This window comes from Phytophthora sojae, assembly GCF_000149755.1.
Source record: "Phytophthora sojae unplaced genomic scaffold PHYSOscaffold_11, whole genome shotgun sequence".
In the NCBI taxonomy this organism is placed as follows: Eukaryota; Oomycota; class Peronosporomycetes; order Peronosporales; family Peronosporaceae; genus Phytophthora; species Phytophthora sojae.
The window spans coordinates 83,540-135,890 of record NW_009258125.1 but is presented as its reverse complement, the minus strand read 5'-3'; the positions used below and the strand labels follow the sequence as shown (position 1 = coordinate 135,890).

The window sequence follows — 52,351 nt, the reverse complement described above, 5'->3', positions numbered from 1 at the left end:
GGGGCCAGCCAAAATACTTAGCAATCGCGATCACCATGCGCAGCGTCACATACTTGACCACGGGCGAGAACGTCTCGGTGTAGTCAATGCCGTACTTCTGCTTGAAGCCCTTGGCCACGAGGCGCGCCTTGTACTTCTCGATCGAGCCGTCCGCTTTGCGCTTGATCTTGAACACCCACTTGGTCGTTGTCCGTTAGGCAACTTGGCAGCTCGAAACACACCACGCAGTCGCATCGACTTGAGCTCCGCGCGGATCGCTTTGCGCCAGTGCACTTGATCAGGACCGTTCACAGCCTCTTGGAACGTCGTCGGCTCCGATAGATCGGCTGCTGCTTCCACAGCGTTGGCACTGGCACGCCAAAACACTGGAGGCGTCGAGTCGTCGTCTTCATCTTGGTCCCCAGACTTTTCTTCTTCGTCGGGGTCGGCTCGGCGCGAGGAGGATACGTCCGGCGCACTTGCTTCTTCTAAGCCAGCTCGGTGGCGAACGGGGCGCGATCTTCTGGCAGTGTTGTCGTCGCCACTCGGTCGGTACTTGCGCTTCCCCGCCTGCTTGAAGCTCGTTTGGCGCGGTCCATCGTTGTCGTCCAGGTCCAGCGCGTCCAAGTCCAGCACAGCATCATCGACGTCTTCATCCGAAGTATGCGTCGAAAGTCCAAAGGTCGACTCATCGAAGTTGACATCGCGACTGATAACCACCTGCCCCGCCTCGATGTCATAAACTCGATACGCCTTGGACACTTCTTCGTAGCCGAGGAACAGCCCGGCGCGAGCCTTGGGGTCCCACTTGCGCCGTCTTTCCTTCGGCGTCAGGATGTACGTCTGGCATCCGAACACACGCATGTGCTTCACACTCGGCTTGGACTTGTAAACGATCTCGAACGGAGTCTTGTGTACGATCTTGGGTGATGGCAGACGATTCTTCACGTAGATGGCTGTCATGGCCGCCTCAGCCCAGAAGCTCTTGTCCAGCTTGGCGTGATGCAGCATGCTGCGGCCAATCGTGACGGTGGTCCGGATGGCGCGTTCTGCCGTGCCGTTGGTCTGGTGCGCATACGGAACCGTGGTTTGCTGCTCGATGCCTTCGACTTCGTAGAAGGCCTTGAGCGAGTTGGTCGCGAACTCACGGGCTCCGTCGTGCCGCACAAACTTGACCTTCTTGCCGAACTGCGTCTGCACCTTCGTGACGTACATCTTGATGCAGTCCTCGCTCTCCGACTTGGCACGCAGGCAGAACCCCTTCATGCATCCGCTGGCTTCGTCCACGATCAGCAGCAGATACTTGCTGCCACCCAGTGACTCTTCTTCCATGGGTCCGCACACGTCGAAGTGGAGCAGCTCGAACGTATCGTAGTGACGCTTGTCACGGTTGCTTGGGAACGGCTTCTGGACCATTTTCCCTTGCTGGCAGCCGCGACACACGCTTGGTCCACTCGACTTGGAAGGTGCCTTCGCGTCCTTGATCATGTTGTTGTCGACCATCTTGCGAAGCACCTCCACCGGAGCGTGACCCATACGCGCGTGTAAGTCGACCGTCTTTCCACTGGTCGCCGCATTCGCCGATCGCTGAGGCGTCTGGAGCCAGTAGAGTCCATCCACGAGGTTTGCCGTCGCCACCACTTGCTTGGAGCCCTTGTGCGCAATCTGCATCTTGGTGCTGTCGAACACGACTTGGAACAGACCACTCTTGTTGATCTGTGGCACCGAAAGCAGATTCTTGCTCATGCTTGGGACGTACAGCGCGTTCTTGATCTCGATGTCGCGCTCGTCGCCGTTGGGCAGAACCACTCGTTCCACGATGGTCCCCACACCCATGATGGCCGCCTTGTTGCCGTCGGCCACCGAAAGTTCGCCTTCATTCCGCTCAATCAAATGAGCGAACTTGGCCTTGTCGTTGCAGATGTGGTGCGTTGCGCCGCTGTCGACCGCCCACAACCCGGACATATTCTTGCCCGTCGAAATGCCACACTCCAGTGAGACCGCGAACGCCACTCGATCATAGCCGTATTCGTAGTTGTAGCTGGTGTCGTCGTTCCTCCACTGGGCATTGTTGGCCCCGCGTCCACGGCCATTGCCATTGCCGCCGCGTCTTGGGCCCCGATTCTCGTCCTTCTGCTTGGTCCAGCACTTGTCAATCGTGTGCCCCAATTTCCCGCAGTACGTACACTGGCGAGACTCTCGGTCGGTGTTGAACGCCTTGGCCGCATTCTCCGTCTTCACCGTCGCCGTCTTCTCGCCTTGTCTCTTGATGTGCTCATTCGTCAGCACCTTCACGACGTCTTGCGATCGTAGTTCAGCGCTGCTCATCTCCAAGTTCAGCACGACGTTCTCGTAGCTCTTGGGGAGGCTGCGCAACAGGCAGATCGCCACGTCCTCATCCTCCATCTTGGCGCCGATGCTGCTGATCTTGGCGCTGATGTTGAGGACCTCGTTGCAATGATGCAAGACGTTGCCGCCTTCCGACATCTCCATGCTGAAGAGTTGGCGCATCAGGTAGATGCGTCCAGCCTTCTGCGAACCACCGTACAGCGTCTTCAGGCGCGTCCACGCAACCCACGCTTCCTCGCAGTCGTCGACCACATGGTGGTAGTCCGCGTCCATGTGGAGCAACATCAGGCCGAACGCGATGTTGCTCGACTTGACGTAGTCGTCCTTGGCCCGCGAGTCCGTGAAGCTCGGCGTCATCTCGCGGTTCACGACATGCCACGTCGACTTGGTCAGGAACACGCCACGCATGTAGCGGTTCCACGTCGCGTAGTTGTCCCCGTTGAACTTGTCAATGGAGACCTTGGTCGAGGCGTCTTGGGCAGAGGACATGGTGCTTGGGCTCATAACCTGATGGAAGGTATGGATCTTGAACACGAAGCTCGGACGAAGCGGAGGGAGGGACGTCGCAGACGGCGGGACCGGAACGAAGGCACTTGAGGGGTAGAATGAAGATTCGAAAGTGATTGAATTGTTGGAGCTTACACCCTACTGTTATAGACACGCGACCCTGCGTCCTATCACCTAGTGCATCTAATCAACCATCACTCACCGGTGTTCATCCAATCATCCTACTCGTCTAATCATCGGTGGCGTAAACAACTTACCGTAATCACCATAATCAACGTGGGTTCGGATTGGACCGGTTCGGGTTAACCGGTTAATGGGTACAACTGGTACACAGTACCCAAGACCAGCAACCCTCAATACGCCCCCTCAATGCGAAGTCCCACGAATGCCGAGAGCCACTGTCAGATCCGTGTGGCGTGGTCCCGCAAGCGCCTTCGTCATGATGTCCGCTAGCATCACAGAAGTCTCGCAGTACTGGAGCTTGACTTCGCCGCGCTTGACTTCATCGCGGATGTGGTGGTACTTGGTGTCGATATGCTTGGCGCGACCGTGGTTCACTGGGTTCTTCGTCATCTTGATGCACAACTGGTTGTCTTCGCGGATCATGAGTTCGGGTCCAGTCTCATTAGCGGCCGCCAGAATCTCGCATAGCAGGCGATGAATCCACTTGCCTTCTTGGATAGCCAGACTGAGCGCGATGTACTCCGCTTCGCTCGTGGACAGCGACACACTTGATTGCTTCTTGCTTCCCCAGCTCACAGGCGCACTCATGAGCATGAACGTGTAGCCTGAAGTGGACTTGCGGTCGGCGAGGTCGCCGGCCCAGTCCGCGTCCGAGTAGCCACGAAAGTCGATCTTGTCGCCCGGCTTGAAGCAGATCCCATGCGTCTTGGTGCCTTGCAGGTAGCGAAAGATACGCTTGACCGCAACCCAGTGTTCCTCTTGGGGGTTCTCCATGAAGCGCGATACATAGCCAACGGCGTACGCGATGTCTGGGCGCGTGGCGGTCATCAGGTGCATCAGAGCACCAACAGCTTCGCGAAACGGAGCGTTCACCTTGGTCGCCGCGTCGCTTGGAACCAGTCGAGTGCTCATGTCCACCGGACTCACCACGGCCTTGCACTCGTCCATGGCGAAGCGCTTCAGGATGTCGTCCACGTATCGCCGCTGGCACATGGTCACGCTGCCGTCCGGGCCGTCCACCAACTCGATCCCAAGAACAAACGCGCACTTGCCGCTGTCGGTCATCTCGAAGCGCGTCTTCAGGTCGGTCTTCGTGCGTGCGATCAGCTCGGGCTATTGAGGGTTGCTGGTCTGGGGTACTGTGTACCAGTTGTACCCATTAACCGGTTAACCCGAACCGGTCCAATCCGAACCCACGTTGATTATGGTGATTACGGTAAGTTGTTTACGCCACCGATGATTAGACGAGTAGGATGATTGGATGAACACCGGTGAGTGATGGTTGATTAGATGCACTAGGTGATAGGACGCAGGGTCGCGTGTCTATAACAGTAGGGTGTAAGCTCCAACAATTCAATCACTTTCGAATCTTCATTCTACCCCTCAAGTGCCTTCGCTCCGGTCCCGCCGTCTGCGACGTCCCTCCCTCCGCTTCGTCCGAGCTTCGTGTCCAAGATCCATACCTTCCATCAGGTTATGAGCCCAAGCACCATGTCCTCTGCCCAAGACGCCTCGACCAAGGTCTCCATTGACAAGTTCAACGGGGACAACTACGCGACGTGGAACCGCTACATGCGTGGCGTGTTCCTGACCAAGTCGACGTGGCATGTCGTGAACCGCGAGACGACGCCGAGCTTCACGGACTCGCGGGCCAAGGACGACTACGTCAAGTCGAGCAACATCGCGTTCGGACTGATGTTGCTCCACATGGACGCGGACTACCACCATGTGGTCGACGACTGCGAGGAAGCGTGGGTTGCGTGGACGCGCCTGAAGACGCTGTACGGTGGTTCGCAGAAGGCTGGACGCATCTACCTGAAGCGCCAACTCTTCAGCATGGAGATGTCGGAAGGCGGCAACGTCTTGCATCATTGCAACGAGGTCCTCAACATCAGCGCCAAGCTCAGCAGCATCGGCGCCAAGATGGAGGATGAGGACGTGGCGATCTGCCTGTTGCGCAGCCTCCCCAAGAGCTACGAGAACGTCGTGCTGAACTTGGAGATGAGCAGCGCTGAACTACGATCGCAAGACGTCGTGAAGGTGCTGACGAATGAGCACATCAAGAGACAAGGCGAGAAGACGGCGACGGTGAAGACGGAGAATGCGGCCAAGGCGTTCAACACCGACCGAGAGTCTCGCCAGTGTACGTACTGCGGGAAATTGGGGCACACGATTGACAAGTGCTGGACCAAGCAGAAGGACGAGAATCGGGGCCCAAGACGCGGCGGCAATGGCAATGGCCGTGGACGCGGGGCCAACAATGCCCAGTGGAGGAACGACGACGCCAGCTACAACTACGACTACGGCTATGATCGAGTGGCGTTCGCGGTCTCACTGGAGTGTGGCATTTCGACGGGCAAGAATATGTCCGGGTTGTGGGCGGTCGACAGCGGCGGAACGCACCACATCTGCAACGACAATAACGACAAGGCCAAGTTCGCTCATTTGATTGAGCGGAATGAAGGCGAACTTTCGGTGGCCGACGGCAACAAGGCGGCCATCATGGGTGTGGGGACCATCGTGGAACGAGTGGTTCTGCCCAACGGCGACGAGCGCGACATCGAGATCAAGAACGCGCTGTACGTCCCAAGCATGAGCAAGAATCTGCTTTCGGTGCCACAGATCAACAAGAGTGGTCTGTTCCAAGTCGTGTTCGACAGCACCAAGATGCAGATTGCGCACAAGGGCTCCAAGCAAGTGGTGGCGACGGCAAACCTCGTGGATGGACTCTACTGGCTCCAGACGCCTCAGCGATCGGCGAATGCGGCGACCAGTGGGAAGACGGTCAACTTACACGCGCGTATGGGTCACGCTCCGGTGGAGGTGCTTCGCAAGATGGTCGACAACAACATGATCAAGGACGCGAAGGCACCTTCCAAGTCGAGTGGACCAAGCGTGTGTCGCGGCTGCCAGCAAGGGAAAATGGTCCAGAAGCCGTTCCCAAGCAACCGTGACAAGCGTCACTACGACACGTTCGAGCTGCTCCACTTCGACGTGTGCGGACCCATGGAAGAAGAGTCACTGGGTGGCAGCAAGTATCTGCTGCTGATCGTGGACGAAGCCAGCGGATGCATGAAGGGGTTCTGCCTGCGTGCCAAGTCGGAGAGCGAGGACTGCATCAAGATGTACGTCACGAAGGTGCAGACGCAGTTCGGCAAGAAGGTCAAGTTTGTGCGGCACGACGGAGCCCGTGAGTTCGCGACCAACTCGCTCAAGGCCTTCTACGAAGTCGAAGGCATCGAGCAGCAAACCACGGTTCCGTATGCGCACCAGACCAACGGCACGGCAGAACGCGCCATCCGGACCACCGTCACGATTGGCCGCAGCATGCTGCATCACGCCAAGCTGGACAAGAGCTTCTGGGCTGAGGCGGCCATGACAGCCATCTACGTGAAGAATCGTCTGCCATCACCCAAGATCGTACACAAGACTCCGTTCGAGATCGTTTACAAGTCCAAGCCGAGTGTGAAGCACATGCGTGTGTTCGGATGCCAGACGTACATCCTGACGCCGAAGGAAAGACGACGCAAGTGGGACCCCAAGGCTCGCGCCGGGCTGTTCCTCGGCTACGAAGAAGTGTCCAAGGCGTATCGAGTTTATGACATCGAGGCGGGGCAGGTGGTTATCAGTCGCGATGTCAACTTCGATGAGTCGACCTTTGGACTTTCGACGCATACTTCGGATGAAGACGTCGATGATGCTGTGCTGGACTTGGACGCGCTGGACCTGGACGACAACGATGGACCGCGCCAAACGAGCTTCAAGCAGGCGGGGAAGCGCAAGTACCGACCGAGTGGCGACGACAACACTGCCAGAAGATCGCGCCCCGTTCGCCACCGAGCTGGCTTAGAAGAAGCAAGTGCGCCGGACGTATCCTCCTCGCGCCGAGCCGACCCCGACGAAGAAGAAAAGTCTGGGGACCAAGATGAAGACGACGACTCGACGCCTCCAGTGTTTTGGCGTGCCAGTGCCAACGCTGTGGAAGCAGCAGCCGATCTATCGGAGCCGACGACGTTCCAAGAGGCTGTGAACGGTCCTGATCAAGTGCACTGGCGCAAAGCGATCCGCGCGGAGCTCAAGTCGATGCGACTGCGTGGTGTGTTTCGAGCTGCCAAGTTGCCTAACGGACAACGACCAAGTGGGTGTTCAAGATCAAGCGCAAAGCGGACGGCTCGATCGAGAAGTACAAGGCGCGCCTCGTGGCCAAGGGCTTCAAGCAGAAGTACGGCATTGACTACACCGAGACGTTCTCGCCCGTGGTCAAGTATGTGACGCTGCGCATGGTGATCGCGATTGCTAAGTATTTTGGCTGGCCCCTCGACCAACTCGACGTGGTGACAGCATTCCTGTACGGGATAATGAAGGAGGTGGTCTTCTGCGTGGTTCCGGAAGGCGTCGAACTGGATGGTGACTTCGACTGCCTGGAACTGGTGAAGGCCATCTACGGTCTCAAGCAAGCTTCGCGAGTGTGGTGGACATGAGCACTCGACTGGTTCCAAGCGACGCGGCGACCAAGGTGAACGCTCCGTTTCGCGAAGCTGTTGGTGCTCTGATGCACCTGATGACCGCCACGCGCCCAGACATCGCGTACGCCGTTGGCTATGTATCGCGCTTCATGGAGAACCCCCAAGAGGAACACTGGGTTGCGGTCAAGCGTATCTTTCGCTACCTGCAAGGCACCAAGACGCATGGGATCTGCTTCAAGCCGGGCGACAAGATCGACTTTCGTGGCTACTCGGACGCGGACTGGGCCGGCGACCTCGCCGACCGCAAGTCCACTTCAGGCTACACGTTCATGCTCATGAGTGCGCCTGTGAGCTGGGGAAGCAAGAAGCAATCAAGGTGGTCGCTGTCCACGAGCGAAGCGGAGTACATCGCGCTCAGTCTGGCTATCCAAGAAGGCAAGTGGATTCATCGCCTGCTATGCGAGATTCTGGCGGCCGCTAATGAGACTGGACCCGAACTCATGATCCGCGAAGACAACCAGTTGTGCATCAAGATGACGAAGAACCCAGTGAACCACGGTCGCGCCAAGCATATCGACACCAAGTACCACCACATCCGCGATGAAGTCAAGCGCGGCGAAGTCAAGCTCCAGTACTGCGAGACTTCTGTGATGCTAGCGGACATCATGACGAAGGCGCTTGCGGGACCACGCCACACGGATCTGACAGTGGCTCTCGGCATTCGTGGGACTTCGCATTGAGGGGGCGTATTGAGGGTTGCTGGTCTTGGGTACTGTGTACCAGTTGTACCCATTAACCGGTTAACCCGAACCGGTCCAATCCGAACCCACGTTGATTATGGTGATTACGGTAAGTTGTTTACGCCACCGATGATTAGACGAGTAGGATGATTGGATGAACACCGGTGAGTGATGGTTGATTAGATGCACTAGGTGATAGGACGCAGGGTCGCGTGTCTATAACAGTAGGGTGTAAGCTCCAACAATTCAATCACTTTCGAATCTTCATTCTACCCCTCAAGTGCCTTCGCTCCGGTCCCGCCGTCTGCGACGTCCCTCCCTCCGCTTCGTCCGAGCTTCGTGTCCAAGATCCATACCTTCCATCAGGTTATGAGCCCAAGCACCATGTCCTCTGCCCAAGACGCCTCGACCAAGGTCTCCATTGACAAGTTCAACGGGGACAACTACGCGACGTGGAACCGCTACATGCGTGGCGTGTTCCTGACCAAGTCGACGTGGCATGTCGTGAACCGCGAGATGACGCCGAGCTTCACGGACTCGCGGGCCAAGGACGACTACGTCAAGTCGAGCAACATCGCGTTCGGACTGATGTTGCTCCACATGGACGCGGACTACCACCATGTGGTCGACGACTGCGAGGAAGCGTGGGTTGCGTGGACGCGCCTGAAGACGCTGTACGGTGGTTCGCAGAAGGCTGGACGCATCTACCTGAAGCGCCAACTCTTCAGCATGGAGATGTCGGAAGGCGGCAACGTCTTGCATCATTGCAACGAGGTCCTCAACATCAGCGCCAAGATCAGCAGCATCGGCGCCAAGATGGAGGATGAGGACGTGGCGATCTGCCTGTTGCGCAGCCTCCCCAAGAGCTACGAGAACGTCGTGCTGAACTTGGAGATGAGCAGCGCTGAACTACGATCGCAAGACGTCGTGAAGGTGCTGACGAATGAGCACATCAAGAGACAAGGCGAGAAGACGGCGACGGTGAAGACGGAGAATGCGGCCAAGGCGTTCAACACCGACCGAGAGTCTCGCCAGTGTACGTACTGCGGGAAATTGGGGCACACGATTGACAAGTGCTGGACCAAGCAGAAGGACGAGAATCGGGGCCCAAGACGCGGCGGCAATGGCAATGGCCGTGGACGCGGGGCCAACAATGCCCAGTGGAGGAACGACGACACCAGCTACAACTACGAATACGGCTATGATCGAGTGGCGTTCGCGGTCTCACTGGAGTGTGGCATTTCGACGGGCAAGAATATGTCCGGGTTGTGGGCGGTCGACAGCGGCGCAACGCACCACATCTGCAACGACAAGGCCAAGTTCGCTCATTTGATTGAGCGGAATGAAGGCGAACTTTCGGTGGCCGACGGCAACAAGGCGGCCATCATGGGTGTGGGGACCATCGTGGAACGAGTGGTTCTGCCCAACGGCGACGAGCGCGACATCGAGATCAAGAACGCGCTGTACGTCCCAAGCATGAGCAAGAATCTGCTTTCGGTGCCACAGATCAACAAGAGTGGTCTGTTCCAAGTCGTGTTCGACAGCACCAAGATGCAGATTGCGCACAAGGGCTCCAAGCAAGTGGTGGCGACGGCAAACCTCGTGGATGGACTCTACTGGCTCCAGACGCCTCAGCGATCGGCGAATGCGGCGACCAGTGGGAAGACGGTCAACTTACACGCGCGTATGGGTCACGCTCCGGTGGAGGTGCTTCGCAAGATGGTCGACAACAACATGATCAAGGACGCGAAGGCACCTTCCAAGTCGAGTGGACCAAGCGTGTGTCGCGGCTGCCAGCAAGGGAAAATGGTCCAGAAGCCGTTCCCAAGCAACCGTGACAAGCGTCACTACGACACGTTCGAGCTGCTCCACTTCGACGTGTGCGGACCCATGGAAGAAGAGTCACTGGGTGGCAGCAAGTATCTGCTGCTGATCGTGGACGAAGCCAGCGGATGCATGAAGGGGTTCTGCCTGCGTGCCAAGTCGGAGAGCGAGGACTGCATCAAGATGTACGTCACGAAGGTGCAGACGCAGTTCGGCAAGAAGGTCAAGTTTGTGCGGCACGACGGAGCCCGTGAGTTCGCGACCAACTCGCTCAAGGCCTTCTACGAAGTCGAAGGCATCGAGCAGCAAACCACGGTTCCGTATGCGCACCAGACCAACGGCACGGCAGAACGCGCCATCCGGACCACCGTCACGATTGGCCGCAGCATGCTGCATCACGCCAAGCTGGACAAGAGCTTCTGGGCTGAGGCGGCCATGACAGCCATCTACGTGAAGAATCGTCTGCCATCACCCAAGATCGTACACAAGACTCCGTTCGAGATCGTTTACAAGTCCAAGCCGAGTGTGAAGCACATGCGTGTGTTCGGATGCCAGACGTACATCCTGACGCCGAAGGAAAGACGGCGCAAGTGGGACCCCAAGGCTCGCGCCGGGCTGTTCCTCGGCTACGAAGAAGTGTCCAAGGCGTATCGAGTTTATGACATCGAGGCGGGGCAGGTGGTTATCAGTCGCGATGTCAACTTCGATGAGTCGACCTTTGGACTTTCGACGCATACTTCGGATGAAGACGTCGATGATGCTGTGCTGGACTTGGACGCGCTGGACCTGGACGACAACGATGGACCGCGCCAAACGAGCTTCAAGCAGGCGGGGAAGCGCAAGTACCGACCGAGTGGCGACGACAACACTGCCAGAAGATCGCGCCCCGTTCGCCACCGAGCTGGCTTAGAAGAAGCAAGTGCGCCGGACGTATCCTCTTCGCGCCGAGCCGACCCCGACGAAGAAGAAAAAGTCTGGGGACCAAGATGAAGACGACGACTCGACGCCTCCAGTGTTTTGGCGTGCCAGTGCCAACGCTGTGGAATCAGCAGCCGATCTATCGGAGCCGACGACGTTCCAAGAAGCTGTGAACGGTCCTGATCAAGTGCACTGGCGCAAAGCGATCCGCGCGGAGCTCAAGTCGATGCGACTGCGTGGTGTGTTTCGAGCTGCCAAGTTGCCTATTGAGGGTTGCTGGTCTTGGGTACTGTGTACCAGTTGTACCCATTAACCGGTTAACCCGAACCGGTCCAATCCGAACCCACGTTGATTATGGTGATTACGGTAAGTTGTTTACGCCACCGATGATTAGACGAGTAGGATGATTGGATGAACACCGGTGAGTGATGGTTGATTAGATGCACTAGGTGATAGGACGCAGGGTCGCGTGTCTATAACAGTAGGGTGTAAGCTCCAACAATTCAATCACTTTCGAATCTTCATTCTACCCCTCAAGTGCCTTCGCTCCGGTCCCGCCGTCTGCGACGTCCCTCCCTCCGCTTCGTCCGAGCTTCGTGTCCAAGATCCATACCTTCCATCAGGTTATGAGCCCAAGCACCATGTCCTCTGCCCAAGACGCCTCGACCAAGGTCTCCATTGACAAGTTCAACGGGGACAACTACGCGACGTGGAACCGCTACATGCGTGGCGTGTTCCTGACCAAGTCGACGTGGCATGTCGTGAACCGCGAGATGGCGCCGAGCTTCACGGACTCGCGGGCCAAGGACGACTACGTCAAGTCGAGCAACATCGCGTTCGGACTGATGTTGCTCCACATGGACGCGGATTACCACCATGTGGTCGACGACTGCGAGGAAGCGTGGGTTGCGTGGACGCGCCTGAAGACGCTGTACGGTGGTTCGCAGAAGGCTGGACGCATCTACCTGAAGCGCCAACTCTTCAGCATAGAGATGTCGGAAGGCGGCAACGTCTTGCATCATTGCAACGAGGTCCTCAACATCAGCGCCAAGATCAGCAGCATCGGCGCCAAGATGGAGGATGAGGACGTGGCGATCTGCCTGTTGCGCAGCCTCCCCAAGAGCTACGAGAACGTCGTGCTGAACTTGGAGATGAGCAGCGCTGAACTACGATCGCAAGACGTCGTGAAGGTGCTGACGAATGAGCACATCAAGAGACAAGGCGAGAAGACGGCGACGGTGAAGACGGAGAATGCGGCCAAGGCGTTCAACACCGACCGAGAGTCTCGCCAGTGTACGTACTGCGGGAAATTGGGGCACACGATTGACAAGTGCTGGACCAAGCAGAAGGACGAGAATCGGGGCCCAAGACGCGGCGGCAATGGCAATGGCCGTGGACGCGGGGCCAACAATGCCCAGTGGAGGAACGACGACGCCAGCTACAACTACGACTACGGCTATGATCGAGTGGCGTTCGCGGTCTCACTGGAGTGTGGCATTTCGACGGGCAAGAATATGTCCGGGTTGTGGGCGGTCGACAGCGGCGGAACGCACCACATCTGCAACGACAATAACGACAAGGCCAAGTTCGCTCATTTGATTGAGCGGAATGAAGGCGAACTTTCGGTGGCCGACGGCAACAAGGCGGCCATCATGGGTGTGGGGACCATCGTGGAACGAGTGGTTCTGCCCAACGGCGACGAGCGCGACATCGAGATCAAGAACGCGCTGTACGTCCCAAGCATGAGCAAGAATCTGCTTTCGGTGCCACAGATCAACAAGAGTGGTCTGTTCCAAGTCGTGTTCGACAGCACCAAGATGCAGATTGCGCACAAGGGCTCCAAGCAAGTGGTGGCGACGGCAAACCTCGTGGATGGACTCTACTGGCTCCAGACGCCTCAGCGATCGGCGAATGCGGCGACCAGTGGAAAGACGGTCGACTTACACGCGCGTATGGGTCACGCTCCGGTGGAGGTGCTTCGCAAGATGGTCGACAACAACATGATCAAGGACGCGAAGGCACCTTCCAAGTCGAGTGGACCAAGCGTGTGTCGCGGCTGCCAGCAAGGGAAAATGGTCCAGAAGCCGTTCCCAAGCAACCGTGACAAGCGTCACTACGATACGTTCGAGCTGCTCCACTTCGACGTGTGCGGACCCATGGAAGAAGAGTCACTGGGTGGCAGCAAGTATCTGCTGCTGATCGTGGACGAAGCCAGCGGATGCATGAAGGGGTTCTGCCTGCGTGCCAAGTCGGAGAGCGAGGACTGCATCAAGATGTACGTCACGAAGGTGCAGACGCAGTTCGGCAAGAAGGTCAAGTTTGTGCGGCACGACGGAGCCCGTGAGTTCGCGACCAACTCGCTCAAGGCCTTCTACGAAGTCGAAGGCATCGAGCAGCAAACCACGGTTCCGTATGCGCACCAGACCAACGGCACGGCAGAACGCGCCATCCGGACCACCGTCACGATTGGCCGCAGCATGCTGCATCACGCCAAGCTGGACAAGAGCTTCTGGGCTGAGGCGGCCATGACAGCCATCTACGTGAAGAATCGTCTGCCATCACCCAAGATCGTACACAAGACTCCGTTCGAGATCGTTTACAAGTCCAAGCCGAGTGTGAAGCACATGCGTGTGTTCGGATGCCAGACGTACATCCTGACGCCGAAGGAAAGACGGCGCAAGTGGGACCCCAAGGCTCGCGCCGGGCTGTTCCTCGGCTACGAAGAAGTGTCCAAGGCGTATCGAGTTTATGACATCGAGGCGGGGCAGGTGGTTATCAGTCGCGATGTCAACTTCGATGAGTCGACCTTTGGACTTTCGACGCATACTTCGGATGAAGACGTCGATGATGCTGTGCTGGACTTGGACGCGCTGGACCTGGACGACAACGATGGACCGCGCCAAACGAGCTTCAAGCAGGCGGGGAAGCGCAAGTACCGACCGAGTGGCGACGACAACACTGCCAGAAGATCGCGCCCCGTTCGCCACCGAGCTGGCTTAGAAGAAGCAAGTGCGCCGGACGTATCCTCTTCGCGCCGAGCCGACCCCGACGAAGAAGAAAAAGTCTGGGGACCAAGATGAAGACGACGACTCGACGCCTCCAGTGTTTTGGCGTGCCAGTGCCAACGCTGTGGAAGCAGCAGCCGATCTATCGGAGCCGACGACGTTCCAAGAGGCTGTGAACGGTCCTGATCAAGTGCACTGGCGCAAAGCGATCCGCGCGGAGCTCAAGTCGATGCGACTGCGTGGTGTGTTTCGAGCTGCCAAGTTGCCTAACGGACAACGCGTCATCGATACCAAGTGGGTGTTCAAGATCAAGCGCAAAGCGGACGGCTCGATCGAGAAGTACAAGGCGCGCCTCGTGGCCAAGGGCTTCAAGCAGAAGTACGGCATTGACTACACCGAGACGTTCTCGCCCGTGGTCAAGTATGTGACACTGCGCATGGTGATCGCGATTGCTAAGTATTTTGGCTGGCCCCTCGACCAACTCGACGTGGTGACAGCATTCCTGTACGGGATAATGAAGGAGGTGGTCTTCTGCGTGGTTCCGGAAGGCGTCGAACTGGATGGTGACTTCGACTGCCTGGAACTGGTGAAGGCCATCTACGGTCTCAAGCAAGCTTCGCGAGTGTGGAACGAGACCTTCGACGAGTTCGTGTGCTCCATCGGCTTCCAAGTGTCGGCCTTCGATCCGAGCCTCTACATCAAGGTGGTGGACGGTCACTGCGTGCTTGTACTGGTGTACGTGGATGACGTACTGATTACCGGGAGTTCGCCCGAGCTGATCGCACGCACGAAGACCGACCTGAAGACGCGCTTCGAGATGACCGACAGCGGCAAGTGCGCGTTTGTTCTTGGGATCGAGTTGGTGGACGGCCCGGACGGCAGCGTGACCATGTGCCAGCGGCGATACGTGGACGACATCCTGAAGCGCTTCGCCATGGACGAGTGCAAGGCCGTGGTGAGTCCGGTGGACATGAGCACTCGACTGGTTCCAAGCGACGCGGCGACCAAGGTGAACGCTCCGTTTCGCGAAGCTGTTGGTGCTCTGATGCACCTGATGACCGCCACGCGCCCAGACATCGCGTACGCCGTTGGCTATGTATCGCGCTTCATGGAGAACCCCCAAGAGGAACACTGGGTTGCGGTCAAGCGTATCTTTCGCTACCTGCAAGGCACCAAGACGCATGGGATCTGCTTCAAGCCGGGCGACAAGATCGACTTTCGTGGCTACTCGGACGCGGACTGGGCCGGCGACCTCGCCGACCGCAAGTCCACTTCAGGCTACACGTTCATGCTCATGAGTGCGCCTGTGAGCTGGGGAAGCAAGAAGCAATCAAGTGTGTCGCTGTCCACGAGCGAAGCGGAGTACATCGCGCTCAGTCTGGCTATCCAAGAAGGCAAGTGGATTCATCGCCTGCTATGCGAGATTCTGGCGGCCGCTAATGAGACTGGACCCGAACTCATGATCCGCGAAGACAACCAGTCGTGCATCAAGATGACGAAGAACCCAGTGAACCACGGTCGCGCCAAGCACATCGACATCAAGTACCACCACATCCGCGATGAAGTCAAGCGCGGCGAAGTCAAGCTCCAGTACTGCGAGACTTCTGTGATGCTAGCGGACATCATGACGAAGGCGCTTACGGGACCACGCCACACGGATCTGACGGTGGCTCTCGGCATTCGTGGGACTTCGAATTGAGGGGGCGTATTGAGGGTTGCTGGTCTTGGGTACTGTGTACCAGTTGTACCCATTAACCGGTTAACCCGAACCGGTCCAATCCGAACCCACGTTGATTATGGTGATTACGGTGAGTTGTTTACGCCACCGATGATTAGACGAGTAGGATGATTGGATGAACACCGGTGAGTGATGGTTGATTAGATGCACTAGGTGATAGGACGCAGGGTCGCGTGTCTATAACAGTAGGGTGTAAGCTCCAACAATTCAATCACTTTCGAATCTTCATTCTACCCCTCAAGTGCCTTCGCTCCGGTCCCGCCGTCTGCGACGTCCCTCCCTCCGCTTCGTCCGAGCTTCGTGTCCAAGATCCATACCTTCCATCATTGCCTAACGGACGACGCGCCATCGATACCAAGTGGGTGTTCAAGATCAAGCGCAAAGCGGACGGCTCGATCGAGAAGTACAAGGCGCGCCTCGTGGCCAAGGGCTTCAAGCAGAAGTACGGCATTGACTACACCGAGACGTTCTCGCCCGTGGTCAAGTATGTGACACTGCGCATGGTGATCGCGATTGCTAAGTATTTTGGCTGGCCCCTCGACCAACTCGACGTGGTGACAGCATTCCTGTACGGGATAATGAAGGAGGTGGTCTTCTGCGTGGTTCCGGAAGGCGTCGAACTGGATGGTGACTTCGACTGCCTGGAACTGGTGAAGGCCATCTACGGTCTCAAGCAAGCTTCGCGAGTGTGGAACGAGACCTTCGACGAGTTCGTGTGCTCCATCGGCTTCCAAGTGTCGGCCTTCGATCCGAGCCTCTACATCAAGGTGGTGGACGGTCACTGCGTGCTTGTACTGGTGTACGTGGATGACGTACTGATTACCGGGAGTTCGCCCGAGCTGATCGCACGCACGAAGACCGACCTGAAGACGCGCTTCGAGATGACCGACAGCGGCAAGTGCGCGTTTGTTCTTGGGATCGAGTTGGTGGACGGCCCGGACGGCAGCGTGACCATGTGCCAGCGGCGATACGTGGACGACATCCTGAAGCGCTTCGCCATGGACGAGTGCAAGGCCGTGGTGAGTCCGGTGGACATGAGCACTCGACTGGTTCCAAGCGACGCGGCGACCAAGGTGAACGCTCCGTTTCGCGAAGCTGTTGGTGCTCTGATGCACCTGATGACCGCCACGCGCCCAGACATCGCGTACGCCGTTGGCTATGTATCGCGCTTCATGGAGAACCCCCAAGAGGAACACTGGGTTGCGGTCAAGCGTATCTTTCGCTACCTGCAAGGCACCAAGACGCATGGGATCTGCTTCAAGCCGGGCGACAAGATCGACTTTCGTGGCTACTCGGACGCGGACTGGGCCGGCGACCTCGCCGACCGCAAGTCCACTTCAGGCTACACGTTCATGCTCATGAGTGCGCCTGTGAGCTGGGGAAGCAAGAAGCAATCAAGTGTGTCGCTGTCCACGAGCGAAGCGGAGTACATCGCGCTCAGTCTGGCTATCCAAGAAGGCAAGTGGATTCATCGCCTGCTATGCGAGATTCTGGCGGCCGCTAATGAGACTGGACCCGAACTCATGATCCGCGAAGACAACCAGTCGTGCATCAAGATGACGAAGAACCCAGTGAACCACGGTCGCGCCAAGCACATCGACATCAAGTACCACCACATCCGCGATGAAGTCAAGCGCGGCGAAGTCAAGCTCCAGTACTGCGAGACTTCTGTGATGCTAGCGGACATCATGACGAAGGCGCTTACGGGACCACGCCACACGGATCTGACGGTGGCTCTCGGCATTCGTGGGACTTCGAATTGAGGGGGCGTATTGAGGGTTGCTGGTCTTGGGTACTGTGTACCAGTTGTACCCATTAATCGGTTAACCCGAACCGGTCCAATCCGAACCCACGTTGATTATGGTGATTACGGTGAGTTGTTTACGCCACCGATGATTAGACGAGTAGGATGATTGGATGAACACCGGTGAGTGATGGTTGATTAGATGCACTAGGTGATAGGACGCAGGGTCGCGTGTCTATAACAGTAGGGTGTAAGCTCCAACAATTCAATCACTTTCGAATCTTCATTCTACCCCTCAAGTGCCTTCGCTCCGGTCCCGCCGTCTGCGACGTCCCTCCCTCCGCTTCGTCCGAGCTTCGTGTCCAAGATCCATACCTTCCATCACAAACAGCGTCACATGGACCTCTCGGTCACGGTTGAAGTGTCGGAGGACAGGTGCCTCACCGACCTTTCGTTGCAATGCCGCGAAGCTTCGCTTGGCTGCAGAGAGGTCACCCCTGGTGTGAAGACTTCGTCTCGCAGCTGGTAGAGCGCGGCATCATAGACAGCAAAGTCCTGTATGAAGCGACTGTAGTAGTTTAGAGCGCCAAGGAAACCTTGCACTCCCTTCTTGGACCTTGGGAACGACAGCTCGGTGATAGCCTTCAACTTCTTAGGGCTCGCTCTAATGCTACTCCGGGACACTTCGTGGGACAGGAAGTCCACCTTGAGGTGCACGAAGATGCTTTTGGTGAAACTCACGCTGACCCGATATTCCTCGAACCGGGCGAGGAGTCGATCGAGCGTCGCTAGACATGCATCGAAAGACTCGCCGCCAAAGCAAATATCGTCAACGAACGAACGCCGTTCGAAAACCGACACCAACGATGACTCGTCGGGCTCTCCATTCGTAAACATGTCCGCTATAGGACTGTTGATTAATTCCGAGTTCGAGCTTTCGCGCGATCCGAGTCCACGTCCCGCTTCAAACTTCGTAGGCGACTGGTCCGGGTCGGACGACTCTTCATGTGACTGTTCGGTCGAGGCGTTGGCGAGTTCACGGTCGCGTGCTTCAGCTTCTGCCATCAGACGCGCGTAATGCTTCCAGTGTGGTGTGGTAATTCCACTAAAATTCTCTTCTACCAAAAGGTATTTGAGACACCAACAACACGCTAACCCGCAAAGGTAAGCGCTTATTGGATCAAAACCTGAAGACCAGGAACGATCCCTTACACCGGGTCGGTTGCAAGCGCCTCTGTGCACCTTAGGTTGTCTTCGGTCAACCCAAAAACCTGTACCGCTAGCCACGAGCTAAGGCTAGGATACTATGTAGCGCCTTCGCGCAACCCCACTGCAGTCCCTCAGAAAGGAAGGGTACCGGCGTGTTAGGCCTTATACAGGGGGACCAAGGTAAAACCTCGGTAGGTAGACTAATACACTCAGGGACACTCTAATCCCACAAATATATACTGAACGATACCCTAATACCGTTCCTGCCTCTCCAGCCACACCAACTCTTGGCGCTGCCAAGGAAACTCTCGGTCAATGCACGATAAGCTCCCCGACAGGCATCCACACGCAGCCGAGCGTGTCCAGGCACTACAATAAGCTAGCTACACTTACCGAAGTCGGACTTGACCCTTGTTGGGTTTGGGGGAAGACTGTCTTTTTATTACTGAGTTTTCTGAGTTTTCTGAGGCCCTGGGGCCTCGTTCTGGTCATCCTATGATGAGTCCTATGTCCCTATACAAATATCTAGTGTGAACGATCGCAATAAGGCGATTCCGGACGCATTACATGACGACCGCGGCTACACTAATAAGTGCGGCCGAAGTACGTAACTAAATGCATCTGTACCTAAAAGTGGGTACCGTGAAGCCTCGTTCGGGGTTCTATTAGGACCCGACGAGGCTTCGGCCACCGACTGTCACTCCACCGAGGATAATGTCATCATCCAATCAGGAGCAGCCATCTCCGTCTCTCGCTTGACCTCGCCTTGATTGCCCCCCTTGATTGAACTTGATTGTCGGGCTGGCGGGTCAACAGCGTTGGAAACTGCGACTTTCCAATACCACAACTGCCCCCGCCTCGACGCGAGCCTCCGACGCTGGTGAGCGTCTAGCCGTCCTCAATTCTTCGACTCCATGGCTCCTCCGTCGCGTGCATTCGCCGACGCAGCTGCCGCTGCTCTTCGGGCTCTCCAGTGCTCCGGACCGGTACGTTCATCGCTCCTACTGCTCTTCACTGTCATTCGGATCCTCGTTGTTGACTCTATCTCTTTCTTAATCATCTCAGGGAGCTGTTGATCTCGCCACCGACACTTCGGGTCGCCGTCCGGCGCGCCAGGGTCGTTCGGTGGGTGCCCCCGCCCCTATCGCCGCTGGTGCTGTGCCTCCTGCCCCGGCCGCCGACACGGCCGCCAAGCGCCAGCGCTCCACCGTCGCCAACTCCCGCGCCTTCGGTCACGTTGGCAACTCGCGGGGCGTCGGTGGGGGGCGAGGCAGCTGTAGGAGGTCGCGCCGGAGCTGGTGCTGGTCCGGCCGAGGTTCCTCCGACAGCGGTTGTCTTGGGCGAGCAGCAGATGCTGGAACTCGCTCGTCTCGTCGTGGGTGTTGCCCGTTTACCTCCAGCTCGAGTCAACGCTGCTCTCGACCACAGCCTGCAAGCTGCCACTAACGTCGGTGAGGTGCTGGCTGCTGCCGTTGCTCCTCCGCGTCTCCCTCTTGCGGAGGCTGATGAACTGGTGGCCCTCCGTCGCGAGAACGACAGGCTGCAGGCAGAGCTCTCCGACGCCAAAGATAAACTCGCTGAAGAGATGAACCTGCGGACCAAGTCGGACTACTTCCTCGTCTCGGCCAACTCTGAGTGCGACCAAGCTCTGGACCTCGTCCAGGACATGCGCGTCCAGCTCAGCAACGCCAGCGCTCAGTTGATGCAAGCGAACGTGGCCATCGCTCACCACGCTGATGTCACTCAGTCGTTGGAGAAGCGGACGCTCGTTGCTGAGGCCGATTCGGCCGCTGCTGTACGTCGGAACACCCAGCTCCACGAGCGTATAAGTGCAAGCCTCGTTACCTACAACACTCAGTTGGAGAGGCTTCGGAAGCAGTTGGCCGACCATGACCGAGCAAACGTCATCCCCGCACGCATTCAAGCGTTGACGGACGAGAACAACAGCCTACGGCGAGCGAATTCTATCCTTCGTCGGCACTCGGCAGCACACGGACTCGACGTCGACACCTTGGTCCTGGCTTCAGCCGGCATCTCCGCTGCAGAGATTGATTGGAATCTTCTCGGGCTATCCCCACCGACAGTCACTGTCGAGAGTCCACGCCATGACGAATCCTCGTCAGAGGAGGGAGAGGAGTCCAAGACGACCGACGTGCCGATGGCTGAATCCACCGAGGCTACGTCCACTCCCGCTGCTTCGGTGGGCGCTTCTGCTGGTTCCCCGGTCTCCACTGAGTCGTCATCGCGCAAGCGGGGTCGGCAAACCGAGTTTGCTTCCGTCGGTAATACGGCACCCCAGCCTCCTCCTCACAAACGCTTCGGCAGACCGTCAGTCGACCCGAGGGCCAGGGCTGCAGCGGCCGCCGCGCCATCTAGTCCTCGTTCAGCATCAGGAGAGATTTCCCCGCCTCCTCGGTCGATGGTGCGTCCTCCAACGACGGCTCGCTCAAGCTGGTTGGAGTCTCAGCCTCTCCCGTACGAACACTCAGACGTCCCCTTGTATCCTCGGCTGGCCAGTCGCGCCTCGCCTCCCTCGCCAGCCCCAGCCCAGCAGCAGGAATCGTCTGACGTGGAGTTTGGAGGGGGTATGAGTCCTAGCGACACTTCACAAGATGACCTTGAGCCCGGCGAGATTCCGGAGGTGTCGGCCAGCGCTCAGGGTGTTCAAGGTTCTGCTACCGAGCCTTCCGGTACTGTCATCGAGGTTCCATCCGAGGTTTCGCCTTCGGCGGCGACTTCCATTCCTTCGCCAGTCTCGGCCGATCGACGCGGAACAAGTGGAGCGATCTACCCCCTGGCGGTACCAGTTCTTCGCCGGGCCCGTCAGTAGATCAGCGAAGGTCAAGCACTTCTCTTCGTCCGTAGCCTGATCTCGCAGGAGCGCCGACTTTACCTTGCTGATCCACGATCGGGCGCGGTCTTCGTCCTGATCCTTGCCACTGAACTCCTTAAGATCGGACATCGTCGAAATCCGTACACGCTGGATCAATGAGGACCCAGTGGATCCTGAGGCAGCGGTGGCCACCACAGCAGGGGCCGAACTAGGTAGATCAATATCGTCCGGATCGTATTCCCACTGAGAGAGATCTTGATCCGGCGATCCGGCTGATTCCATCTCCACGTCCCGCGATCCAACGTGGTCGTCGACCACTGGAGTAGGTGTTACCACCGTGGCCTGTTGTTCCTTCAGAAATCGAGCCATCGCAGCCTCAAAGTAAGACTCCAGTTTGCCATTCGACTCATCTGATCCGGTAGCACTGGTGGTCCGATCGGTCGACTTGGGTTTCTGCTTCCGAGGTCCTGACCGCATGCGTTCCTGACGTTGACTCCGTGATCGCGCGTCCAAGTCCAACATCGCAGATCCTGAAGGGCCGAGGGACATTCGTTGGGGTTCAGACGACGTATCCGATACATGTTCCGCTGCGGAGACATAAGGTGACGACGATCGGTACCCAGTGGCCTCCACTCGCGGCGATGACACTGGAGCCGGCGACACCGGATCTGGCACCTTCGGGTCCGGACTGTCCGCGATCATGTCGACCAAAGGTCTCAACTTGTCGACCAATGTCTGAATCGCTGTCTGGATCACATCGAGATCTTGATCGAAAAGATCGTTCGCTTCAAAGGCGCCAGCCACGAAGCTGGCTTCCTTCAACAGCCCGAGCAGGTTCTTCACCACCATCAGCTTGTTATCCGCCACTCGGCGGGCCGAGATCAGGCCCTTCGGGTCGTCGATCTGCTCTGGCCGCACGATCACCATGACAGGATCTTGACGCAAGAAATCTCGCAGTTCCTTCAAGTAATACTGACGATCCAGGTCAGCCTCAGACCAGTCGAGCGCCGACGGTCTGGGACCTTCGTCGTCCAAGCCTGGCGCTCTCAGCTTCTTCCTCACGATCTGGGTCTTGTCCGCGATCGCGTCCAGGTAGTCCGCATCGAGCCTGATCGGCGAGTCAGCGAACGCGTATCGGTCCGATCCCGCCTTAGTTTGTTTTGTTGGTGAATCTCGGTTCGCACCAAGATCCACCGGGGTCCCCGAAGGGACCTGGGGAGGATGCTGAGGTTTGGCTTCTAGATCTGTCTCCAGATCGCCCTCGATTCCGTCAACAGAAGTCCTCCGACCACTCTGTCGATCCGCGGATCTCGTTTTGTTCAGCAGCGTCTTCGGCGATCCGATATCCGACGACGCCTCTTCCCCTGGTTTTTTCTTCACTTGCGCATCTTCTACGGACTCACGGTGAAATCCGGAGTCCCCAAAAGATCCGGGCACGCGCACCATTGTGGTGTAGCGGGATCGGCCAAAATCTGGTTAAGGCCTGATCGAGCTTCCCACCAGCGCCCAGACACCGACTAACGGAGGGGGTCCCCCAACGATCCGTGATCGTCTGAACTTGTTCTCACCTTGTGTACCCGTCGGCGGGCTGGATCTGCTCTCTCGGGGCTCCGGAGATGCAGCGCTTGGTGAAGATCGAATGTCTTGGCGTGACGCGGGGATAGGTTGTGGAGCAGCGCGGGAATCTTCGCTCTGCGTCCGAGTATACGCTCCGATCGAGGGTTGTTCGCTCCGATCGGTCGGCCTGGAGTTGATCCAAGGCCTGTAGTCGCCTTTCCGGGTGTGTTCCTTCCTTTCCTGGGTTGCTTGCCGCTTCCTATAGCGGGATCGAGGTTGATCGAGAGGAGAAACGATCGCCGGCCAAGCGGTATCCGGTCGATCGGGGGTTCGCACACAAGAAATAGATCGCTAGAGTAGGTCAAGCAGGCCAATGTATTAATCCAGTCTTAACCGTACCACTAGTTCACTACCCAAAGTGTCGATGCTTGGCGAGGACAATGTAGTTCCTGGGACTTGACGACTTGGGGGACTTGTGCTCTTTGGTGCAAATTCTCTTCTCGAGAAGGAATCGCAGGGACTCGGCAGTCTTGGATCACGGGAGGGGCCAATTAGATTCCCCACGACGTACGCTGGTCGAGGCCAATATGTGCTTCCTCGCCACGTTTCCAGGCCACTTGCGTTGTACCGCGCAAATTCCCTTCTCGTTTATGTTTAGCTGGTCTCTCCCTACTGCTACCATCTTGCTTACCATCCTACAACCAAACGATTACTGGATTCTTGCCCTGGCTTCGCCCCCATGTGCTTCCCATCTGGGTCGATCGGCGATCCACGATCGGATCCTGATCCACGATCGATCCCGATCGGCGATCAACTCCCGATCGATGACCTGTGCGAGTTGCCGTGCGCTGCCGATCCGTCCTCTTCTGTCCTCGGCCGCCCTAGATCTGCGAGATTGGTCGTCGATCCGGGCTTGGGTCTACGTCGAATCACGCCGCAGTCCAAGCGCGATCGCCCGTAATCTGTCTTGACATATGTGTTGCCTCACGCGTCGACGTTATCCAATCGCTTGAGATCTCTCAATAGACCCTCTTGATCCGCGACCGCAGCCTGACCTCTGCCTATTGTTCTGCCACCATGTCGCTTGATGTCATCGCAGTTGGAAATTCTTGTTCGGTGCTTCACCACAATGCCATGTGAGGGTCGTGCATTGGTAAAAGACCCATGCGAGAAATGACACGATTCTGCCGGAGGATGACCTCACGCTGGTGTTTGATGGTAGCCTTGGCATCACGGAGAGGCTGGGCGTCTCCAGAAATGAGTAGCCGAGCCGACTCCTGCAGTTGCTCGAAGTGCTTGGTCGAGATCCCCTGGAGCACAGCGTACTCGGCGTCACGAGCCGAAAGAAGCTGAGTCAAACGCTCAATCTCCGAGTTGCGTTCCCTGAGCTGCCTGCCGAGATCCTTAGCGTGAGCGAGAGCCGACTTCACTTTATCATCCTGAAACTTGCTGGCCGACTTCAAGGAAGCTTCAGACTCGGCCATCACCTTCCGGAAGCTGGTCAGGAGAGGGGACGACTTCTTCGACTCGGCTTTCCATCGGTCACGCTCCTCCTCGACAGTCTTCAACCGTTCCTCGAGGTCGGACTGCGCATGGATCAGCGCAGCGAGAGAGTCGAGACTCACCGGCCTAGCCGAGTCCGACCGACCAAGGTCGGCGGCGTCCGAAGTGGTGTCACCACGCGGACTCGGCGAGCGGCGAGGAGAAGTGCGAGATGCCGACTCGGACTCCCGGTCGAACCCACGGGAAGTTGTCAGATCGATGACAGGGTGCTCCTGCCCATCGCTGACCCCGCGAGCCCGGGACGCCGAGTCGACCAACTCAGCGAACTCCCCCTCATCTCGCGCGGGAGGATGTGAAGACTGCAAAGACGACGCAACTGAAGCCTGTGAAGATCAGTAGAAGAAGGGTCAGCAGCAGAATGGATGGAGCCGTCGGAGGCAAAGAACGTACCGGAGGAGCGGCAGGAGCGCCGGACGACGACATGGCGCGGAGACTTGTTCGCTGCCGTTGGAGTTTTGGCCGAGATTGGACTCGACTCAAGGAGTGATGGTCAGGTCCCTCACCAACTCGGCTCGGAACATGACCGGGGCAGTTGTGGTGTAGGAAACACCAGATTTCGCGCGACCAACTTGGCTGGAGTGGTACACTGTACAGGTAGCCGAGCTCAGCCGAGTTCACCAGCTTATCCGGACACCTTATCCGGCTCAGCCGAGTTCAAAGAATTATCCGGATAGTTTATCCGGACCAGCCGAGCTCAAGCGTCGCCGAGCTCAGCGAAGAGTCGACCGAGATCCAAAACCGCCCACTTTCATTTGGTATTTGTATAGGAACTTAGGAATAGTGGAGGCGCCCCTTCAGGGCGCCCGATAGAGATAACAAACAACAGAGCAGAATTTTCTAGGTCCACAACACGTGTACACGTTCCGGTAAGTCCCTGCACGGGGCTGGATTATGTCTGCTGCCGGTACCCGAGAGGCATAGCTTGTAGGGTACTCGGCTGGCAGCGCCAAGAGATTAAGGTCGGCCCGGGTTGGGCGCGTGTCTCGCCAAGCGCGAAGGAAAAGTCTCACCACCGCTGCGAGCCGGTGTTCCCGTACGTCCCGGGCACTGATTGCTGAGTCGAGAAGCCTTTGCTCTCGGCGACCTGTAAAAGCGCTCCGTGCGCCGTCGGCCATCCTTTGGTGGAGGGCACAGGGTTAAGTGAACGGAGGCCGTCGAACTCGGCGGCTCTCCGGAGGGGTGATCTTGGTTGGCAGGTCTCGACGAAAGGCGAGACACCCGCTGTCCCGGTTGGGCCGAACCGCTCGGGGGTAACCCGGCGCAGGTTAACAAAGCCGACCAGCTCGGCTATTGTTGTGTTTGTAGCCAAGTTACCACAACTGACGATTTTGTGTGTACTGCTATACCACACCCGACGCGGTGTCATGCTCTTCCGCATCGCTTGAAAGTATCAGGGATATCGATTACGGAAGCTTGCAGGCAGAGACAGACGATGGCGAGGAACTACGACCTACAGGTAGTGCAATGAGCGATGGTTCTGCGGACGTTTCACTTCGCGCAGTTGATGAGCTGAAGACGTTGGTTCAAGGGTTGCTTGACATGGTCCATAACATCGCCAGTAGCCAAAGCTTGACGCAGGACACGGTACATGGTCATGAGGAGCAGGCGACGCCCGGTACAGCTTCCGACGAGCCGATAGACACGTTGAGCTTAGTCTCCGAGCTACGTGACGCAAACTCGTGGCGTGACTACGTCAACCAGTATTGGAAGGCCAACCCAGCGTGCCATCAGTGCCGAGCAGGTGTGGACATGCTTCCACATGAGCGGAAGGTACACTGCTCGCAGTTATCGCGGATGAAGATTATCGCTGAGTATATCCGAGACGAATTCAACGGCGATGACAACTGGTTGAAGAAGCATTCAAGAGGTGCGTGCACGGAGAGCTGACGGTGAACAAGATTCTAGCAGCTATTCGTAACCGAAGGCGGTAGTAGGATAGGTCGTCCGCAATTGTACTGTCGTCCTCAATTGTACTATTTGAACCAGTACACTTTAAACCATACGAAAATGTCATATCCAATTGTGTATTTGTTATGCACTTATGAATATGATCCTCTTCAGCTTACTAGTCATCGCCTGAGTGGTAATCATCGTCGGAGTCGTCCGACTCGCTGTTGAAGTCGCTTGGGTGGTACTCCTCTGAGCTGCTGGCAGTTCTTTCCACTGCGTCGGAAGCCGATTCCTCCGATTCGTGTGACCCATCATATTCGAATGCTTGGTCTGGTTGGTGGTCGTCGCCTCCACTGTCGCTGTCGAATAGGTTAACAGGAAACGGGAACTTGCACTCAGGACAGAGGAGATCTCTGTGCCTAGTCACGTCCTGTTGTAGGATTTCAGACATTCGTAGTCCAGTTTGTGGTCGCACTGCGACCCCTCCAGTACGATACCAGTGATGGCATTGTTGCAGACGAAGCACGTTGGAGGGGCGGGAACATGCTTCACCACCACTACCTCATCCTCTTGTGGAGTAGCGCCCTCGCAGAAATCTCGCGAATGCGATCTCGCACAAACTCGGCGCGTCTGGATAGCGGTCGCGCCGAGCGAATTATTCCCGGTTGTTGAAGTAGCGTATCTTCGAAATACAGGCCCAAGTCTTCGCAGACTTCGGAGTTGGGGGGGGTTCTTGTGTTGACGTTTGTTCCTTGTCGTAGGGCGTCGAGCCTTGGGCGTGCGGCGTTATCGGGCCGGCGTTTCCTGGGGCTTGTGTGGCGTTATCGGGCCTACACGGGGGGTCTTGTGCACGGCGGTTATCAGGCCAGTGCGGTCCTTCGCCTAGGCAGCGCGTTATCGGGCGCCCACCTAAACGGTATACGTTTAACGTGACTTTGTTCCAGCACGGGTCTGTGGGGGGGGGGGTGGGGGTGAGCACCCGAACCAGCAAACGACGGGGGGCCGCGATATCGAGGCGGCTCTACTTGCCGGCGCTTGGTGGTTCCCCTGGAACCTCGGAGAAGACGGGAGGTCTTTGTGGTTCAGAGACATTTCGGGACTGAGTCCTTACCCTATCCTATGTCCTTGCTACTGGCTACTCTGTACTACTGCTTGCTAAGCCTACCGCTCTGGGCCTATCCCTACTTCTGTCGTGCTTGCACTGCCGTCCTTCAACCTGGTTTGCGTGGCGCAATCAAGATCTTACCTCGGCGCGTTTTGGTCGGCGGGGGTTAGGGTCGGGGCGTTTTGCTCGGCGCGTCTTGCTCGGCGCGTTTTGCTCGGCGGGGTTTAGGGTCGGCGCGTTTTGCAGAACCGGGTGCGCTGGTCGACCCGTCGGATGGTTACGCGTCGCACTGGATTCTGGCACCGTGTCTCACGGCCCATCACCCACGCCGACTTTCCCGTCGAGCTCGGCCCTGCGTCGCGCCTATCAATCCGCGTCGCGTTCCATCAGCCGCGTCGAAGTCCATCACTCGCGTCCCGGCGCCTTCTTCCTCCGGCGCCCGGCGCGCCCACTTCTTCCGCGGGGTACTCCACCACATTCGTCCCGCTGCCACGCACGCGCACTCCCCAGGTGGGTGTGTCGTCGCAGAACCTGCCCCGCGCTTTCGCTTCGTCTCGACACCATCGCGTTTTCTGCCCTCGTAGTCTGCTTCGCGGTACTCCAAGCTTCATGGCTCGCCGCCACGACGTCGACGTCAACGACATCGACCTGGAGGAAGCAGAGCTTGACACCGACGACCTCGAGGCCGCTGGCTGCGCGGTTTGTGCCCTCGGCGCGCATCGTCCTCGCCTCCTCGTCGCGCCCCAAGTCCAGCTTCCGGCTTCAGGCGCCCCCGTCCACTCGGTGACTGCTCTTGTCGCCGACGCGCACACTCTCCAGCGCGAGAACCAGGAGCTGTGCGCCCAGTACGAACTCGTCTCAGCACACAACGCGGGCTTGGCTACTCACGCGTCCGTGCTGCATGACCGCAATCTCGCGGTCTTGCACCGTGCTCGCGAGGGTTATCGCGCAGGCATGATCCGGCTCGAGCAGGCGCTCCTCTCCCGGGAGCACGCTGAGCGGGACTACGCCGTCCTGGAGGACCGAGTGGCCGACTTCCGCGCTCGTGCTGAGCGCGCCGACGCTGCCGAGGCTCTACTCCGCGCCGAGCGAGGCTCCTCGACAGAGCGATATCGTGATCTTCAAGCTCAGCTCTGGGCGGCACGAGACCAGGTCACTGACTTGACTGCCCAACTCGTGCGCGCTCCTGCTACGCCGCCTCCCTCCACCGTGTCGCTAGCGCGGCTGTTTGCTGCACAATGCGCGCGCGACGACGCGCGCGCCGAGCGTGACGACCTACGCGTCGACCTCGCAGCCGCCCAAGCCGCCCTCGCTCCTGTCCAAGCGCGCGTGGCCGCCGCCGAAGCTGAACGAGATCACATGCGGCAGCTCGTGGCCACTACAGAGCAGCAGCGCGACGCCGCTCTCGCCGAGCGTGACCGTGTGACCCGCGTTCTCATGGTCGTCGAGCAAGAGCGTGACGGGGCCCTCGACATGCGAGATCAAGTGCGTCGCGCCTCCACGGCCCTGAGATGCGAGCGAGACGCTGCTGTCACCGAGAGGGACCGGGCACGTCAAGCCGTGGCCGCCCTTGAGCAGCGGCGAGACGCTGCCGTCGCCGAGAGAGATCAGGCTCGTCAGGCCTTGACCGCTCTGGAGCAGCAGCGCGCCCCGGTCGACGAAGAGCTCCGCGCGGCCCGTGCGTCGCTTTCTCAGAGCCGCATGGAGATCGAGGCGGCCCAGAACCTGAACGTCCCGCTGCAGGACGACCTTCGGCGCGTCAACGCGCTCTTAGTGGTCCACGCCGAGGAGCTCCGCCGCGGCGCGACGCGTATGCACGAGCTGGAGGAGTCAGTGGCAACTGCTACGACTCTCCGTGTGGCCGCCGAGTCCGAGATGGCGCGGGCTCAAGCCGGCGAACGTTGCGCCACATCCCGCGCGGCGGTGTATCGAGCTGGGTGGCTGTCCATGCGGCGGTCGTCTCAGCAGCGTCGAGGAGCAGTCGGCGCCCAGACCCATCATTTCAGCGCTCGCGTCGCTGAACTGGAGGAGGAGCGCGACTTGGCCATCCGAGAGCGCGACGAACGCGCTGTGGCTTGGCGCCGGATGCTTCGAGACGCGCGTCGGGGCCGAGAGCTGGCGCGGCGGGTGCGCGACGAGCTTGCTGATCGTCTCGCCGGCGTCGTAACGCATGTAGGCGGGCAGATCGACACCGCTGACCTGATCAGTCGACTCGAAGCCACTTTCACGGCGGAGATCGACGGTGCGATCCCCCTCCCCCCTGCTATTCCTACGTCCGCAGCAGTTCCTGTGGCATCCGCGGTTCCTGTTCCTGCTCCAACTGCGTCGAGCTCTGGTGCCCGGGCGGGCTCGTCGGCTTCGACGGCGGGCTCAACGACTGGCGCTTCCCCTCCAGCAGGTCCTTCGGGCTCCCGTCCTGTTCCGACTTCGTCCGCTGCCTCGTCCTCGTCGGGTTTTTGGCGACCTCGACACGGCGCGTCGAGTCGTTCGGGTTCTCAGTCACGCGCGTCTAGGCCGTCAGGAGTGGCGTCCGCTACGTCGTCTGGTTCTTCGACCCTTAGACGTAGTCGACGGCTCTTGGCCGTGGCCGACACTGCGGCCTCCGACAACGCCGCTGCGCAGGCCTCATCTGCAGCTACGCCCTCTGCGACCGCTGCAGCTGCAGCGCGCGCACGAGAGGACGCGTCGCTCTTCGGCTCCGAGTCTTCGGACAGCGAGGACCAAGCGCGCCGAGCTCAGTCCAAGCGCCGCCGGCTGCATAGCCCCGGGTCTCGCTCACGGTCACCGGCGCGTCCGCCTCCACGTTCGCAGTCACGTTCCCGGACACCCCCGCGCTCCCGTTCTGCTTCGCGTTCGCACTCGCCTCTACGCTCGCGCTCGCGTTCTCGCTCGCCCTCCTTGGCGTCGACGCGTTCGGCCGGCTCAACGCGTTCGGCGCACTCGGCGGGGTCGGCGGCCTCGCGTCACTCTTCTCCTGCACGGCCGACGCACTCCTCGACGAGGGGCCGTGCGGCAGCCGGAGCTGGACCTGGCACTGGTCCGGGCGATTCGGGCTACTCCAGTGGCAACGCCTCGTCCGCTTCCTCGTCCTCAAGCACCGCCTCCAACGGCTCGGCGGGGAGTGCTCCGGCGGCGCCCTTCTTCGACCCTGTGATCCCGCCTGCCTGAACTCCATCTGGCTGGCGGCAGCCTCGCTACGCTCCTTGGCCCAAGCGGGTACGACGTCTCCGCCTTCATCTCATCACCGTGCAGGAGTTGCGAACGCTCTTCCTGCCGCTGCCCGGCTGGATCATTCCGCGCCGTGTTCCCCCCGCGCCTGCGAACTGGAACCGCGCCCTCGTGACTCTGGCCAACGTGGACGCGCTATACGCGACTCGGCCGTGGCGCTACCTCGCTCAAGCCGCTGAGGCACTTCTCTTCGCGTCCGGCGACGCGGCGTTCCGCCCATTCCCACGTCGGTTCGGCACCACATCGAGCACTGGGCTCAGGCGTACTGGGAGGCCACCCATGAGCTCTTCGTGCAGGGCGCGGCGTGGAAAAGTTGGCGCACAGCGCGCAACTCGCGTCGCTCACACGCGGGCAACCACCTCAACAGCCAGTTGCAGCTGGTGGTCGGGCTGTTCCAGCAAGGGCTCGCAGACATGGACCTCTTGCTGGACCCAATGGTGCTTCACTTTCCGCCCGCGCACACGTCGATCGGACGGTGGTATCCAGGCCTTCAGCACGCGACATTGCAAGCCGCGCTCGACGACATCGACGCGCAGTGGCCCGGCGCCGGTTCTATCGGACGCCGCTCACTGTGGCCGAGATGGACGCCAACGTACGCTGCCGAGTGACGCGCGATCACCCAGTCTTCCATGTGCCGCGTCTTGCAGGTAAGTTTGTCCAGCAGGTTTGAGTCTTAGCCCATCGTTGCAGTCCGTCGCGTTTAGTTGTTGTATCCGTAACTTCAACACGTAGCCTTGATCTTTTCCCTTGTTTCTTTCCACTTCTCCACATCTTTTATGAGACGGCCCTCCGCCGTCCCATCCACCAGGCTGGTCCTCCTCACTTCCCTCATCCAATCCCTCGCTCCGGCCATTCCCAGAGTCGAGGCTTCCCACCAGTCCTCCCGTCGGCAGCCCCCCCCGCCGACTTAGTCGCACCCGTGGGCGCTCACCCACCAGGCTCCACCGCCTCCGCGTTCTCGTGCGACTGCATCGCCTCGAACCGGTTGCGTCCCGTGCGCTGGCGCAGGAAGTCCTACAACAACCCGCCGCAATTCAGATCGAGCTCGTCGACCCACGTCGTGTCCGGGTAGCCTTTCCATTTGACTTCGAACTCGCGTCGCGTGCGCCCATACCGGGTAGCCCGCCCCTCGCGCACATTCACGATCTTCTCGACCTCGAAGACGTCGTCCTCCAGCTCACGCGTGGCTTCCCAGCTATCCTCCGGCAAGAGCTCCTCGTCGAAGTCGAAGCGCTCCTCGGCCGGCACCGTCAGCTGCGTCGCGGGTCGCGACGGGAATTCCCTGACGGGTTTCAGCTTGGAGATGTGGACGACGGGGTACAGCTGATAGGGCGTACCCGTCGTCTGGAGGCGCACTGCGAACGCGCTGACCAGCTCGGCGACGCGGAAGGGTCCGTGCCACATGTGCGCGAGTTTGCGCGCATACCCGGGCTTCACCCGATCCAGGTACAGCCAAACTTGCGAGCCCGTCGCGATCTCATGTCGCGTCGCGTTTTCAGTTTGTCGACGCGCTCTCTCTTCGACGGCCTCTCGGACTAACTCCAACGCTTGTGCCCTTGCCACCTTGTAGTGTCGCTGGATACGGAGCTTCCACCGCCTCGCCTCGGCGTCCCGGGTCGACGTGTTCCCGACGGCCAGTGTCGCTTCCAGCGTCGACCGAGGATCCCAGCCGTGCACTAAGAAGAACGCGGTTTCATTCCTCGTCCGGTCATGCGACGTGTTTAGCGCAAAGGTAAGACGCTCGGCGTATTCGTCCCAGTCGCGTTGGTCGACGTCTGCGATGTACATCTTGATCGCTCTTGTAACCGTCTGCACCATCCGTTCTGCAGCACCGTTGGCTTGGGGACGATAAGCAAGTGTCGCTTGCTGTCTCTGACCCATGAGTTTGCTGAACGCCTTGAAGAAGTCGGACATGAAGCCCGGCTCGCGGTCGTGGCGGATAGCCTCGCTCGCGCCGAAGCGCCTGAACACCGCCTCCTCGTACGCCTCGGCCACCGTCTGCGCGGTTCGTGACGCATTCGCTTTGACCACGACGAACCCCGTGAAGAGGTCGACCCAGACTAACAGCTCTGTGTTGGCTTTGTAGGATGCCGGCAACGACGGAATATGGTCCATGGCAATGACCTGGAACGGGTACGTCGCGACGATGTTGCCCGGCGACTCGCCCTGGATGGTCGGCGGACCCTTTCCCGTCTCGCAGTCGGTGCATTCGCCGACGTAGCGCTGGAGGCTTCTGAAGATCTCTGGCCAATGGAAGTGGCGCCTCACGCGTTGGTACGTGCGGCCAATACCCTGGTGTCCGCCTTCCAGGCTCGCGTGATAGTGGTGGAGTACATCTTCCCGAAGAGTCTCCGGGATCACCAGCTTTATCATCACATCGCGATCCTCGGCGGAATCGTCGTTTCTCGGCTGGTGGTAGAGCAGCCCGCCTTCGCCCTCTTCGTACTGAGGCACAGGCTTTTGGCAGTTCTTCACCTCGCGCCGAGATAGGTCTTCGACGTCGCCGCGGAGATACTTCTTGAGGTTGACGATCCAGACCTCTTCGTCCTGGGCGACGCGGATGCGGTCCAGGCGCAGTCGTTGCACCACCAGCTCCTCCAGGACTTCTGGAGGTCGGACCCTACGTGTTGTCGTGCGTGCGGCAGCCGAGCGCGTCGTCACCGCGAGGACTTGTGCTGTCCCGCGTCCCGCGTCCATGGCCTTCCCGGCGGGGCCATCTGCGCCGCGCGTTTTCGCGTCGCGATTTTCCGCGTCGCGATTTTCCGAGTCGAGGTTTTCCGCGTCAAGATTATCCGTGTCGGGACTGGCTGGAGACGCCATCTCGGGACTTGATGCCCGTGGTCGGATGACTTCTTCCAAGCGATTCAGCCTCTTCAGATCTTGAATCTCTTCGGGGCTGTGCGCGTTGCGGCCTCCTTGACGCTGCAGAGCTTGTCCAGCCAGCATGTCGGCACTCGCGTTCCAGTCTCGTCGTACGTGGAAGAGTTCGTGGCGCGGCCATGCCTGGAGTGCGTTTCGCGTCTTTTGTCGCAGCAGCTTCAGCCCCGGGGACTTGCAGTCCATCTCGTCCCGCATCTGCCTGATGACAAGGTTGGAGTCTCCGCATACGACGAGTCGGGTGACGTCGTCGAGTTCCTCTAGAAGAGAACATCCGAGCAGCAGCCCGCGGTATTCCGCCTCGTTGACCGTGAGGTCCGTCGCATATCCCGACGCGGCACGCACGATCTCCCAGTTCGGCAGATGCCAAATGACGGCACTGTATGCTCCGCCTTCTCGCTTCGCCTTGGCCGATCCGTCAAAGCTCAAAACGTGCAAGACCTCGTCGCGCGCCACGTCAGGGACTGGAATGACTACAATCCTGGACGCCCGTCTCCGTGGGGCGATCTCTTCTAGCGCCGCGTCGACGAAGGCTCGCGGGGTAATGCTCGCGGCCAGCGCACCGAGGAGTTCTTCTTCTCCCTTCATGGATCGGCAGATTTCCAACTTCCACGGCGAGAGGATCGCGGCCCACTGTGACAGTCGCCCCTGTAGTCCTTTGGACCGGAACAACCAGGCGAGTGTCGTGTGACGTGTCAAGACGCGGACCGGTCTCCCTGCTAGCATCGTGTAGCACTCGTTTAAGACGCGCAACAGGGCCAAGATCTCCTTTTCGACGATGTCGTAGTTCAGCTCGTTGGGCTTCAACGTACGACTGGTGAACTTCACAGGCATGTACACTTCGTCGTGGACCTGCGTGAGCACCCCTGAGATGGCCCAGTCGCTGGCGTACACGATCACGACGGATTCTCGGTTCGCGTCGAAGTGCTTCAACATTGGGGTCTCGGCGAGTTTTGCCTTGAGCGCGTCGAAGGCGCGCGTCGCGTGCGTCCACTTCTCATGTTCGCGGACTTCTGGATGCGTGACGTACTCGCTGAAGTCGGTCTCCGTCAGCGAATACAGCGCGGTTGCATACACCGCAAAGTCTGCAATGAACCGGTGGTAGTAATTGAGGCTACCCAAGAACGATTGCAGGCGCTTGAGCGTGCGCGGGAACTCGAGCGACGTCAGCGACTCCATATTCTTCGGCTTCGCCTCGAGAGCGAGTCCTGAGACTCGGTGGCCCAGGTAGTTGACCTTGGACATGCCCCACTCGCTCTTCTCGACACTGATGGACAAGTGTCACTGCTCGCAGACATCCAGCAAGCGTTCGACCTTCTCGCACAGGTCGTCCCACGACGTGCCCCCGATGAGGATGTCGTCGATGTACGACCTCCGTCCCAGAACGGAGTGAATACCTGGCTTCACCGGTTCGCCGTCTTCAAAGACGTCCCGAGTGCTGCCATCCGGGGACAGCTTCATGAACCCGTAGAGCGCGTTGTCGATCAAGCGTTGGTAAATCTGCGGCGCGTTGCACAGGTCGAACGGCAAACGCAGCCATTCGTACAGTCTCATCGACGTGATGAAGGCTGAGATGAGCCGGGCCCGGTTTGTCATGGAGACGACCCAGAAGCCGCTCGCCATGTCGATGGAGCAGTACCACAGATACTTGTCCAAGTCTTCGAGCAAGTCGTTGACGAGCGGCATGAGGTAAATCATCAACTGTGTCAGCCCGTTGATGAGCCTGTAGTCAATGCAAAGCCGGATATCGACGCCGTTCTTCTTTATGATCACGACAATGGCCGACGCCCACGGCGACTTCGACTTCTGGATCATCTTCGCGCTCAGCAGCCCTTTGATCAAGCCGGCGACCTTCTCTCGAAACTGCGGCGGGATTTTCCGGACGCGTTGCGCGACGGGTTTTGCGTCGCCCACGTCGATGTCACAGACAACACCCAGGGCGGCCGGCGGCAAGGCGTTGCCTTTGCCGATCAACCACTTCCGTCGCTTCCAGATGATTTGGCGTAGCCGCGTTTCTTGTCTCGCGGCTTCCTCGGGCGGGAGTCCAGTCGGCATGCCGACCTTCAAGTCCTCGTTCTTCACCTCGGCGGTCAGCGAGAGGTCTGGCAGCACTGCCATCTCAGACTCGAGATCCTCTACGAAGAGGTCGGACCCCTCGTGGATGAGGACCGCGTTGTCTTCCTCCTGCTCATCAGGTTTCGCCTCGTCGAAATTCGGCTCGGCGGGGTTTGGTCCGTCGAGTTTTGGCTCGGCGAGTTCCGACTCCGGCGATTCTTCCATCGCAGCGCTTCCAGCCACAGTCGGAGGCATATCGGGTTCGCTTTCCACCGCCTCCTCGTCCGTATCCGGCTTGTGGTCGTCGGGTGGCAAGTCTACCCCCCTTCCCTTCGGCGCTTCCGCGACAGCCGCCAACACTGGGGTCACGGCGCGTCGCGTCCCGACTTGTCTCGGCTCCGGGTGCAAGATGGCTTTAGGCGTCGGGTATGAGGGGCGATCCGTCATCGGTCCGTCGAGCTCGGCTGGGATCCAGTTCTCCTCCGCGTCGCGCGTCGCGCCGTACGCCGGATTCTGCCACTGCTGGTACCGGGTGGAGCCCAGTCGGACGAATCCACGGTTCCGAGGCTGGCCGTCAGACGGCGTCCACCACCCAAGCGTTTCATGCGCGTCGAGGGTTATCGCTGCGTCTCCGATGTTCGTGACACGCAGGTACGTTTTCTTTCCGACTCTCCCCTTGACAAAGGTAGTCACCCACGACTCTGCCCGTGTCACCCACAAGGAACGGCGCGTTTCGATCCGGCCTCAGCAAGACTTCATGCGTGTCTCCTGGTTCGAGCCTCACAGGCGTCTTGACGTTGACCGAGTGCATCCGTGCGCCGTATAGCGGTCTTCGTCCGATCATCTGGATATGCACCTCGTCGGGGAGGCACGCCGTGCCGTCCGCAGTGTCGATGCGCACTCCAGCGGGCACCATGAAGTTCATTCCCAGGATTGCGTGTTGGCTGACCAAGTCGCCGACCCACAGGTGCATGTAGTACACCAAGTTCCCAGCCAAGGTAATATTGACTCTGGTTCTCCCCACCGTGTAATATGTCTCATCACGAATTCCCACACACTCTTGCGTGATCTCCGTGTCAATCAGGCAGCCTACCTCACGAGCAAAGGTGGTGTCCAGCATGGACACCTCGGCACCTGTGTCGAGCAATAACACAGCACGGCGGCTGTTCAGCTTTCCATGAATCTTGGCCTGCTTGTACCACTTGTGCGGCGCGTAATGTTTCCAGTATCCGCGTCGCTCTCCTGGTTGCAAGTCGATCTCGTCCAGGGGTGGTTCACGTGCAAACTCGTCGTACGTCGTACGTCGGACCGCCGAGATTCGCGGCGCGCGTTCTTGCGTGGTACGTTCCGGGTTGGATTCACATGTATTATCATTCAGGGAACTCGGGCTCTCACTAACCACCTCTCGCGACTTCTTGGTCACATATGCATAGACGGAAACAGGTCGCTCGTCTCGTACTGGTTTCCAAGCCAGCGAGCGTCCTAGTTTAACATCTTCTCGGCGGCTGGCGGCAGCATTCCCGCGTGTTTATTCGGGTCAAACCACTGGCGCAATTGGTTGAAGAACTCCTCCATCGGGCATTCTCCGGCTTCGTGCACGTCACCGCAGGCCTTGCACACCCTCAAGCATCGCTCCGTCGGGTGCTGGCCACCACACTTCTGACACGTCAACAACTTCCAGCAGTCTCCTTCGACATGGCGACGTGAACAAGAGTGGCGGAACCGCGGGCAGTCGCGTCCCGAGTCGTCGGGATCGAAGTTGCGACGCGCCGGCTCTGCCGGCGGGGCCTGTCCCGCGACAAACAACTTGGCGCGTTCTTCGTCCGCCTCGTCTTGGTCGTACTGGCGATCGTCGCTGTCGCGACTTTCGCGTTCCGAGTCGTACTCGTCCGACGCGACGTGAATCGCATGCACGGCGCGCGCCGGCTGAGTCGGCGGGGTCGGCGCCTTTTGGCGAAACTTGTTCGAGCCGAAGAGAGTCTTTTTCTGGTGAGCCAATCCACGTTGTCGGGCACGCAGCTTCTTCTCCAGCGCCTCGGAGTCGGCGACCTCCATCAGCGTGAGACGCGAGGCGAGTTCAGCCTCCTGCGTGTTCAGCGTCCGGATGAAATGCTCGACGTTTTCGCGCTTCTCTTCAGTCGTACCCTCGGCGTATCGGATGTTGGCCCTCAAGCCCGCGACGTTGAGCCGGTACAAATAATCCAGAGGGGTCTCGTCGGGGCGCGGAGCCGCATGGTAGTAGCGGCTGGCCATTGACACGCCCTTGCCGCAGTACTGCACACGGAATTGCTCCATCAGCTCGGTCCATGATTTCTTGACCTTCCTGGGCAACAGGAGATACCATTGGCGCGCAGGGCCGCTCATTAGATCGCTGAACTGCCCGCACACTTCTTCGCCCGTCATCCCGTCGCGCCGTGCGGCGGCCTTCAGACGGTTGAGCCACAGTCGGGCTTTCTCTTCGCTGGCGTCCCGTCCCAAGAACTCTTTCAGCTCGGAAGATCCTGACAGGCGTACGCGGGCGACGGCGACGCCGCCGGCGTCGCCGTCGAGACGGCGGCCGCGGTTCTTGGCACTCCGATGTCCAAGTCGAACAGGTCATCGGGGTCCTCGTCCGCGTCGCGTCGAGTTCTGGACCTCGTCGAAGAACGCGAACTGACCGACTCCATGGCGACATCCGCTGCCTCCTGGGGGCGAGCCACCGTGAGTGTGGGACTCGCGGGCGGCTTCGGCCCCGTCGGAATTGCGGCTGTGTCGGCGCGCGGGGCGCTCATCACTGTCGTCTGCATCAACTTGATGATGGATTCTCTCAAGGCCTTGGGAAGCACCTCCTCGGCGGGTTTCGTCACCTCCGTGCGTGCGGGCGCCGCGGATAGCTGCATGACGCGCGGCGGCCGGTTCATGGGCATGCGCTTGGGCGACTCGAAACTGCTGTCGGAGTCCACGCTCGATTGGTATCGAGGTGGAGGCGAGGGCGTGGTGGGCTGGGCCCGCCGAGGGACTCGGCGCGTCTTGGCCCGTCGCGGAACTCGTCGCGTCTTGTTTGACGGATCCGGCGAGAATCGTCAAGGGCTCCTGCACGACGCGAATCGCACGTAACCAAGATTTGAGGTCCCAATCGCACAGCCTCTCCATCTCGAAAGCCCCCAGCACGAACCCCGAGTCACGCAGCATCTGGAAGAGAGTCGGCGCGGCGTGGGCAACGCTGGTGAGACTATCGAAGTCCGGCGCCACGAAGGAGCCTGTGAAGTTGCTCATCAGCATGGGCTTGAGGAAGACCAAGATTGGGTCTTGTTCTAGCAGACGGAAGAGCTCCGTGCGCGCCACGACGTACCGTACCTCCTCGACGGTGTACTGACGTCCCGTGTCCTTGCCTTGCGGCTTGGACAGCGACTCCTCCGCCGAGTCCGGCGCGCGCAGCTTCTTCTTCTTCCTCTTGGGCGACTTGCGCTTCGTGGCAGCCTTGGCGGTGGGTTGTTGTTGGTCGTCGGCCTTTGCAGGCTTCCGACCTGTAGGACCGCGACTTGCGTCGCGGCCCTTCGCGGCTCCCTCGTCGGGAGCCGCATCGGGAACGGCAAACTGTTCTTCGTAGCCCTCCTGGTCGTCGCTGGCCCCGTGGCCTGTCGTGAAGGTTCCCTCAGAGCTCCACGACGCGACAGGTCTCTCACTGTGCTCTCTTGCGGTCGGGGACCTTCCAGCCGACTGCGCAGCTGCCTCCGATACCTCTTGGATCGTTAGCCCGTCATTCGAAGTAGTACTCCCGGGTCGCGGCACCATTGTGGAGTAGCGCCCTCGCAGAAATCTCGCGAATGCGATCTCGCACAAACTCGGCGCGTCTGGATAGCGGTCGCGCCGAGCGAATTATTCCCGGTTGTTGGAGTAGCGTATCTTCGAAATACAGGCTCAAGTCTTCGCAGGCTTCGGAGTTGGGGGGGGGGGGGGTTCTTGTGTTGACGTTTGTTCCTTGTCGTAGGGCGTCGAGCCTTGGGCGTGCGGCGTTATCGGGCCGGCGTTTCCTGGGGCTTGTGTGGCGTTATCGGGCCTACACGGGGGGTCTTGTGCACGGCGGTTATCAGGCCAGTGCGGTCCTTCGCCTAGGCAGCGCGTTATCGGGCGCCCACCTAAACGGTATACGTTTAACGTGACTTTGTTCCAGCACGGGTCTGTGGGGGGGGGGGGGGGGGGGTGAGCACCCGAACCAGCAAACGACGGGGGGCCGCGATATCGAGGCGGCTCTACTTGCCGGCGCTTGGTGGTTCCCCTGGAACCTCGGAGAAGACGGGAGGTCTTTGTGGTTCAGAGACATTTCGGGACTGAGTCCTTACCCTATCCTATGTCCTTGCTACTGGCTACTCTGTACTACTGCTTGCTAAGCCTACCGCTCTGGGCCTATCCCTACTTCTGTCGTGCTTGCACTGCCGTCCTTCAACCTGGTTTGCGTGGCGCAATCAAGATCTTACCTCGGCGCGTTTTGGTCGGCGGGGGTTAGGGTCGGGGCGTTTTGCTCGGCGCGTCTTGCTCGGCGCGTTTTGCTCGGCGGGGTTTAGGGTCGGCGCGTTTTGCAGAACCGGGTGCGCTGGTCGACCCGTCGGATGGTTACGCGTCGCACTGGATTCTGGCACCGTGTCTCACGGCCCATCACCCACGCCGACTTTCCCGTCGAGCTCGGCCCTGCGTCGCGCCCATCAATCCGCGTCGCGTTCCATCAGCCGCGTCGAAGTCCATCACTCGCGTCCCGGCGCCTTCTTCCTCCGGCGCCCGGCGCGCCCACTTCTTCCGCGGGGTACTACACCACACTCTTCAACATCAATTTGCACCGCAGCGCGGCAGTTGGCGCATCTTGGGTCATGCTGAAGACTTTTCAGCACGCAGTGTCGGTGGATAGGCTGGCGGCAAACTTCACACACCCAGATGGCCTTCTCACCATCCCCCCCGTATCTTGGCCGCGAAGGGGGCATATACATATCAGGCAATCAGTCACACCATCACGCGGGTGCACAGTGTTTGCCACAAGGTCGTTACCACTGCACTCTTGCCCAACCGCAGCTGTCAAGGTCGACAATTCCAATTCGACAGCCAAAACTGGTGAGGCATTGGTTGCCAGCTCCTTGAACTCGAAATTGGCCCAGTCGAGTAGGCTCTCCATGGTCTCGTCTTGGTCATCCACAGATGGAGAAGCGTTTACGCTGTCAGGGGGTTCAATAGAGTAATCACGACCTTCTACATCATCGTCGCTCTCTAGCAGCAGCTGGTCGAGATGCGCAGATTCGTCCGCTTGCACATCAGTTGAGACGTGATCCACACGGCGCGAACCTTGATTACGCCGGCGGCGGCGCCATGCGGCGTCCCGCTCTCGCCGTGCATGCGCCACGCGGTCGAGATGCTCGACGAGCTCCGTGGGCGTTCGGCACCGTTTGGATGCCTGGTGCCAAGGTGGTGGGGGTTGCCCTTTATCCACTGCCAGCACCTCTGGCAGAGCTCGCGAGGCAAGCTTGGGAGACCTCGGTAACGCTTAAGCAGGTGGCGCTGCAGATTGTCGGAGCGACCAAAGTCGTGCAGACAGGTTTCACAGGTTGTAGCCATTCTAATATCGAAAAGATAAGATCAATTAAAAATAACGTCGATCAAATTGTGATGGAATAAATTTCATGGGACCAAACCTACGTTGTCGCACGTGCGCTGTGAGCTTGTCACACCAGTAGAGCAGAGGGCTTCGCGGTTGTTTTGATAATGAGTGCCATAGTTGACAGTTGAGCCGCAGGCGCCGGATGCCGCTCGTGCGATATGTATCCATTACAGGCCGAAAAATGACTTTACCCTTACCCTAAATCAGAATCTACAGGATACTGGGTGTGGAACAGGTTCTGATTCGGCGTCATCAAATATACCTAGCCCTACTCAAAATCGCACAGCTCCAACGAAGTCCTACTTCTCAGTGGTGGAGACGATGCAGAACTACGTCCAAGAGCTTCACGGCATGGGCAACAATCGCAACGCCACGCAGACTGCGGAAATGCTGCTCTACTTCCGGACCATGGAGGACTTCGTGAACATCGACCAAGAGAGGGCGGCGACGGCTGCGCAGCACCAGCGCCTTGACGCGTACTTCCAGGGCCTCCAGATGTAGTTGCTACAAGTTGCAGGACCATCACTCTTTTTCTTTGATTTGCCAAACGCTAACCAGTCAATAACACGTATCTTTGTTCTCGTTTGCATCTCTTTGACTCGACACACGTCGTCCAGGGTTCTGGAAAACCCAGGTTTTTCGAGATGGTGGGGTGGGCAGAAAAATATTGTGGGTGGGTGGGATTTGGACAAAATACTTACCTAGCCCTATATACCATTTCTATAACACGTAAACCAGTAATATCTGAAAACAAATAACCACAACTCGACCCGAGCGGTCCGGGGTGGGTGGGTGGTATGAATAAAATATCCACAGCCCCCAAAACCCCACTCGGAACCCTGACGTCGTCTCGCTTTAATTAAGCACCAGCATGCTGGTCCGCGGCCGCAGCAGCAAGAAGACGGGGGACGTGGAGAGCGGCGCGTCCAGCCCCAGCGCAGCCAGCACCTTCGATGCGGACGCAGAGGACGCCTACTCCGTGGCCTCCACGGCCGCGGAAGAAGGGGACAAGAGCAACAAGAAGAAGAAGTCGGCGCTCTCCAGCGCGCAGGCCGTGGTCCACTGGTGGCAGTCGATGCGCCTGCAGTTCGGCGACGGCCTCTTGCTGCAGATCTTCTTCGTCTACTTCACGCAGGGTATCCGCAGCACGCTCTGCTCGCTGGGCACCAGCTACTACCTGAACGAGACGCTGGCCCTGGCCCCGGCGCAGTCCGAGTCGCTGCGCGCCACGGCAGCCATCCCGTGGATCATTAAGCCGCTGTACGGGATGCTGTCGGACAGCGTCCCCATCTGGGGGGCGCGGCGCAAGTCCTACCTGCTCATCTTCAGCGCCATCTCGGCCGCCGCCTACTTCGCGCTCTCCACGCCCGGATTCATCACGACCTACGAGAGCGCGCTCGTGGCGCTCGTGGTCGCGAGTCTCGGCATCGCCTTCTGCGACGTCGTCATCGACGGAAAAGTGGTGGAGGCGGCGCGAAGCGAGCGCGAGGACATGGCTGGCAACCTGCAGACGCTGTCGTGGATCTCCCTCTCGGTCGGCTCCGTGCTGGGCTCGATGGTGTCCGGGTACGCCCTCAACACATTCGGCCCGCTGGGCGTCTTCTTCCTCTCGGCAGTGGGCCCCCTGTGCGTCGTGCTGATCTCCACCAAGATCCCGGAGGAGACGTACGTGCCCCAAGGAGACCTCGGGTTCTTCCAGACGGTGCAGGACCAGTGCCGAGCGCTGGCGACCGTGGTGGTGGACCCCATCTGCTGGCGCCCCATGCTGTGGATCTTCCTGTCCAACGCGCTGCCTCCCAGTGTGGGCGAGGCCATGTTCAGCTTCAAGACTGCTGAGCTTGGCTTCTCCAAGTCCTTCCTGGGCTTCATCTCCACAGTCGGCAGCTTCACGCTGCTGGGCACCACCGCGCTCTACAACGCCTACTTCCGCGACATGCCCTTCCGCCGCATGTTCTTCCGCATCCAGCTGGCATCGGCGTGTGTGTCCTTCGCTGAGTTCGTGCTGGTCTCGCGCCTGAATGTGGCTTTCGGCATCGGCGACCGGTTCTTTATCTTCGGGGACGAGATCCTCTCGGACGTGGTCGCCCGCCTCAAGCATATGCCGTCGCTCGTGCTCTGCGCCAAGATCTGTCCGCCGGGCATCGAGGGCACCATGTTCGCACTGCTCATGTCCATCTACAATTTCTCCTGGTCGGTGGCCTCCTACGGCGGCTCGTGGCTGTGCAGCTACCTCCAGATCTCCAAGACCAACTTCGCGGGCCTCGCTGTGGCCGTCACCATCCGCAGTGTGGCCAAGCTCGTGCCGCTGTTCCTGCTCTTTATGGTGCCTGCAACCACCAGCATCAGCAGCTCGTCGCTCGCGTCCAAGTCGAAGGCGAAGGCGACCAGGAAACAGAGCGAGAGTGGCAGCGATAGTGACGGCGCCGCCATCGACCTCAAGGTGCAGGCTTGAGCTTCAGCAGCTAGAATCATGTATGTAGGTGTAAAACTCAATGCAGCGTTGCGGCCCCTGTTTGGCCGTTTACCTTATTGAACGGCTGCTGTATCTCTATTCACTACAGAAGCTGGCTGTTCGTAGTCGAAGAGTAATCTTCTCTCACAAACCTGGCAACCTGCAAAACAGAGATTTCTGAAGCAAACGATAGCAGCAATTCTGTAAGCTCCGTTCTTGCCTCACTACATCCAAACCGGTCAGCTATCGTTGAGGCGCAAGCATTGATCCAAAGCCCGAGCGTTATGGGGCTGGAGGCAACAATACTCAAACTTTTCAGTGTTTGTATTTGTGCCAGTCAGATCATGTCGGCATTTTTGGGGGCGATCTGCTGGCCTCCATTGTTGATCTAATGGTGCTAGTTACTGACTGTAGCTGTGGGCTGAAATGGCATCGCTAGTTGTGGACGCGACAAATTAGAAGCTGGCAGGGATATCGCTATACTTTTTTGTTATGTGCAATCTCCAGAAGAAATCAACACCTTCTGAAAACGGTTCCATTACAATGGTCTTAGTATATACTTCAAAGTATCTGTTTGTCGTCATCATACGGTGATGAATGAGCTATAGGGAAACCGTGGTAAGAGGTCCTCTATTTACTGGGAAAATCTAGTTATCTAGAAAATACAGTCCTGATATCGTTGTAGGATGTACCCAATCAAAAACGATCATCCGGTGGTTCTCCAACCGGGTTTCAAAATGCAGTGTGGCGATACGAAGGATACGAAGGTGACCTGTGTGGCTGGATTGGCAAGCAATGGACCTCGTGTCTCAGCGTGTGGGTAAACCTAGTCGATTGCACGAGATATGTAGTTATAAGTCATGCTTTCAGTTAAACATCAAGCTTTCATCTCTATCTTGTAGATACATTTTCACAGTCAAAATACTAGTATATCAGTAATATATCATGTCTCCAAAAGTATCTTTGTATGTTTGACTGGCGAAAAAAGGCAACTTTTTTTTTCGCCAGTCCAGTCTCATTCCACAACTTCCTCCCTCGAGCACACCACCTCTCAAGCCAAGCTACACGCTCTACCCTACCAGCCTCCCCATGCTGAACCTGTACCCGCCCGCCAACCACGCCGTGTACAACGGTGCCAGCCTCAACTTCGCGCCCGAGATCGACCACGCGTGCCAGGCCATCCACGACGCGTGCAAGGGCCTCGGCACGGACGAGGAGGGGCTCATCGCCGCGCTGGGCACCAAGTCGTCGGACCAGCGCTACCTCATCTCGGTGCGCTACAAGGAGCTCTTCGGCAAGGACCTCAAGAAGGTGCTCAAGTCCGAGACGTCGGGCGACTTCGGCCACCTGCTGCAGCTCATCTCGCGGCCGCTGCCCGAGGCGGAGGCGGCCATCCTCCGCAAGGCGACCAAGGGCTTCGGCACCAAGGAGAAGCTCATCTACCCCATCGTCATGGGCAGGACCAACGTGGAGATCAACATCCTCAAGAAGACGTTCTACGACAAGTACGGCAAGGACCTGGGCTCCGTCATGGACAGCGAGCTCAGCGGCGACCTGAAGAAGGCCGTGCTGGCCTCGCTGCAGGCGCCCCTGGAGCAGTTCAGCCCGGAGTTCCACACGTTGCAGAAAGCGGAGGAAGACGCCGATGCACTCTACGAGGCTGGCGAGGGCCGCATGGGCACCGAGGAGCGCGACTTCATCAACATCCTGGTCACCAGTCCGCCGCAACACCTGCGCGCTATCAACGCTGCCTACGTCAACAAGCACCAGCACGACATCGCCCACGCCGTCAAGAAGGAGTTCAGCGGGGATTCCGAGGACGCGCTGCTGTTCCTGGTGCGCATGGTGCTGGACCCGCTCGTGCTGCTCTCAGAGCTGTTCGAGAGCACGATGAAGGGCTTTGGTACGGACGAGAACGGGCTGAGTGCGGCGCTCGTGCGCTACCACCTCGTGCAGCGCGACATCCGACCCGTGTTCAAGAAGACGTACGGCAAGGAGCTGCGAGATCGCATTCAAGGCGAAGTGAGCGGCGACTACGGCAAACTCGTGCTGGCTGTCTTCGACTCCCCGACGCACTGAACACGTAATGTAACTAGCTAGCCCCCCTCGCTCGCTTGAACCCCTCAAATTAACACCTCCATTGCTCCATTGGCATTTTGTTTGCCTCTGTTAGTGGGCTCGGTACTCCCAACAAGGTCACTTGCGGCTCGATTCTCTTCAATCGAGACCAATAAATCAATCTTCTCAAGCCACCATGCTCCATCGGAGCACAAGTAGGAAGCCACTTAGTTGTGGTGACGCCCCACAGCCGAACTCTGCTGCTTCTCGTCCTGCTCCTTATCGGACGAGGGCCAGGACGCTGGGAACACAGCCGAGAAAAACGCGTCCTCGATAATCCCGATGCACACCATTAGCACGACGTAACTGAACAGGATCATGTAGCTGTAGACGTAGATCTGCCCAATCCATGGCGTGTACGCGACGTCGTTGAACGTGTCGTGGATCTCGTCGCCGTTCGCGACAGAAAACAGCGTGGTGGCTGTGGCGCTCGCGCTCTGGAAGCGAGGCACCTTGGCGCCAAACATGACGGTTCCGAACAGCACAAAACCCACAAAGATTGGCAAAACACCGACCAGGAACTGCATCACACGTGGCAACCCGCGCCGCAAGGTCAGGCCGAGAATGTGGAACCGCGTATTCACTTGCAGATACCGCACGAGGCTACCCCACTGCAGCGCGCAACATGACGCGAAGGTAAAGCACAGTGTGTCGTCCAGCGAAAGCCTGTAGGCATGGCGCCACGTCGCTAGCAGGCACATCACGGTCATGAAATTAACTGCCAGGACGAACCAGAACCAGAAGTCTTTGGCAGCCCCATTGCGCCAAGCGAGTGCAAGTGGCTGTCCATCAACGTCACGCGCGTGACCGAGTGACTGTCGAGCAGCTAGCGACTTCACAGCTGCCCATTTCAGCGAAAACTCGACTGTCTGTGAATGAATAGGCACAACAAGAAGAGTCAGCCATGCTCTGACACAGCGCTACAAAGCACGACTCACCTGATACAAACAAATCACCATGAGTGTGACCCAGTTAAATAGCACGCTGGTGTCCACCAGCACAGGCGGCATATCCTCCTCCTCCCCTCCTCCTCCGCGCCCACCCTCAAGCAGCGGCACATGAACGAGGTCATAATTCATCGTCACCTCCAAGTGACCTTGATTCAGCAGGTCGTAGCGCATCACCACCGTCCACTCGTACAGCTTCTCGGTGCCAGCGTCTTCCCCTCCACTCACTGTACCCGAGGGGCGCTCCTTCCTCTTCATGCCCACCACTAACTTGAGCTCCATAGCGTCCAGCTCCTCGAAAAACTCTCGCGTTTCCTGCTGTCGCGCAGCCGAATCGCCCGTCCGCAGCGGCGCCGGCCACTGGTCGCTCGAAGAGGTGTTCGTGATGTTGTACAGCTTGTCCAGAGTCTCCTCTCCGACGTCGGCGCGCACAGTCAGCAGCGGAGGCGGCAGCAGCGCCCACTGCGACTCCGATTCGTTGCCGAACACCAGGTACGAGTCCAGCGCCACGCTCGCCAGTCGGAAGTAGTTGGCCACAGCGCCGTGCAGGTGCTCGCGGGTCTCCTCGATGGTGAAAAGCGCCCCGACAGGCATCGCCGACGCTCGCGCCGCGAAGCCCCCGCTGAAGAACTCGTCGTCCACATTGGCAGCGATCTCCTCCTCCACCTCGAGCAGGAAGTGCGGCAGCGTGACGACCCTCGCCTCGCCCGAAATCTTTCTGGGCGCGTCCACGTAGAAGAGGAGCCGCACCCAGTCGTTGGCGATGGCGCGCTGGAACGGGTGCAGCGCAGAGCCGAGCTGCGAGCTGCGAGCGCTAAGCAACAGCGCCGCGACCACGTGGAGCAACAGCCGCAGCACCGCCGTCCACCCCAGCTGATGCATCTCGATGCGAGCAATTGCGGGCCGATAAAGGGGAGCACGAGGTTACGCAGCTCGAGGTACCAAAAATAGACAATTGGGTATGTGGACCCAAAATTTGAATCACCCTAATTTTCACATTTGCTGACCTTGAAATTAGTCTAGAAAGGTGCAAGATGCGGCACGGCTGCTAAAACAATACTGTACTGCGATGGATATGCAGGAAGCTCGAGGTCGCTGATGGGCCCACTTGAGGGCGCATCGAGTTCGATGCTGAGCCCCTACCACCGTCTGAGGATGTTGGAATATGCAATCAGACAGTGTCAAGTCCCAGCCCGAAGAGACGATGACCGGGGCGCCTGTATGGTGTAACGGTCTAACGAGCTATGTTCTACAGGTATGTTGTGAGTTCAATCCCCGCGGCGCCCTACCTTTTCCAACAGAGGACGAATTGGTGTGGAAAAATCTGAACATTTCTGCCACGATCTGCATTTTTTTATATTCAGAGGCGTTGGCACCATCCTTGGTCTCGCTGAGCTGTGAGATCTGAGCAAGGTCGACCTGCATAATGCCTCACTGTTATCTAGCGCCACCTTTATTGTCCTCCGAAAGCTATCAGTATTATATATTCCTTCAGATTCTTTGATCTACGAATTGGAGGCCAGCAGTGTTTCAGAATCTTGTAGCAAGTACTTGTAAATAAATGTCCCCGATCTGTACAGTAAGGCTATACATTGCTGCACATCGATGTACTCCTGCTGGAACATACCCGGGTTAAACTAAGGAAAGCATGTGAAGCATGTAAGGATCTTTCATTTTGAACCGAGGTGCATTTTTGGACTGCTCGAGTTCCAGCTCGACTTGTAGCAATGGCTGAAAATGGAAATTCGATGCGATCTACATGCAAACCAAGCTTGCAATCATATACGGGTCAGCATACTCACTTTACTGAGGAAATAACGATAAGGTGGTTCTTCACGACCTACTTGTTTACGCAGCAACTAATGCCTTGTCATTAATCTAACAAATAATATTTATGGGATAACAAGGGTGCGTTGCGTTAGGCTGTGAGGACTACTTTAAATTTAAAAAAGTCCAGCTACAAGTGCCAGGAAACCATCATGCAACTCTAAGAACGCATGCATCCATCTCTGGGACTTGGTGAGGCGTCGATTTCGTTGCTACCTATTCTGGTGACAGCTCCAGGCATGCTGGAGTATCATACGCCAGAAAGCGAGTAGACCAAACTATCATGGACCCACAAAAAACTTTACAAATTGAAACTTACAACACCCAACGCAGTTATATTAGATGAAGACGCTGGAGACAACTGAGACACGTGTTCATGGTGGATGCAACACCAACAGATTCATCGAAAGCACGGAATGAACATGACTAACAGTTAGAAGACATTAACTGAACAATTTTTACGTTACTTCACTATACTGTACATCTACTGTACGTTGGCCCAGCGATGGCGCGTGTGCGTAGGCGCTGCCGACGTGTTCGCCGAATGACGGCGCTCACAGCTAAAGTTTGTTGAGCCGAGGTTCCAGCTTAAAGCGTTGCGTGCACTCGGAAGATTCCGCGCTACGTAGTTTTGCCACGGGTTTTTGATTTTTCCAGATCCAGTATTGTGGCCTGGGAGTATCGGTCACTTGGCAGTATTATCATTCTCGCAAGAGATCGGATGAATCGCCGTTGGAGTACCTCTATCGACTGAATGTGGCGGCTCTACGTGCAAGATTGAAGATCAAGGACGGGGATTCCAAGGCCCGCCGAGAACATGTCGAACACTTTATCGAGACACTGGGCGATCCGGAACTGGCCGATCAGCTCACCCTACTCCGGCTTGCCGACGCGGAAGATCTGGAGGAAGTCCTGCGCGCTCGAGAGCGCGCGAAGCGTAGACAGAAGCGATCCGCCTTTGGATCGAAGTATCGTCAGAAAGTTCCGATCTCAGCACCAGCTGCTGCAACCAAGCGGGCAGTGCGTGCAGTGCAGATCGCGAGCCAGGGGTCTGGATCGGACACGGGATCAGACGGATCGGACTCGGAGGGTGATCTACGTCGCGTTTACCTAGCGTCGGCCGAGGACAAGTCCCGCAACGCTGGGGGCGACGCGACGAAGCCGGATCGAAGCAACCAGGCGCAGATCAACCATGACCCACCTCGATCGGATCCACGATCGCGATCTTCACCTGGCGGATCGGAGCGATCAAACCGCTGCTCACATTGTGGATCGCGGAAACACACCGATCGCGATTGTTGGAGACGTTTGACGTGCGAGAAGTGTGGCAAGAGAGGTCATCCGGCGGATTGCTGCCTGTTTGTGTAGTCACTTGTTACTCTAACAGATGCGATGTCTGTTCGAGGTTTGAACACTTCCTCGACCTTGGTGTAAGGTACACCAATAGCTACATACATTTACGACCATCACGACGGGTGGTCCATAGAGACTTAGGATTCCTATTGGCTGAGAGCAGCACTTTTAGCCAATGAGCGACATGCATAGCATTGGAATTCTGCCAACCAGCCGTTGGCAGATTCCAATCTTAGAATATTACATTTAGATGAAGTCAGAAACATAAAACAAAAATAGCAGTTCTCATTTTAACCCAAAAGCATTATTTGGATCGTTTATTTAGATTAATCTATACTCGGAGGCCCGAGTATAATTAACTCTAATTTAAACTAAGCTACGCTTCCTCACATACACGCGCACACGTGTAAGCTAAAGTAGTGAGTCAAAGTAGGCCCATAACAGTTATTGAGAGCGAATTCGACCAGGGGCAGGAAGGTGCTCCAAGACTTGAACAACGTAGCGAAGCTACGTAGTACATCTTCAACGACACGGTTGGCTCGCTCAGTTTGGCCGTCCGTCTCCGGGTGCGACGCGGTGGACATGCTTAGCCGCGTCCCCAACAAATGGAAAAGCTCGCGCCAGAAGGCGGACGTGAAGCACGGGTCGCGATCCGATACGATGGAAGACGGGAGCCCGTGGTGGCGATTCACCATGTCGACGAAGATGACGGCAGTCTGTTTCGCCGTGATGTTAGCGGAGACAGGAGCAAGATGGAGCATTTTGCTGAAACGGTCGACGAAGGCAAGCACACCAGTGCACGCTTGAGTGTCTCGGGGCAGCCCGAAGACGAAGTCCATGCTGACAGACGTCCATACGTCCGTGGCGACTGGAAGAGGTCGAAGCGGAGCCTGCTTGGACGGATTCGGCTTCACGTGTGGTGTAACGAGATCGGCCAAAATCTGGTTAAGGCCTGATCAAGCTTCCCACCAGCGCCCAGACACCGACAAACGGAGGGGGTCCCCCAAGACCCAACGATCCGCGATCGGCTGAACTTGTTCTCACCTTGTGTACCCATCGGCGGGCTGGATCTGCTCTCTCGGGGCTCCGGAGATGCAGCACTTGGTGAAGATCAAGTGTCTTGGCGTGACGCGGGGATAGTTTGTGGAGCAGCGCGGGAATCTTCGCTCTGCGTCCGAATGTTCGCTCCGATCGAGGGTTCTTCGCTGCGATCGGTCGGCCTGGAGCTGAGCCAAGGCCTGTAGTTGCCTTTCCGGTTGTGTTCCTTCCTTTCCTGAGTTGCTTGCCGCTTCCTATAGCGGCATCGAGGTTGATCGAGAGGAGAAACGATCGCCGGTTAGGCCGTATCCGGTCGATTGAGGACTCTCGACGCCCATGAACCTTGGCGCAACTGTTAGATCGACGTTCCCTCTCTGCATCCGTACAACACTCTGTTCGCACCCTGCAACCATGGAGCCCAACCAGGTTTACCTTGGTCACAGGTCGTCCACCGTGTAACAGGGTTACACGCACAAGTGGCTACAGTCACTTGTTACTCTAACAGATGCGATGTCTGTTCGAGGTTTGAACACTTCCTCGACCTTGGTGTAAGGTACACCAATGGCTACATGCATTTACGACCACCACGACGGGTGGTCCATAGAGACTTAGGATTCCTATTGGCTGAGAGCAGCACTTTTAGCCAATGAGCGACATGCATAGCATTGGAATTCTGCCAACCAGCCGTTGGCAGATTCCAATCTTAGAATATTACATTTAGATGAAGTCAGAAACATAAAACAAAAATAGCAGTTCTCATTTTAACCCAAAAGCATTATTTGGATCGTTTATTTAGATTAATCTATACTCGGAGGCCCGAGTATAATTAACTCTAATTTAAACTAAGCTACGCTTCCTCACATACACGCGCACACGTGTAAGCTAAAGTAGTGAGCCAAAGTAGGCCCACTACACCTGGTAGCACTTTGTAGTCCGTCCAACGACCGACTATCTGAGTTCGTACGTCATCGCACGAACGCGGAGCTGAGAACCTTCCCATGGATACAGAGGTGCCCATGGAAAGCTCCACTACGCCTGCAACTCACGTTGCACGCGCTGACTGTCCCCACCTGTCGGACCCAGAGTGGGAAGCTGTCAACAGTCATTGGTGAGGCGGCTGTAGCTACGATGCTGCGTACGCTAACGCCGACGGAGCAACACGGTGTTGCTCTGGGTTTCATCCTGAAGGAGCAACGCGATGTTGCTGCTACTACCGCGGTGTC

General features: G+C 58.2%; 9 protein-coding genes across 9 annotated transcripts; 4 read left to right on the top strand and 5 right to left on the bottom strand.

Moving 5' to 3' along the window:
* Positions 1-19,576: 19,576 nt before the first annotated feature.
* PHYSODRAFT_339731 (hypothetical protein) lies at positions 19,577-20,948 on the top strand (the record flags this gene model as incomplete). Its single annotated transcript, XM_009537709.1, has 4 exons — positions 19,577-19,648; positions 19,728-19,916; positions 19,978-20,878; positions 20,914-20,948. 4 exons carry the CDS (start codon positions 19,577-19,579, stop codon positions 20,946-20,948), a joined length of 1,197 nt encoding a protein of 398 aa, XP_009536004.1.
* A 508-nt stretch (positions 20,949-21,456) lies between these two features.
* PHYSODRAFT_398253 (hypothetical protein) lies at positions 21,457-22,569 on the bottom strand (the record flags this gene model as incomplete). The annotated part of the gene is made up of 1 exon (XM_009537708.1): positions 21,457-22,569. A coding segment is annotated over one exon (1,113 nt), but the record flags the coding sequence as incomplete, so codon positions are not given.
* Positions 22,570-22,659: 90 nt separating this feature from the next.
* Positions 22,660-22,941, bottom strand: PHYSODRAFT_371020 (hypothetical protein; the record flags this gene model as incomplete). Its single annotated transcript, XM_009537707.1, has 1 exon — positions 22,660-22,941. A coding segment is annotated over one exon (282 nt), but the record flags the coding sequence as incomplete, so codon positions are not given.
* Positions 22,942-24,173: 1,232 nt separating this feature from the next.
* Positions 24,174-25,038, bottom strand: PHYSODRAFT_339729 (hypothetical protein; the record flags this gene model as incomplete). Its single annotated transcript, XM_009537706.1, has 2 exons — positions 24,174-24,938; positions 25,006-25,038. The coding sequence occupies 2 exons, from the start codon at positions 25,036-25,038 to the stop codon at positions 24,174-24,176; spliced, it is 798 nt and encodes a 265-aa protein (XP_009536001.1).
* A 3,181-nt stretch (positions 25,039-28,219) lies between these two features.
* PHYSODRAFT_527295 (hypothetical protein) lies at positions 28,220-30,049 on the top strand (the record flags this gene model as incomplete). The annotated part of the gene is made up of 2 exons (XM_009537705.1): positions 28,220-28,877; positions 29,196-30,049. Coding segments are annotated over 2 exons (1,512 nt in total), but the record flags the coding sequence as incomplete, so codon positions are not given.
* A 10,956-nt stretch (positions 30,050-41,005) lies between these two features.
* PHYSODRAFT_339726 (hypothetical protein) lies at positions 41,006-41,350 on the bottom strand (the record flags this gene model as incomplete). The annotated part of the gene is made up of 1 exon (XM_009537704.1): positions 41,006-41,350. One exon carries the CDS (start codon positions 41,348-41,350, stop codon positions 41,006-41,008), a length of 345 nt encoding a protein of 114 aa, XP_009535999.1.
* A 1,118-nt stretch (positions 41,351-42,468) lies between these two features.
* On the top strand, positions 42,469-43,845 carry PHYSODRAFT_526236 (hypothetical protein; the record flags this gene model as incomplete). The annotated part of the gene is made up of 1 exon (XM_009537703.1): positions 42,469-43,845. One exon carries the CDS (start codon positions 42,469-42,471, stop codon positions 43,843-43,845), a length of 1,377 nt encoding a protein of 458 aa, XP_009535998.1.
* Positions 43,846-44,934: 1,089 nt separating this feature from the next.
* PHYSODRAFT_526723 (hypothetical protein) lies at positions 44,935-45,924 on the top strand (the record flags this gene model as incomplete). The annotated part of the gene is made up of 1 exon (XM_009537702.1): positions 44,935-45,924. The coding sequence occupies one exon, from the start codon at positions 44,935-44,937 to the stop codon at positions 45,922-45,924; it is 990 nt and encodes a 329-aa protein (XP_009535997.1).
* A 206-nt stretch (positions 45,925-46,130) lies between these two features.
* On the bottom strand, positions 46,131-47,792 carry PHYSODRAFT_526427 (hypothetical protein; the record flags this gene model as incomplete). Its single annotated transcript, XM_009537701.1, has 3 exons — positions 46,131-46,745; positions 46,902-47,096; positions 47,175-47,792. 3 exons carry the CDS (start codon positions 47,790-47,792, stop codon positions 46,131-46,133), a joined length of 1,428 nt encoding a protein of 475 aa, XP_009535996.1.
* Positions 47,793-52,351: the final 4,559 nt, after the last annotated feature.